This window comes from Coffea arabica, chromosome 5e, assembly GCF_036785885.1.
Source record: "Coffea arabica cultivar ET-39 chromosome 5e, Coffea Arabica ET-39 HiFi, whole genome shotgun sequence".
NCBI classification, from domain to species: domain Eukaryota; kingdom Viridiplantae; phylum Streptophyta; class Magnoliopsida; order Gentianales; family Rubiaceae; genus Coffea; species Coffea arabica.
The window spans coordinates 11551027-11623115 of record NC_092318.1 but is presented as its reverse complement, the minus strand read 5'-3'; the positions used below and the strand labels follow the sequence as shown (position 1 = coordinate 11623115).

The 72089-nt window shown below is 38.6% G+C and overlaps 2 protein-coding genes and 2 long non-coding RNA genes across 4 annotated transcripts in view; 2 read left to right on the top strand and 2 right to left on the bottom strand.

Moving 5' to 3' along the window:
* Positions 1-367, top strand: part of LOC113743570 (uncharacterized) — a 3982-nt gene extending 3615 nt beyond the window's left edge. The window contains exon 5 of the long non-coding RNA XR_003461133.2: positions 1-367. This exon is cut by the window's left edge and continues 51 nt beyond it. This is a non-coding gene — a long non-coding RNA (uncharacterized lncRNA).
* Positions 368-24215: 23848 nt separating this feature from the next.
* LOC140006894 (uncharacterized) lies at positions 24216-28557 on the bottom strand. Its single transcript, XM_072049563.1, has 3 exons — positions 28387-28557; positions 26925-28244; positions 24216-26765 (listed from the first exon to the last, which is right to left on the bottom strand). The coding sequence occupies exons 1-3, from the start codon at positions 28555-28557 to the stop codon at positions 24216-24218; spliced, it is 4041 nt and encodes a 1346-aa protein (XP_071905664.1).
* A 5384-nt stretch (positions 28558-33941) lies between these two features.
* On the bottom strand, positions 33942-35689 carry LOC113687917 (anthocyanidin 3-O-glucosyltransferase 2-like). Its single transcript, XM_027205448.2, has one exon. It carries the CDS (start codon positions 35548-35550, stop codon positions 34108-34110), a length of 1443 nt encoding a protein of 480 aa, XP_027061249.1. The 5' UTR covers positions 35551-35689; the 3' UTR covers positions 33942-34107.
* A 4211-nt stretch (positions 35690-39900) lies between these two features.
* LOC140006210 (uncharacterized) lies at positions 39901-48542 on the top strand. The gene is made up of 3 exons (XR_011813842.1): positions 39901-41348; positions 47656-47718; positions 48356-48542. It is a non-coding gene; the product is annotated as an uncharacterized lncRNA (long non-coding RNA).
* The last annotated feature ends 23547 nt before the right edge of the window (positions 48543-72089 follow it).

Below are 72089 nucleotides of genomic sequence, written 5' to 3'. Positions count from 1 at the left end.
ACAGGAGGAGCAGTAAAAGATGAGGAGAAACGATGAAGTGTTGAAGATTACTATCGGTACATTGTAGATGGCCAGACTGCCCGAACCATATCTGCTTGCCGAACCTATTAGCTATATGTCCTGCAGATACTAGTGTCCAATTTTATCAAATCACAAACTAGGTTCGATTCATCTGTTCTTTTCTACCTCTCTCTTCTCTCGGGTACTTAGTTATCGACTAGTTTATCTTTTGGGAAGGATATGTATTGGCCATTACTAGAACTGATTATGTGGGATTTGGGACCCAACATTTGTGATTCACTTTTGTTTTGATTAATTTATAGATGTGTTATGCCCAAATATATGAATTTGCGGCATATATTTTACATTGATTTTGCCTTTTGTCAAATTGAATGTTCTACTATAATTGTTGAAAATGCCAGGACAATACTATATTTGTAATGGTTAATTTTAACTCTTTAAGACAAAACTCAGTCACAACCTTCAAAGTTGTCACTCTTAGCCAAATCTAATTTTTTGCTATAATTGTCGAAAATGCTGTGACAATGCTATATTTGTAATGAACAATTGTAGCTGACAAAATTGTAAGTTCGCTAAGTGACGACTATTCTTGTCACTGAATACAAGGAATGATAGTGACAAGTTCAAGTCGTCACTGTAGAGTTCAAATTTGTGACGACTTTTGCTATGTTTTATGACAAAAAAATAAGTAAAACAGTGACAAGAAAATTCGTCACAAAATGATAACCGTTAGTGACGACTTAGTCCTTGTCATTAAATAACAAGATTTAATGACAACTTTAAAAGGGTTGTCACACGTGTCCATTTGTGACATAGAATTAGTGATAAGCCATGTGACAATGGAAAAAGTCGTCATTATACTCATATAATGACGACTTTTTGATTTTTAGTGATGACTTTTTATTGTCACAAAAGGCCAAATTTCTTGTAGTGGATAACGCATAAAAGTAAGGAAGTATATTTCTAATCTAAAATAGTAAGTTAATATAGTAAATTAGTAACTTTTATGCCTCAAAAGGTAAATTAGAATAATTATGAAACTTACTTTTTAAAGAATTAAATTACTACTTTATATCACAAGCTTACGCTTCAGAGAGTAAGTCAATGTAGTAAATTAGTAACTTTTATGCATCAAAAAATAAATTAGAATAATTATGAAATTTACTTTTTAAAGAATTAAATTACGACTTTATATCACAAGCTTACTTGTTAGAGAGTAGTCTAGTTCAAGTAATAGTAAGTTTGTATACATAAATAGTAATTCTTATTGATAACTTAGTAAATTTGAATAATGGTCAAAACTTACTAATTTATGGCACAAATTCACTATTTTAATAAAAAAAAACTTATCTCAAACTAGTATTAGGAAGTTTATTTGAAATAGTGATAAGAATTTTTATTAATGATTGAAACTTAGTATCCGAGTTAATTAGTACTCATAATAAACCTATATAATACATGATTGTATGTATAATTTTAAAATATTTTGTATTTATATATTTTAAAATATTATGAAAAAAATTTTGACATTCCACGTAACCTTGTAAAATATGTAATAAAATTTTGTCACATTATAAGTTTTCATTATTTTTCAATTTTTGAAAAGTTTGAAAGTTTGGAAAACAATAACAACAAATTTTCCTAGTTATATATAGAATATCACTTGTCTACATGTCACAGTTTATATAATTTAATACCTGTGAATATAATAAGATGATAAAGTTTTAATAGATTTATTGTTTGGACACAAGAATTTATAAGAGTTAAACTTGTATTAATGCAGCCCAAACAAAATGAGAGACATAGTATAACAATTAATATAACAATCAAAGTCACAGAAATAATATAAAACATGATTTGGACTTTTTTTCCTTGGAGATTGTTCATGAAAATGAGATCCAACCACTAAATGAAAATCACATGCATATATAAGCTATTATATAATTTAAATAAAATTCAGTTCATGTATAAAACTATCCTAAAATAATAAGCACACTATAATACAATGTTATTTTAACAACAAAAAAGCGTTTGCCAAAAGTTTCAAATATCCATGACATATGTATAAGAGATATTTTACCTTATTTTTATCTCACATCTAATCATTAAGGTTAATTTAAGGAAGAATAATTTTGATAATAGAATAATTTTGTTTTTAATTAACAAGTTGAAATCTTTTTAGAAAATAAAAGTGAAATATTTTGGGAACTTAGTTTTTTATTTTCTCAAATTTAAAAAAATTGTTATATTTTAGCAATTGTTGCAATCAACTTTTCATTTTCTAGACTTTTTTTATCAATTTAAAATTAGTCTCATTAACAATAATTGATGTTCCGTTAATCCGAGGATTGACATTCTATTGCTTTTATTTTATATGTAAACATTTAACCTGGGTAACAAAATAAATAATAGCTACCTAAAAAATGGAAATAGGTACTCAATTGATTGCATTCAAACTACGAATTCCGTTAATGCATAACCACTAAAGTATATTTTCATTTGTAGGAAATCAATATGCATCATATATTGACCAGGATTAAATTACTGATTAATTAAACAAATCATACCTAAACTCATGATGTGATATGTACTGCATTTTGTCACCTTTATATTCATGTCATTGTCCTTTCTTTCTATTTATATTTTAAAGGTGTAAAGTTTTCTTGATTATGTTAGTGAAAAAGCAAAAAATATTTTGTAAAATTATTCCAATTTATTTACAAAATTTTAGCACTTTTAGAAGAAACTATTTATTTTAAGAATGGTTTACTAATTTTCTAGTAAACATATATATTACATCAAAAGGTAGAAAAAACTTGATTTTATTGTATTTTAATTAGGAGTACTTTTACCAGTAATAATAGGAAGAGCGAAATTGGTACAAATTTCTAAACAACAAGCAATGTACACCTAAATATGGGAATTTTTTACATTGATCAGAGTAATATATTAAATGTATGCCATAAACTAGTTTTAATAAACGTATACAATAAACTAGCTTTAATAAATGTATACGATAAACTAATTTGTGGCATACATTTATTAAAACTAGTTTATGGTATACATTTGTTATATTAGTCTTAACAACCAAAATATTGTGTATGTTGCTTGTATTTTGAAATTTACACCAATTTTACTATTCCTATTATTACTGGTAAAAGTACTCTTAAATAAAGCACAATCAAATCGAGTTTTTTTAACCTTTTAGACGTAGTAGTTGTGTTTACTAAAAAAAATTAGTAAACCATTTCTACAATATATAGTTTCTCCTAAGAGTACTAACATTTTGTAAATAAAGTGGAATTATTTTGTAAAAGATTTTATGCATTTTTCACTAATATAATCAAGAGAATTTTGGACCTTTAAAATATAAATAGAAAGAAAGGACAATGGCATGAGTATAAAGGTTACCAAATGCAATACATATCACATCATGAGTTTAGGTATGATTTGTTTAAATAACCAATAATTTAGTTCTGATCAATATATGAAGCATATTGATTTCCTACAAATGAAAATATAATTTAGCAGTTATGCATTAATGGAATTCATAGTTTGAACGATTCAATGAGCACTTATTTCCTTTTTTAAGTATCTATTACTTATTTTTTCACTTAGGTTAAATATTTATATGTAAAATAATAGCAATAGCATGCCATTCTTCGACCAACGAAACTTCAATTATTATTAATCACACTAATTTTACATTGATACATTAGTCTAGAAAATGAAATGTCAATGGCAACAATTGCTAAAAACTAACAAATTTTTTTAATTTTGGGAATATAAAATGTAACGACCCCACCTCCCCCTAGGGCGAACCCAAGAGTTTGGCGGACCGCTTGCCCAACTCTCGTCAGGACTCATACACTCACTCGAACCAAATCACGATTTTCAAGCCAAACAATTTTTTAAAACCAAGAAAGTATTTGAATAATAACAGCCACAATCCTTAGGCAACAACGTTAACTATTACAAACATAATATTTCAAATACAAATGAAATCTACACTTCCAAATGTCCAAAAATCGCTCAGGGAATCATACTAACTCTAGACAAAAGTTGGCTAGTCTAGCACCTCCAATTCTTCACTTCAAATTCCTGTTAAGGAATAACAACTTAAAGGGATGAGCGGACGCTCAGTGAGGCTAAGAAATCAAGCAAGCAAGTAGATCAAGTACCATAATTCAACTCAACTAGCACATGTACAAAATAACAACAATGGTTTCACATAAAGCCACAAAAGGACTAAAACACGTTCATTAAGAAGATACAAGAGCTCTCAGGAGCCAATTTCCCCATTGCAGTAGCTTGATCCAAACCCGTTGACACTCCTTCAACGTTTAAAGAAGTAAAAACAATGACCGTAGATCTCCACTTTACACCAATTTTTCGTCCACCACACATACCCCTTACCGGGTCCGAACACCAAATACATACAGTGGTGGTAATACTCGAGTATACCCAAGTAAGAACAAGTATGGTTGATGAGATAACACTACAATCGATTTAATCAAAATAGAGATACTGAGACAGAATGACAGGCACCTCCCACTCAGAGGTGATATCAGAGCTGCTTTGCGTGGTCTCTGTGCAGGGTGAGATTGGGTCAAATGGTCTTATGATCCCAATTATGTGAATAAGTATAAAGGACTAAGTGCTTTTCATGAGCGTATGTTGTGAATCATGAAAGTTATAGGCGTAAAACCTTTATCATGATACTTGAAAAAGATAGATATGTACGTTAGGTAGGAATCTTAAACTTGGTTGATTTGCACTTGGGAGTGTGCGGCCTGCCAGCCTGGGATGTGAATTCTCCTAGTTTCAGATTCTTGTACCCGAGTACCAAAAGTGAAGTGCACTAGAATAAGGGTCGATATCTCGATTGCACTTGAGATAAATTTGGATGGCAAAAGTCAAGGCGTGAAAGATTCTAGTATTGGACTTGAGATTGAACTGATTAAGGATAATGGATCAATAAGTGTCGTCAGGGACTAGTTTCGTACATGTCTGGTTAGGGTTTCTATGGATGATAGCTAGTTTTATGGTCGTCGTGAACGTTAAGGTGCTAGTATTGCAGTTTGTTTCATTACACCCAAACCAATGTGTCCTTGTTTCGTATTTCCATGATTTTGTTGTGATTTGATTACGGTTACACATGTATTTCTTTTGAACTCATTTTAACTCTTGCTTGACTATCTTTTTTTATTTTCTACCCTTTTCCGATATTACATAGGAACTTGACTTTGATTCCTATTTAAGTTTTGGATTATGTATGGAGATTTTAAGACAAGGATATGGGTTCTAATCTTATATACAAATTTTGGTAGAATTAGAATGAACGTCTTGATGGAGGATGGTACCAGACACTAGTGAGAGTAAGAGGTTATAGTTTTTTCTTGGGCAAGTTTATAAGTGAGTGTATAATGGAGAATGAGTTAGCGTCCGGAACCTCTACTTTAAGGAGTATGATTCCATATCTTGTTATATGTATAAGCGATGGTAGTAATCTTTATGGGAAGACCCAAGAATAGGAGTAAGTACTTGTATTTAGATTTCTTGTTTACCTCAATCGGAAATAGTTAGGATTTATGTTTCTTGGGTGACCTGTAAGTAAAAGGATGGAAGAGTTATATGGCTACAGTTTCCAAGTGTGATTAGTTACTCATTTCGATCCTTTGATTTTCCTGACAGACTACTATTTGACCTTAAAGGAATCAGTGATATGACAAATTTGGGAGATATGCATACAGAAATAGACATTCTTCGAATGGAGGTAGAATTTTAAAAGAAATTGACTGACTACTGGGAAAGATGATGGAAACACGAATATGCGGAGAAAATTGAGCTGCTACACAAGAACATGAAATTGGAAAAGAAATACAAAGGGATCTCAGAAGAGGTGCGGAATAAGTTTGAATTTGTGCGTTCACCTAGTCAAGTAGCATCTCAAGACCTTTCTAGTAATCAAGTTAAAAGGGATGACGGAAGTTCCCACGATACTAAAGGGAAACGTAAAGCGATTAGTGAAGATGAACTCGCTATGAAGGATAAAGGGAAGGGAAAAAGAAAGAATGGATACTTCAAGAAGAGATGCGTATCTGCTAAGTGTGAAACCTGTAATAAAATTAATACGGGATTTTGTTATTTAAAAACTGGTGCATATTTCAAATGCGGCCAACTTGGACATCAAGTGAGGGACTGCCCAAGATAAATGAATTTCGTGAGGGTGAAGCTGCTACAATAGTTAAAGTTAGCAATTAGTGATGTTTTACTTGAAATAGCTGTATTTATTAGACTATGTGTAGTAAAAGATTTATATATAAGTTGTATCTCCATTAGAAATAGTAAACTTGGTGTCTGATGTTTTGATTAGTGATATTAAACATCTATGTTTGATTTCAAGATCCAGCAGAAGTAGTAACCAAGTTTCGTAATTATCATTTTCACTTTTCATCAAGTTTTTAAGCTTATATTACCCTGCACATTTTGCCATCTTTGTTAAACTTCATTAGCATATTAGCTTAACCTTTACGTAGTAAGATTTTCACTCTATGTAAGTTTGTGGTAGTACTATGAGTAGGAGAAGGCCATTTGGGAATTGGAGGAAAATTATGTAGCATCAAGTTTATGCGAGCAAAGGTGAGAATTTCGAGGACGAAATTCTTTTAAGAGGGAGAGGGTGTGAGGACCCAAAAATTTCTCTATTTTCTTTTATTTCTTTGAATACATTTTCTTTACTTTACTTTACTTTATTACCTTAATTTCCTAGATATTTTTATAAGTGAGTCAAGATTTTTAAACATTTTCTCCTATAAGTTAATGTATGTTAAGTTCGTAATGCATTATAGAAGTGGGACCTACTAGTGAGTTGCGTAATAAATTTAGTGGACAAAAATAGATATTTTTCTAAGAGGGTCTATGTGATTAGAAGTGTTAAGAGTGGATTAGAGGAAAATAATTAGATTAGCCATTAGAGACAAAGAAAAGACAGGAAGATAAGCTTTGCACTTAAGCGTGACATTTGTCGGTCACCTAAGCAAACTTTGACCAAGATTGGTCTTGGTCTTTATCTTGAAAAATTGACTAACTTTCCCCTCACTTCTTCTTCCCTTGGTCGAATTTCTTGAGAGAAAAGAGAGGGAGAAAACTCCATTTTTATACTTTGAATCCTTGCCTTTTAGTGAACCAACAAGATAGAAACTAAAATCACTCCATAAAACCTTGAATCCAACTTGGAGGGAAGCTCTTGGTGAAGTCTTGGGAGAAAGAAAGCTTTCCAACCCTCTTGATTGGCTTGTTATCCTAGGGGTTGAAGGTATCAAACTAAGTAACCTTCTTTTCACTCTTATCTTGCCTTTTTTTGGATTTAAGACTTGATTATGTTAAAATCTATGAAAAATATCATGGTTTATGTAGTAAATAGAAATTTCCAGCTTTGTGATTATGAATTTCAGCCTAGGGTTTAATTTTTTTGGCTTGAGTAGGTGATAGTTGTGACGGCCCCACCTCACCCTAAGGCGAACCAAAGGGTTTGGTGGACCGCCTGTCCAACTTTCGCCAGGACTACGGAGTCGAATCACACAAACCCGATATGGCGCACAAACGAATCCCCAAGAGAACAATCAATCGAAGACTACTAAGTTGAGAAACATGAGTTCTACACCGTAAGGTAACATGAGTTCAACGGAAACAAGAATGAAGACGCAAATGCAAATGGAAAGTGGACACATCACAATCTGACCAAGATACGGTCGGATTTGGTGAACAGTTCCTGCCAGAATTTTCTTTCCTTGTTCAAATGCCGTGCTCGTCCGATCGTCCAATGGTTACAAGTAGCATCTCAACAACCGCAAAGGTACCATCTCAAATGAATACACTTACTGTACATGATAAAACACTTATATACATACATTGAAAACTTTACAATTAAAAGCATGATACTTAAGTGAAAGACAATTAGGGTTTTGATTACACAAGAGCTAACAAAAGAACGTTTACACTAGCTCAACCCTTTTCTTAAAATCACGATTCAAAGTGTGGTTTCCTGTAAGGAAAATAAAGATAACGGGGAGGGGGTGAGCTTACGCTCAATGAGGTACCAAAATAATAGCAATTAAGAATCATGGAACTTCATATTCAATTAGTCACATATGCAAATCAAATAAAGAAATGAACAAACACCATATATAGAAAGGATACGGGTGGCTCTCAGGAGCCCAAAATTTTCGGTTGCAGTACTTGATCCAAACCCGTTAACTCTCTGTCAACGTATGAAGAACAACCATGTCCGTAGACCCCCACTTTACACCAAATTCCGTCCACCAAACTTACCCCTTACCGGGCCCGAACACCTGAACAGAAATAGAAGTGGTAATACTCGAGTATACCAGAATCAAGAGTCTCAATATCCAAAGATTCCTAGAAACAAACTACCGTGGTTCGTTATTTAATCGACCTGGCCCTTGCCGGCTCGACTCGAGTAATTTAGCCACAGGTTTTGAGCTCAGAGGTCACAGAAAAGTCGTTGGATACAAGCCTCCAAACGACGTCAGAACAGATATAGATACAGATAACAGATTCAAATTCACACAGTAAATAGGCATACAGACAGACAAGAGAACGAGTGTGATAAGGTACACCCTCATCTCAAACAGAATAAACAGATAGTATAGTCATTCAAATCACAGATTGCAAGTACAGAAACCAAGTTAAGCAACAATGAAGGGAGTGGTACACTCACCAGTTCAAGTAAAACAAATTCAAACGTTTCCCCCCGAAATACTTCCTGGATCACCAGCACGTCCTAAAATGATCAAAATAAACAATTATGGTTCACTTGGGAACGACATTCATAAATGAAACACAACTATGAGTTGTAAGCCTAACCAAACGAACTACGAATGCAAGGGTGCACAAGCGTGATTTTGGAATGAAAAGGTAACGAGAGGACTTAGGGCTTGAACGACCCAAAAGCCCTTCATTTCTACCAAAAGGCAATTCAAACTTAAAGGGACCAAACGGCCTAGAAAATTGGACAGCATCTCCCCTAAATTTGCTCACTTTTCCATCCTACAACCAATACCAACTCATCTCAAATCAACCACAATTCTACATACAAATCATAAATACACCTTTTGGCATAATAACCACAACTGAAGCTACACTTATTGGATTGAAACTAATCTTATGGAATTTCGAAGCCAAGACATATACCTACATTTCTTATGAAGACTTCCAAAGCCAAATCATGCATTTTTATAGTCAAAAAGGGAAATTTCCACGAAAATAGAAATCTGTCCGCGAAACAGGGTTCATGGGCAGTCAAGGGTATTTCGGTCATTTCATGAGCTACAGAACTCCGATTGAGTTGAAATTTTGTAGGCAGCTAGTTAACATCATTTGCTACAACTTTCATGTTTTAATCGAAGCCTGATTCGGCCTCTAACATGAACGACTAAAGCCGGTCAGAACAGAGCAGATTGGAACCCTAAAACTGAAATTTCCGCACAAAGCTGAAATTTTCCGCAAATAACTACAATTAACACACCAAAGCTTCACTTTAGACCATATCAAGCCATCATCCATGGCCAACCAACACCTATCATATAAAAACAGAAAAATCCCCAAAAAATCAGAAATTTAGCTAACTTCACTTTAATCCATGAAATCTTCCATAAAACAACCTATTTAGCCACCATAAATCATTAATTTACCATGATTAGGAACAAAGAGTGAGTTTCCAAGCAAAATACCTTAACTCCTCAAGAAAGGTAGTAGTTTAGGGATTTCTCCTCCAAAACAACACCACCAAGACCTTCAAACTCTCTTAGCAAGTCACTTTTGTGGACAAATTCAAGATTTAATTGCTTGGATTTCAAGATATAAGCAAGAATTGGAAGCCAAAAGTTGAAGCTCACTCTCTTTTCTCTCCTCTTAAGGTTCGGCCAAGAAGGGTACAAAATGAAGATGATTTGGGTCAAAATTGATCTTTTAGTAAAGGTAAGAAAGTTAGGCAAGTCAACTCGAATAGGAAAGTGACACTTGGCACTTTGTTTTGCTTAAAGTTATCTTCGTGTCTCCCCATGGTTAATCCATCTAGGTAACCTCTCATTATCTCCTAATACCTAGTAATTAAATCCCTTTGTGCAAAACTTAACCTAATTGGCCGAATTTCCCTCACTTAACGCACTAGCGGGGTCCCACGTCGAATATACACTCCAAACTTAACATGAACTAACTTATATTAGGAAAATGATTTAAAAACTCTATTCACTTATAAAATATCTAGAAAAATCAATATCATAGGGTATAGTGAAGAAAATGCGTGAGAGAAAATAAAATAAAAGAATATAAAATAAGGGAAATTTACGGGTCCTCACACTCTCTCTACCTTAAAGAAATTTCGTCCTCGAAATTTCCTTCTCAACGGAATCTATCAAAATCTGCATTAGACGGCGGATCATACCTTCTACGTCCTCAGACGAATCAGAGACCTGAAGTTGCTCTAGGGAATTCACCCGAGCCGGTACTTTCGATCCAATCCCTTTCCCCTTCGTCTGTCCAGGGTTAGTCTTGATTGGTTGCTGGGTTCTTTTCCCTTCGCGTAGTACAACTGAGCAGTTAGCAAACCGATGATTGGCGCCCCCACAACGCAGGCATTTTCCCCTTCTTTTCCAACAATTCACCTCAGTATGATTGATTTTTCCACAATAGCCACAAGATAGGTGTGGAATTGAGATTTGATCTTCTGGTGAGGCCCCTCTCAGAGTATCTTCTTTAGGTGACCCCAAAATTTTCACACCACTAGTTCCTCTACCTACCTTAGCGAGTGGCCTACCTAGATCACCTTGTTCTTGCCTTTGAATTTCATTAAATGCACCCATTTTCTTTGCATGGAAGGCCTTCACTGGTGCACCTGAAATTTCTATCCTTTGGTTTTTCTTTGGAACTTCCGTAAAAGGATTAATTTGTGCCCTTGCTAAAATCCCTTCGCATTGCCTTTTCAATTCTATGTTCTCGTGCAATAGCTCAATTTTCTCCGAGTATTCATGTTTCCATCACTCTTCCCAGTACTCGGCTAATCTCTTTTGAACCTCTACTTCATTTCGAAGAATCTCGATTTCCTTATATATACCAACCAAGTGTGTCATCTTACGGCTTCGGTGGTACTCAAGTGATAGTCTGCCAGGCAAGTTAATAAATAGTATAAGTGGCAATCTAACCATATAATTGTTAAGTTTCTTTGCTCCCAATTCAACTACGGAAGATTAAACTTAGATATGCTCAAATGAAATAGGCGGGAAAGTGTAGACACCAAATTTTTGATTTTTTTAACTTTTTGACTTTATTGGTTTAATTAGTTTAATTTTGCTTTATTGGTTTCAATTCTAGAGTTTTTATTTTATTTTATTTTATTTTTATTTTATTTTGTTCTAGTTCATTTTATTTTATTATCTATTTATTTTTGTCTTCATACTAAATTTCAAAAAAAAGGGAAAAATGAAAAATACAAAAATACAAAATAATGTGTGAAATAGGTAGAAGTTTGCATGCTAGACAAATGGAGAATATGCAATAGGGACAAGTGTCCCTTTGGATATTAGACAACACAACACCTAAGGGATTAGGTGTCTAGACACTTGGTGGCTTAAGGAATTTTGGGGGAACAAAAAATAAAAGAATCAACAAAAAAGGAAAGGATTTGGGGGGAGTCGTCTGGGGAAAAAGAAAAGGCCGAGAAGAAAAGGAACGAAAAACGGAGGAGGAGGGGACGATCTAAATTTTTTTGAGGGGAGCAATAGAGGGAGCTTCGATGAGGGAAAAAGAGGGTTCCTGGGGAGCCGGCTGGAAAAAAAAAGAAGCCGAGAGGGGGCAAGAAAGGTCGAGGGCAGAAAAAGGCAACGGAAAAATCAAAGAAAATCGGAGGAGAAAAAGCGGAACAAAAAACAGAGCAAGGAGGGCAAATGCTTTGGCGGAACAGAGAAAGAACAAGGGAAATCTGAAAAAAGGGAAACTGAGGGAGGAAGGAAGAAACATCTGGGGAAATTGGAAAGGGGATTTCAGGTGAATCAAAAACGAGAGAGAGAGAGCCAGAGAGTAGACGGAAACAGAGGAATCAACAAGCGGCTGTTGTTGCCACTGCCACCACTGGAATCCACCACCACCACCTCGTCTGAATCCAGCACTGCCACTTGTCACCGTAAGTCATCCCTTTTTATTTGCATTTCAGTTTTTCCCTCAAGCATAGGCTTTGGAAATTTTCAGAACATGTCTGCCGTACCTTTGTTCAGTGCTATTTTCTTGTTGATTGTTCATGAATTTCAGAGCATACATGCTTTGTGTATTGATTGGGTTGAATTGCTCGGTATTTCTGATAATTTTGGGTGCTGATTTACGTTAAATTGAGCAAAAATCTAGTGCAATTTCAATGCGTCTCACCTGTTCGTTAAAATGTCCGAACGAGAAGTTTGAACCAAAAAGAATAAGTCTTAGCTGTCTTTTGTGTTGGATGATGGTGGTGTGTTTTTTTGCCGTGTGAATTTGCTGGATTTTTGAAGCATCAGAAGTTGAAGAAACCTTTCCCTCTCATTTGCATCGAAGAAGAGAGCTTCTGCGATTCATGAATGAATGAATTGCTGAAAATTGCAATTTAACCCCTTAATTTTTGCCCAAATTCACTGTGGCCCAAAATCTGGAAAAATCGACCTAATTTTGCCCTTTTAAGCTTATTCCTCTGTTTGCATATTTTATGTGATTTGTTGGATAGATTAATTCTGGGATTTGGATTATAATTATGGCTTAATAATTTTAGTTGATTTGCTAATCTTGTTAGGTTTGGTATTATGATTTGGGTTGTGGGTAATAATAATTTGTTTGGATTTGTAAAAGTGGATTTAATTTATTTTATTTGGGTTTCTGGTTTGGGCTTAGGAGGTAAAGCCCACTCTTTTGGTTGGTTTTGTTTTGTTAAGAAGTGAAGGCTAGCCCGTCTGTTTCTTTGGATTTTGATCTGGCTAAGGAAGGTTTTGGCCCAAACAAATAAATAAACTGGCCCAATGGCCTGATCCACTAAGAAACCAGAGAACGAATTTGCAGATCAGTCCCTGTACTTTTCTTTAATTTTACTATGGCCCTACAAACTTTCAATGCTTTCAATTGGGTCCCTAATTTAATTGCAAATAGGACCCTAAACTTTATCTTTCTTTAATTTTGACCCCAAAACTTTGTTAATGTTTGCAATCAAGTCTTTTATTCTTCTGACTTCTTGAATGTGGGTTGTTTATATGATTTAATGGATTCAATTTCACGATTCATTTTTATCTTTCATGGTTATTTGTCAATTAAAGCGATGCCTTGACCCTTTCTTTTATTTTGGAGGGTAAATATGGGATTTCATTTTATTAAAGCCTCAGTTCCAGGGAGGTACACCCTATCTCTTATTTCTTGCTTTATTTGACTTTACGTGCCCTATGTGACTTTACATGTTTGATTGTATGCCTCTTGGATGTTTTTTATTCATTTCATTTATTTATTTATTTGCTTTATTGGCTTTCTACATTTATTTTAGTTCAATTTGGTTATTTGGAAGGCACTTGAATGCCAAATTTGTAATAGTTAGGTATTTATTTTAATTATTTAATTCATTCCCCTTTTAGATTGTAGTAGGCTTCCCCCTCCTAATGTAATAGTTAGGGTTTCTTTATTTTTTCTTTGTGTGATTTGCATGCGTATGTGCTATGTGTTTAATTGCTTTCTTAGGATTTGGCATCTAGATATGCATGTTTATGTGTTATGTGTTATGTGAATTACGTGCTCATATGCCTACTCGCTTTAATTATGCGCATTTACTTGTGTATGTATGATGGATGCAAATGCACGAAACCGTGGCTAGTCCAACGCTAGTCATGGTCTTCCCCTCGAGCTCTTACAAGTCCAATGCTTGTGAGGGAGCGCTAGTGAAGGACTAGTCCAATGCTAGATCCAATAGGACCGTCCCTCGCTAGTACATTCGCATGCCTTCATCTCATGCATATCTTTACTTTCTAGGGCTTTTTTCACCATGTCGCATGACACTTTCCTTATGTATACCCCTTCCCCTATATTTTCCCTTATATGTATATTACTTGCCCCTTTTGTATGAAACATGACATTAGACTTGCATTTCATATAAGCATTAGAATTAGGTTAAACCATCTGCTTGATTAGATTAGGGAATAAACCCGTTGCATATGGGATATGGACGAGTTTGGCTTTTCTAACCTTATCACGCTCGTATTCCCTCTATTAAAGGGAAAATTGAGTCACGAACATTAGTTCCCCGTACCCGACATGATGCATTCCTTTGAGACATATATATTTCTATAATTATTTTATCCTTTTCCTCTTCTTAGAGTCTCATATTTTTGCATTATGTGTGACCTCTCCAAAGAGTCGTTATTGGGCATCACAATTAATGTGATTGGCACCATTCAAGTTTTGAAGAGAAATTTTGCCCCCCGATACCCCCCTAGGTCTAGAGTTTGCATTCATATAGTACATTCAAATGTGATAAATTCTTTGGTTAAAACAAGAAAATCCTTGACTAAATCACGCAACTAGCCTTGGTTAGGTCGAAAGGGTGCCTCGGACTTTTTTATCCTTGCCTTCCCTTTCTTCAAATGTGACTCCCGAACCTTTTTCTTTGATTTACGTAGATTTGGAGTCGTTTAAAAAGGGTTTTTTTTCATTTTTTCTTTAAAATTTCATTTTAGGTGACTTGGTACACCTTAACTCTATACCAAGTGGCGATTCCATTTTTCATTCAATAAACCCTTTTTAAACTATATTTTGGGTCAAATCGTCGCATTTTCATGTCCCATTTAGACCCATATTTTTCTTCATTTTCTTTGTAAATAAAAAAATTCATTTTGTCAAATAAAAATTCACTTTTTAAACCATTTATTTATTTTTTCTTTTCAAAAAAATGGGGCGCGACAGAAAGTAGAACATAGTTAGGGCAATATCTTCTAATACTACACCACGTATCACGTATATACATATTGAAACCTTCAAGGAAACTTCGTATATCAAGAGTTTCACATCTTATGCCACATCTTTGTTTTCAAAATCTCCCTACCTACTTCCAAAATTCTCAATCTCGGTACACTAATAATCAACCCAAGTTCATACGGGAACATTAGTGGATAGGTATCAAGGAAATATAGGCAAGGGTAGTTCGTCGAGGACCAAACTATGGTTATCAGATATCTAAAGTGAGGTAGAGACCTAGATCATTGTAGTCAGGCTATCTCAAATCGAATAAACACTTATCAAGTTCTCACAGTCATACCAAAAGAAAACAGGTTTTAGGTATGAATTCCTCAATGTACCCTACAATCTAGTCACCCTCTAGAAAATCCTAGCCAGACTAGTATGAGATTAGTCCATGATAACACTTCCAGATCCAACCCCCTCGATCAGGCTAATTACTAGGTCCAATGTAAAGATCTTCCGTGCCTTATTCTTGGCCACCAAGATTTACCTCAATTTCAATCAAGATACAGACCCCTATTCTAGCGCTCTCTACCCTTTGGTACTCAGGTCCAAAAATCCAAAATAAGATAATTCACAACTCGAGCCGGCCGTTCCCAAGAGTAAATCATTCATATTAAAGATTCTTACTCAACATACATATCTAATGTCTGCAAGTACCATAAGAAAGGTTTGAAACCTATAACATGTCATGATTCATAACTTATGCTCGAAAGAGCACTTAAACCTTTAGGCCCATGCACGAAATCAAGACCATAACACCACTTGGCCCATACTCACTCCATGCAAAAATCACGCGAAACAGCTCTGATACCACCTGTGACAGTCCCACCTCACCCTAAGGCGAACCAAAGGGTTCGGCCGACCGCCTGCCCAATTCTCGCCAGGACTACGGAGTCGAATCACACAAACCCGATATAGCGCACAAACAAATCCCCAAGAGAACAATCAATCGAAGACTACTAAGTTGAGAAACATGAGTTCTACACCGTAAGGTACCATGGTACTTCGATTAAACGCCTCAACGGAAACAAGAATGAAGACGCAAATGCAAATGGAAAGTGGACATATCACAATCCGACCAAGATACGGCCGGATTTGGTGAACAGTTCTTGCCAGAATTTTCTTTCCTTGTTCAAATGTCGTGCTTGTCCAATCGTCCAATGGTTACAAGTAGCATCTGAACAACCGCAAAGGTACCATCTCAAATGAATACACTTACTATACATGATAAAACACTTACATACATACATTGAAAACTTTATAATTAAAAGCGTGATACTTAAGTGAAAGACAATTAGGGTTTTGATTACACAAGAGCTAACAAAAGAACGTTTACACTAGCTCAACCCTTTTCTTAAAATCACGGTTCAAAGTGTGGTTTCCTGTAAGGAAAACAAAGATAACGGGAAGGGGGTAAGCTTACACTCAATGAGGTACCAAAATAATAGCAATTAAGAATCATGGAACTTCATATTCAATTAGTCACATATGCAAATCAAATAAAGAAATGAACACACACCATAGATAGAAAGGATACGGGTGGCTCAAGAGCCCAAAATTTCTGGTTGCAGTACTTGATCCAAACCCGTTAACTCTCCGTCAACGTATGAAGAACAACCATGTCCGTAGATCCCCACTTTACACCAAATTCCGTCCACCAAACTTACCCCTTACCGGGCCCGAACACCTGAACAGAAATAGAAGTGGTAATACTCGAGTATACCGGAATCAAGAGTCTCAATACCCAAAGATTCTAGAAATAGACTACCGTGGTTCGTTATCTAATCGACCTGGCCCTTGCCGGCTCGACTCGAGTAACTTGGTCACAGGATTTGAGCTCAGAGGTCACAGAAAGGTCGTTGGATACAAGCCTCTAAACGACGTCAGAACAGATACAGATAACAGATTCAAATTCATACAGTAAATAGGCATACAGACAGACAAGAGAACGAGTGTGATAAGGTACACCCTCGTCTCAAACAGAATAAACAAATAGTACAGTCATTCAAATCACAGATTGCAAGTACAAAAACCAAGTTAAGCAACAATGAAGGGAGTGGTACACTCACCAGTTCAAGTAAAACAAATTCAAATGTTTCCCCCCGAAGTACTTCCTGGATCACCAGCACGTCCTAAAATGATCAAAGTAAACAATTATGGTTCCTATGGGAACAACATTCACAAATGAAACTCAACTATGAGTCGTAAGCCTAACCAAACGAACCATGAATGCAAGGGTGCACAAGCGTGATTTTGGAATGAAAAGGTAACGAGAGGACTTAGGGTTTGAACGACCCAAAAACCCTTCATTTCTACCAAAAGGCAATTCAAACTTAAAGGGACCAAACGGCCTAGAAAATTGGACAGCATCTTCCCTAAATTTGCTCACTTTTCCATCCTACAACCAATACCAACTCATCTCAAATCAACCACAATTCTACATACAAATCATAAATACATCTTTTGGCATAATAACCACAACTGAAGCTACACTTATCAGATTGAAACGAATCTTATGGCGTTTCGAATCCAAGACATATACCTACATTTCTTATGAAGACTTCCAAAGCCAAATCATGCATTTTCATAGTCAAAAAGGGAAATCTCCACGAAAACAAAAATCTGTCCGCGAAACAGGGTTCATGGGCAGTCAAGGGAATTTCGGTCATTTCATGGGCTACAGTGCTCCGATTAAGCTGAAATGTTGCAGACAGCTAGTTAACACCATTTAATACAACTTTCATGTTTTAACCTAAGCCTGATTCGGCCTTTAACATGCACGAATAAAGCCGGTCATAACAGGGCCGATTGGAACCCTAAAACTGAAATTTCCGCACAAAGCTGAAATTTTTCGCAAATAACTACAATTAACACACCAAAGCTTCACTTTAGACCATATCAAGCAATCATCCATGGCCAACCAACACTTATTATATAAAAACAGAAAAATTCCCAAAAAAAATCAGAAATTTAGCTAATTTCACTTTAATTCATGAAATCTTCCATAAAACAACCTATTTAGCCACGATAAATCATTAATTTACCATGATTAGGAACAAAGAGTGAGTTTCCAAGCAAAATACCTTAACTCCTCAAGAAAGGTAGTAGTTTATGGGTTTCTTCTCCAAAACAACTCCACCAAGACCTTCAAACTCCCTTAGCAAGTCACTTTTGTGGGCAAATTCAAGATTTAATCGGTTGGATTTCAAGATATAAGCAAGAATTGGAAGCCAAAAGTTGAAGCTCACTCTCTTTTCTCTCCTCTTAAGGTTCGGCAAAGAAGGGTACAAAATGAAGATGATTTGGGTCAAAATTGATCTTTTAGTAAAGGTAAGAAAGTTAGGCAAGTCAACTCGAATAGGAAAGTGACACTTGGCACTTTGTTTTACTTAAAGTTATCTTCTTGTCTCCCCATGGTTAATCCATCTAGATAACCTCTAATTATCTTCTAACACCTAATAATTAAATCCCTTTGTGCAAAACTTAATCTAATTGGCCGAATTTCCCTCACTTAACGCACTAGCGGGTCCCATGTCGAATATACACTCGAAACTTAACATGAACTAACTTATATTAGAAACATGATTTAAAAACTCTATTCACTTATAAAATCTCTAGAAAAATCAATATCATAGGGTATAGTGAAGAAAATGCATGAGAGAAAATAAAATAAAAGAATATGAAATAAGGGAAATTTACGGGTCCTCACAATAGTTATATGCTATGTACATGCTTGATTTAGTGAGTTGTTGGTTGGTATGCATTGCTTCATTTGAGGCTGTTTTGTGGTTAGAATGAAGCCTTGAAAATGGCAAGAAATTAGGAAAGATAAGGGGAAGTGCTGTTGAAAATTTTTTTCCCAGGAGACTTTGAGCAGTCTTGGAAAATCTGTTATATCTTAGTGTAGAAAAATCCGAATTTAGTTCCATTTGTTGCATTTGAAACTAGACTCATAGCTTTTTTAACCATGAAAAATTCATGGTTGGTTTATGAAGAGGTGATTTTTGGTTGGTAGCTGAACCGACCAGAATCAGGCTCCTCTGAGATGAAGTGAGGTGTATCCTCGTGTCCGAAGTGAATGGCGGGGCTTCTCCCCTGGGATCACTCCGACGATCAAGTTAGTATGAGAACGAGAGAAAAGCAGTCGTATTGTCAAATGAACAGTATGCTTACTTGTTGGTAGTGTGTGTGAGGTATTTATAGAAGGAGAGTAGAGGACAGGGCGGAAGGCCCATACTAGTGGGACTCACTCTCTGGCATTACGGCTCTGTCCCTTGTCAGGAAACCTGACCCTGACACTGTAGCCTTCTGGGCATGATGACGGAGAGTATTGTGCAGGTGCCATTAAGTGCCTCCAGTGCTTTTCAGATAAAGCACTGGTCCCGGATGATGTCAGGTGGCTTGACATCATCAGCGTGCAGCTGAGGTGGAGGTACCGAGGTCACCTACACGGTAGACTAGGGATCCGGCCGAGTTCAGGGGTTATGCCCAAGACACGGACGAGCTCTGATGGGGGACGAGGTGGGTTCACCTCGGACATTCGGGTGGCCGAGGTGAGCATCCTCAATAAGCCCCCCAAGCCCCGGGAGCTCCGGGCTAGGGAGGTACGGAGGCTTCTCTATGTCGAAGTCGTGAATTAGTCGGGGTCCCGAAACTGCTCCGGAAGACGCTGGGACGTGACACGTGGGCAGGTCAGCTGATAGGACGTGGTCACTGGTAACCGTCGCGTCATGAAGTAGTGGGACGTTTCGTGCAGAGGGTGTCAGCTGAAAGGACGGGGCATTAATGACGAGAGAGAGAGACAGAGACAGAAAGACAGGTACACGGTATCTTGAATTCGAACGATGCCGCCTTTCCGTATTCTTGCCGCCTCTTTGGGTTCCCAAGATCCCCTTTAAATGGGGGGGTCCCCCTCACCGCACTTCTCACACCTTTCACTTTCATCCAAGACTTGTAAGGTTCGCGAGCGTAGCCGAGGTCAGTTCTATCAGCCGAGATCACAGCCGAGGTCATCAAGTTCGTCCAGTTCCGTAGACAATAGTAAGTACCCCCCTTTTCTTTCTTATCTCGTCTTTCACTCATGGCCAAAACAGCCAAAACCCACAAAGAAATCGTGACACCGAGCTACCAGACCGAGGTGAGGCCGGAGCCTGAAGAGGTGACGACGTCTAGCTCTGAGGGGTCGACGCCGAGTTCTGAGGAAGGATCAACCGAGGTGAGAGCCGACGAGACGGGCTCGGAGTTGGAGTCATCCGAGATGAGCGAGGGTGGCTCCGAGGTGGTCTATAACGAGGAGCTCGGCGTTGCGGTACCACGCGACGAGGGCGTGGAGGAGCAAGTAGCTCCAATGGATGCAGCCAACATCGACTTCGGCAAGATGCCGAAGTTCAGAAGTCGAATAGGACGAGACAGGGCCGAAAAGGTGTTAAGCAAGTACCCTTTTCGGCCGCATTGTGCGATTAGACCGCCCGGGCCGGATGACTCAGCCGAGAAGCCCCCTATGGGCATGGTGGCCATCTACGTCCAACAGTTGGAGGCCGGGCTGAGGATGCCGACGTCGAGATTCTTGAGAGACGTACTTCGTCACTTCCACGTGAGGATTACTCAGCTCACTCCGAACGCCGTCCGCATCCTTGTAGGCTTCGAGATGTTGTGTCGACATCAGGAGGTGACTCCCTCTGTGGATCTCTTCCGCCGATGCTACACTCTCAAGGCGCATGGGACGGACAAGGGATGGTTTTATATCTGCAACCGGAACAATGCCATCCCGAAGTTCGTGATTGGTGCTCCCAGCTCGATCAAGAATTGGAAGCGCGACTTCTTCTATGTATCCGGAGTGGACTTCCCCAGGGGTCTTTGGTGGAGGCCAATTAAAGCGAAAGCCGACCCCTCCGCAGGGGATGCCGAGGAGGAGGCCTTCCAGAAGCTGATGGGGTCAGGACTTCGGATATACAGTCTGGACTACCCTGAAGCCGTGCTGGTTGACGGGGGAATCAGCCGAGCTTTGCTCAGTCCTAACAAAACTCCCTTCACTTCCACCAAACTTAAGATTTCTTGTAATTTTCTTTCATAGCTTTGCTTTCACTTTGGCTAAGGCATATGATAATATTTGTTTCTTGTGCAGTGACTAAACTGTCCGACATCGTCGTATCGGGCTCGTCCGAAGTGGCCAAGAGACCGAAGAGGAAGAGCTCGGACGAGACATCGGCACCTCCGCCGAAGAAGAAGTCACAAGGACAGGCTGCCAAGACTTCGGCGGCCAAAAGCACCCCCACTCCGGGAGGCCAAAGCAGCTCGGCCGCCGCGGCTACTGGGTCCACCTCGTCTGTGCCAGAGGGAGTGCCCCTTGAAGTCGTCACGGCACTCCCGCCTCCTCGTGGCCGAGGCAAGCAGTTGAAGCCTCCGGTAAATGCAGTCTCGGGGACCTCGCTATGGAATCGTTTCCATAGCCCCCCAGTATTTCCCGGGGAGGAGAAGACACACCTTGGCGAGCACTGGTGTCCGAACTGGAAGGTTACGGTCAACGACAGGTGCAGCCAACCTCGGGTTGCCCAAGAGTTAGTGATGCACTCCACCTTGCCAAGGGACTTGGAGTTCATGAAGAAGCTGAGCCCGGCTGAGATGGTTCAAAGCCTCATGGTGACCACAGTTTCCAACTCAGCCTTTGTGGCCGAGATGCCACACCGATACTGTGCGCTGGTCGAGGAGCAGGACGCCGGAAAGCTGCAGAATCAGATCTCCAAGTTGGAGAAAAAACTGGCGGTGTCCGAATCCGAGAAATCGGAGCTTCAGAGGCGACTTCAGGAGGCCGAAGCTAAGGGCGAGGAGGCCGAGGTCACAATGAATAGTCTCAGATCAGCCCTCGAAGAAGAGCAGAAGAGGAGGGATGAGGTGAAGAAATCCCATGAGCAAGCTCTCGAGGGTGCTGGAGCCTCGGCCGTGGACGCTTTTCGGAAGTCTGAGGCTTTTACCAGGGATCTCGGCCAACTACTCACGCCGAGCTTCATGTTTGGCTTCACGTCAGCCATAGACGAGGCTGCAGCTCACCTCTCCTCCGAAGCCTTGGAGTCTTTGAAAAACCATGCCAACTACAATGAGGACTCCAAGGAGCTATGCGATCGGATGGCCGAAGGCATCCAGGCAGGAAGGAACTTGGTCGAAGTCCAGAGCGAGTTCAACAAGTGGCTGTCCGAACTCGACGAAGTGTTCGAGGAGGGTGAAGGAGAAGAAGCTATGGGAGGAGACACTGGGGGAGACGAAGCCGGAGGGGACATCGGCGAAGAGCATGGAGGAGAACTTCACCCCGGCGGAGAAGAGGCCGGAGAGAAGGCTGCCCAGGAGGGAGTCGAGAAGGGGGTCTAGGCTCGTGGGCCTTAAAGGGGTGGCCGAGGTGGAGAGTGCTTAGTAGCATTCCGACCTTGGCCTTGTATTTTTTGTAACGTTCTTTTCTGTTGAATGAAAGTCTATTTTTTCTCATCTCAGCACTTTAATTTCTTGCTTTGACTTCGTCCCTTGCTTGTCCCCCTTATTTTTTAATAGCGTAATATCGATGTTGAAAAATAACATAACATCCGAAGTCATAACTTGACTAAGAATTCAAGCATAGTACAATTTGAGGTTCTCGGCGTGCCAAGACCTCGGCACTAATGAGCCATCTCGGTAACTCAGTTTACAATATCCCTTAAGGTCAGACTCCACAACTCGGTAAGGGCCTTCCCATTTCGGGCATAATTTCCCTTGTGGTTCAGCTCGGCTGACTGAGTTTTTTCTAAGAACCAAGTCTCCAGGCTGGAATCTACGGTGTCTGACGCGGGCATTGTAATAGTGTGCCAGTGTGTTCTTGTAGGAAGCTGTCCGGGCCGAGGCGAGGTCCCTTCGTTCATCGACGAGGTCGAGATCCAGCTGTCTCTTTTCGTTGTTCACCTCGGCGGCATAGGCTGCCAGCCGAGGGTTGGGGGTAAGGATCTCGGCAGGGATGACAGCTTCGGCTCCGTAGGTCAAAGAGAAGGGGGTCTCTTGCGTGGCTGACCTCGGCGTGGTCCGATAAGACCACAGGACACTGGGGAGTTCTTCGACCCAAGATGTTCCAGCTCGGTGTAGTCGGGTCTTGAGGCCATGCAAGAGAGTTCGGTTGAAGTTTTCTGCTTGACCGTTGGCCTGGTGGTGGCCTACCGAAGTGAAATGTTGTTTGATGCCAAGGTTTGTGCACCAAGTTTTAAAGGGGTTCTCGGCAAATTGCCTTCCATTATCCGAGATGATGACCTGAGGTATGCCGAAGCGGCAGACGATGCATTTCCAAAAGAATTTTTGAATTGCCAGCCCGGTGATGGTCCTCAGAGACTCGGCCTCAACTCACTTGGTGAAATAATCCACAGCGGTTACCAGGAAAGTATAACCCCCGACGGATCTGGGGAAATGACCTATGATGTCTGTCCCCCATTGCTAAAACGGCCAAGGTGAAGTGATGGGAACCATGAAGTTTGCGGGCTGGTGATGCTCGGGTGCGTGGACTTGGCAGGAAAGGCAGCCGAGAACGAGGTCCTGGGCGTCTTGCCGAACTGAGGGCCAGAAATATCCAAGAAGCAAAGCCTTCTTGGCTAGCATTCTGTGGCCGACGTGAGCTCCACACAAGCCTTCGTGGATCTCGTGGAGGACGTGGCGTCCTGTCGCGGGAGTGACATACCTCAGCCATGGGCCAAGGTAGGAGCGTTTGTACAACTCTCCATCGCGGAAAGCATACCGAGCCGCCTTGCGTTGTATTTTTCTCGCCTCGGCTCGGTCTTTGGGGAGGGCTCCTTGACCCAAGAAAAGGATGAACGGGGTCATCCAGATTTCTTCAGAGTGCACGGGGCAGGACACCTCTTCCACGTATCCCGGTTCACTCAGGACTTCCACTAAAACTGTTTTGTTGAGGTCAGAGAATGATGTGGAAGCCAGCCGGGATAAGGCGTCGGCTCGCTTATTCTGGGACCGGGGTATTCTTTGGATTTCGAAAGACTCGAAATACGCGGTGAGTTGGTGAACTTTGGAGAGGTACGGTTGCATGGTCTCATCCTTGGCATCGTATTCACCAAGAATTTGGCGTACAACGAGTTGGGAGTCACTACGGACGTGGATTTGCTGGGCGCCGAGCCTGCGGGCCAGCTGGAGTCCAGCAATTAAGGCCTCGTACTCGACTTCATTATTGGTGGCTGGGAAGCCAAAGCGGAGGGCGTAAGAGCACACTTCTCCCTAAGGTCCTTCCAGGAGCAGTCCAGCTCCGCTGCCATCCCATTAGAGGACCCGTCTACGTACAGCGTCCACGGGGAAGAGGTGGACACCTCGGCACTGGCGGAGGTGGACTCTAGACCTTCCGTGAAGGTCAGCTCGGCCAGGAAATCAGCTAGGGTTTGAGCTTTTATGGCGGTGCGGGGCTCATATGACAGGTCATATTCTCCCAACTCGACAGCCCACTTGGTAAGGCGACCGGAAGCCTCGGGTCGCACCAATATTTGCCGAATGGGCTGGTCGGACCTGACGGAGATGGGATGAGCAAGGAAGTAGGGCTTCAATCGCCGAGCTGCGTGGACTAGCCCCAGCACCAGTTTTTCCACCTGAGTGTATCGAGTCTCCGGCCCGCGGAGAGCTCGGCTGACGTAGTAGACTGGCACTTGGGTGCCCTCATCCCGGATAAGAACAGCGCTGACAGCCTCGTCGGCTGCGGAGAGGTAGAGGTAGAGCTTCTCCTTGGGCCGAGGTGAAGCGAGAGTGGGTAGGTGATGGAGGTATTGTTTCAGCTTGTCGAAAGCAGCCTGGCACTCTTCTGTCCAGGCAAACTGATCAGCCTTCTTGAGCACCTTAAAGAAGGGCAGAGCTTTCTCAGCTAATTGGGACAGGAAGCGATTCAGCGCGGCCAGGCGTCCATTCAGCCGTTGGACTTCTCGGACGTTCCGAGGTGGGGACATGTCCTGAATGGCCTTGACCTTGTCGGGGTTGGCCTCGATTCCCCGGTGGGAAACCAGATATCCCAAGAATTTTCCCGAGGTGACGCCGAAGACGCACTTCTTGGGATTCAACTTCATCCTCGAGTCTCGCAGGACACCAAAGACTTCCCTCACGTCTGATAGAAAGGATGAAGTGGCGAGACTTTTGACGAGGATGTCATCCACATAGGCCTCCACATTGCGGCCGATCTGATTCTTGAAGAGTCGGTTGATCAGCCTTTGGTAGGTCGCCCCGGCGTTCTTTAGCCCGAAGGGCATGGTAGTGTAACAATAAGTACCTCGGTCGGTGTAGAACGCCGTTTTCTCTTGGTCCTCCTCACTCATTCCTATTTGATGATACCCTTTGAAGGCATCTAGGAAGCAGAGGACTACATACCCCATCGCCGAGTCGACGAGGGCGTCTATCCTCGGCAGATGATAGCAATCTTTGGGGCAGGCCTTGTTGAGATCGGTGAAATCTACACACATTCTCCATCCACCGGTGTCCTTTTTGACCATGACTGGGTTGGACAGCCAGGTGGGATATTGGACCTCGTGGATCATCTTGGCCGGCAAGAGCTTGTCGACCTCATCCGATATGGCCTTGCTACGTTCGGGGCCGAAGTCCCTCCGTTTCTGCAGCACAGGTCGGGCCTGTGGGTTAACGTTGAGTTGGTGAGTCATGAGCTCGGGTGGCACTCCGACCACTTCATCTGCGGACCACGCGAATACGTCTCGGTGGTCCTTGATCAGGGAGATCATTTCTTCTTTCAGGGGTGAGGGGAGTCCGGCCCCTACTTGGACCACTTGGTCAGGTTTCGCTTCATCCAAGACCACTAGTTCCACCTCGTCCCCGGACTCAAGCCTATTGGGCTCTCCTGCCTTCTGAGGGTCGATGCAGTCTATGGAGAGGACCGCTGGCCTCTTTTCTTCTGACCTCGGTGAGGGTCGGGGTGTGACTGCTGCTTGAATGGTGGCGAGGTAGCATTCCCGGGCGGCGCCCACGTCGCTGCTTACCTCGGCCACCCCCGCAGGTGTTGGGAATTTAAAACTCAGGTCGTAGGTGGAGTATAAGGCTCTCAAGGCATTGAGCGTGGGCCGGCCTATCAGCATGTTGTAGGGGGAGTCTGCTTTGACCACCGCAAAACTGACAGGCACAGTTCGGCAGCGTGGATGACGCCCGATAGTTACTATCAGGGTCACCATTCCCTCCGGGTGGACGACGTGTCCCCCGAAACCGACAAGGGGAGTTCTGACCGGAGTGAGTTGCTCCCGGGTCAGCTTCAAGCTCTCGAAAGTTCGGTAGTACAGGACGTCTACCGAGCTTCCGGGGTCAACATAGACCGTTTTGACTATGTAATTATTGGTAAGGACTTCAATCACGAGGGCCTCGCGATTGCTGGAGGCGGCAGGGACAGGGTCATGGGGACCATAGGTAATCACCTCGGATAACCTGGAGCTCGATTCGGCCACCTCCATATCGGCTTGGCGGTAAGTCCTTTTTCGGGAGTTCTGACTGTCTCCTCCGGTGGGGCCACCCAAGATGGTGTTGATCACCCCGGCAATGTTCGGGCCATAGCCTGGCGATCTGTCGCGTGGAGGCCTCTGATCCCCCTTTCGGTCCTCGGGACCTCGGCACTGAAGCTTAGTGTCCCGCCTGTCTTCTCGGCGAGGACCTCGGCTCTCCCGGTGGGAGGCACTTCGGTTGAAGGTTCCATCCTTGCGGACAAACTGCTTCAAGTATCCCTGGCGGATCAGGTTTTCAATTTATCACTTCAAGTCATTGCAGTCTTCGGTCTCGTGCCCCACATCTCGGTGGTAGGCACAGTAGAGGTTGGAATTCCTCTTATCCCTTCTTCCTGGGATCTCAGGGGGAGTTCGGTCGAGGTGATTCTACCTCATCACAGCCAAAACATGGGATCGGCTGGAATTGAGGGGTGTCAGCTCGGCGTCCGAGGTGGACGATCTGCCTTTCACGATCCGGTCGAAGACACTCCGGCGGTCTCGGAGTTGGTTTGAAGTGTCGCTTGGGCCTGGTTCACCTCGGCTTGTGTCTTTCCTCATCCGGGGATCTTGCCCCGTACGAGATGCTTGGGCTTCTCGCTTCATGCGATTTACATCTTCACTTCGGATTCCCTGGTCCACTCTTTCCCAGAGCTCCCGAAGTGTATGGGGGTACTGCCGATGGATTTCGGTGTTGAAGATCCCTGCCACTAACCCGTTGGTGAAGGCAGCGATAGTTACCTGCTCATTCTGATCAGGTATCTGTACATTCTCCTCGTTGAACCTTTGAACATACGAGCAAAGTGACTCGCCCTGACCCTGTTGCAGGTTCAAGAGGTAAGCAGAAGTCTTTGTGATTGGTCGAGACGACACAAAGCGGTGGATGAACCGGTCTATTAGCTCATCCAAGGAGGAAATGCTCCTTGGTTCCAAACTCCAGAACCACTTCCGGGCAATCCCGTGTAGGAAGATGGGGAAAGCCCGACAGATCACGGCGTCGGGGACGCAGTAGAGTCGGAATGCGGAGATGAAGGCGCGGAGGTGATCCTCGGGGTCACCTCGGCCGTCATAGGTGTGCAAGTTTGGAAGCTTAAAGTTTGGGGGCACCATCTCCCCGTTGATGTCATCTGTGAAGGGCGGGGCCCGCATGTAGTCAGAAGCTAAGCCTCCGGGGTGCCGAGGCGGGTCCTCAGCTTTTTTCCCTAGCAGTCCCCGGGAAAACGCCCTGGAGATGGAGGCAATTTTAGAGGTCGCCTTGGAGGAGGCGCGCCTAGAGGTACTCCGAGAGAGACGCCCCTCATCGGAGTCCTCACCTGAGGGCACTTCAGGAGATTTCGTCGGTTTCCTCTTGGAAGATTCGACTTTTTCTTTCCCCTGTCTTTTGAGGTATCTTCCTAACTCCTTAAAAATGTTGGGGTTGTCTGATACGAACTCGGCCATCTTGGCGATGGCGTCCTCGTTGTTGGGCTGGGTCCTTTGGGACCCTTGTTCTTCAGAGATGCGGTCTTGCTGGGCTCCCGAGGTCTGCCCAGCCCCTGTTGAGGGAACTCTTCCGCTTCTAGAGCGCGTGGATCTCATTTTAGTAATAGTAGTCTCGTTCCCACAGACGGCGCCAATTGAAGAGGTGATTTTTGGTGGGTAGCTGAACCGACCAGAATCAGACTCCTCTGAGATGAAGTGAGGTGTATCCTCGTGTCCGAAGTGAATGGCGGGGCTTCTCCCCTGGGATCACTCCGACGATCAAGTTAGTATGAGAACGAGAGAAAAGCAGTCGTATTGTCAAATGAACAGTATGCTTACTTGTTGGTAGTGTGTGTGAGGTATTTATAGAAGGAGAGTAGAGGACAGGGCGGAAGGCCCATACTAGTGGGACCCACTCTCTGGCATTACGGCTCTGTCCCTTGTCAGGAAACCTGACCCTGACACTGTAGCCTTCTGGGCATGATGACGGAGAGTATTGTGCAGGTGCCATTAAGTGCCTCCAGTGCTTTTCAGATAAAGCACTGGTCCCGGGTGATGTCAGGTGGCTTGACATCATCAGCGTGCAGCTGAGGTGGAGGTGCCGAGGTCACCTACACGGTAGACTAGGGATCCGGCCGAGCTCAGGGGTTATGCCTAAGACACGGACGAGCTCTGATGGGGGACGAGGTGGGTTCACCTCGGACATTCGGGTGGCCGAGGTGAGCATCCTCAGTTTACTTTCTATAAATACCAGTAAAATTTCAAAGTGTACTGAAAATCCAAGACTGTCCTGTTTTTGCATTTAGTTGAGCAGTGAATTGAGTCTGAGATTTGACTAATTTATAGGCTGAATTTTATGAAGGTATCTTCTAGATAGTTGCAGTCTTTTGAATCTATTTTCTAACGGTATAAGATTTATGATTTTTGGACTTACGAAACTCAAGTTATGATTTTCTAAACGAATGGTGCATGCTAGGAATTATAGTGCATAGTGGTAGTGTGATTAATTGGTGAGGTTTGTGCACTAAATTTGGTGGATAAGAGGGGTTTTTAGTAAGAAGAATTATGTGATTAAAAGTGCTAAGAGTACATTAGTGAAACATAAGTTAAAAACACTAGAAACAAGGAAACAAGCTTGAACCAAACCATATCACTTGACACCGGTCAAAACCCTCACTTGACCAAGACTTTTCTTCCTTTAATTCCTTCATTTTTTGTTTTAAAACATTCCTTTCTTATTTTGAGAGGTGCTGGCTGAATTTTAGAAGGAAGAAGAGAGGAAGAAGAAAAAAAACACAACAAAGAGAGAAGAAATGAGTAAGTGACAAGTGTTGATCATCCAAACCACCTTTGACCAAGATGCCTTCTAGTATTTATCTTCCTAATAGCAGCCATTAGCCTTCATTTCTTTTCCCTTTTTGGCCAAACTAGAGAGAGGGGAAATGAGAGGAGAAACTTCAAATTTCATCTTGGTTTTGCTTGATTTGGATAGAAATCCACAAGAACTCTTGATTTACTTCGGAGAAACTTGCAACAAGGGAGAAAGGAAGCTTGAGGTGAAGAGAGTTGGAATAGACAGCCTTGTTTTGCTTCTTATTCTTGAAGTTTGAGGTATTTTGCTAAAAGATTTCCTTTTCTCCAATTGTTTTGGGCTGTTTATCCTATATATGTGGATAAGAAACATGTCTATGGCAATTTTAGGGATTTGCTAGGGTTTGGTGAGGTTGTACTAGGATATGTTCAAATTTCCAGCTTTGTTATGTATATGGCAGCCTTGGGATGTTACTTTCAGCCTTGATTGCTCTTTTAGTTTAACATGGGAATTTCTAGCTAGAGTATGCATTTTTTTTCCTCAAAATGAATTTTTCCAGCTTTGCTTTGTATTTTCAACCATGATATGATGATATCTAGTTTTAATATGGACTTGAATGAGTTCGTATGAGGATTTCTAGCTTTAATATGACTTTTTAGCTTCTAAATAAGAATTTTCCAACTTTAGTACCAAATTTTCAGACTTAGTTGCAAAATTCCAGCTTGGTATGGTTGTTTGTGTAACATATATATATATATATGTGAACTTGGATAGCCTTGTAACCTAGAATATGTGTCAAGTGCCTCCTATCATTTGTGGCTTTGGTTGGGACTGTTTTACCATGATGTTTAGCCTTGGAATTGGAAGGGAAAGTTAAGGCTAAACAAGGGGAGGTGTTGTCCATTTTCTTTCATGCAGTATAGATGAGTAAAGACGAGGGTTGTGGTGTGGATTTAGACTGGTTTGCCCAAAGCTTGTTTGAGCTTGTTTGAATTCAACTTATTTGAACCATAAGCTTAATTTTGTGTACCAAAATTGTGCATTTTCACAAGGAGGGAAAAACGATGGGTTCTAGTAACTTGTATCCAATGGTTAACTTGAACACTCTAATTGGTTTTCTACCAAAATAGTGAGTATGCTTCACTTATGTTTTGCTAAGCTATATAGGTTATTCTTTTTCATAAATCTTTCCTTCGATATTGACAAGACAAGTTGGGCATTTTGAAACATTGTTTGATTGTAACTTGCTATAGGATATTAACTCGCAGATTTTGAGAGTGACCAAGGTGTAAGGTCTAACCTTGACGTTGCTAAGCAGTAACTCGTTGGTATGTGTCAAGTGCATGTTTCTTGATATTTTGATTTCAATGATACCACATGTTATGTGTTGAATTCTGAATTGGATAAGGCGAGGGTGTACTTTATCGCACTCATCCTTTCTTTCTTGAATGATCTTGTACTCGCTTGAACTTGATTGACCTGTACTTGTGTTTGTACTTGTGCTTGACTTGTAAGTACTGAGCGGCAGTATGTACCACACGCAATCCAAGTAGGAGGTGCCTCTCATCCCGTTTCAGTACCTCTATCTTGATTAAGTCGATTGGAGAGTTATCTCGTCGACCCTAGTGCTGAGTGGCAGCATGTACCACACTCAATCCGAGTGGGAGGTGTTTCTCATCCCGTCTCAGTACCTCTATCTTGATTAAGTTAATTGGAGTGTTATTTTATCGACCATACTTATTCTTGCTTCGGTATACTCGAGTATTACTACCACTATGTCTATTTGGTGTTCGGACCCAGTAAGGAGTATGTTTGGTGGACGAAAAATTGGTGTAAAGTGGAGATCTACGGTCATTGTTTTTACTTCTTTAAACGTTGACGGAGTGTCAATAGGTTTGGATCAAGCTACTACAACGGGGAAATTGGCTCCTGAGAACTCCTGTGTCCTCTTAATGAATGTGTTTTAGTTCTTTTGTGGCTTTACGTGAAACCATTGTTGTTTTTCTGTACATGTACTATTTGAATTGAATTATGGTACTTGCTCTACTTGCTTGCTTGATTTCTTGGCCTCACTGAGCGTCCACTCATCCCTTTAAATTGTTATTCCTTAACAGGAATTTGAAGTGAAGAATTGAAGGCGCTAGACTAGTCAACTTTTGTTTAGAGTTAGTGTGATTCCTTGAGTGACTTTTGGACATTTGGAAGTGTAGATTTCATTTGTATTTGAAATATTATATTTGTAATAGTTAACGATATTGCCTAAGGATTGTGGCTGTTGTTATTCAAGTACTTTCTTGGTTTTAAGAAATTATTTGGCTTGAAAATCGTGATTTGGTTCGAATGAGTGCATGAGTCCTAGCGAGAGTTGGGCAGAAGGTCCGCAAAACCCTTGAGTTCGTCCTAGGGGGAGGTGGGGTCGTTACATATAAAACTATGCTCCCAAAATATTTCATTTTTATTTTTTTAAAATATCTAAACTTGTTAATTAAATTCAAAATAATTCTGTTATAAAAAATATTCTTTCTCAAATTAATATCAATGATTAGACTTTTGGCACACTATAGTACCATATGTCATGAATATTTGAGACTTTTGGAAAAAAAAATATTTATTGTTTAATATGGTACTATAGTGTGCTAATTATTTTAGGATCATATTATACATGAATTTAATTTAATTTAAATTATACAATAGATTATATGTGCATGTAATTTTCATTTAGTAGTTGGATCTCATTTTTATGAACAATCTTCCCTAAAAAAAGTCCAGATTATACTAATTTTTTCATTTTTATCATTATATTAATTGTTATACTATTTCTCTCATTTTGTTAGGTATATATTAATACAAGTTTAACTCTTGTTAATTCTTCTGTCCCAAACAATAAATTTATTAAAACTTTATCATCTTATTATATTCATAGATATTAAATTATAGGAATTATATAGATAGCTGATATTCTATATATAAATAGGAAGATTTGTTGTTATTGTTATCTAAACTTTCAAACAATTTCAAAAATTGAAAAATAATTAAAAAATTATAATACAACAAATTTTATTACATATTTTATAAGGTTATTTGAGAAGTCAAAATATTTTTATAGTGTTTGAAAATGCATAAATACAAAATATTTTTAAATTATACATATAATCATATATTATAAGTGTATTACGAGTACTTACTAATTAGAATACTAAGTTTCAATCAATAATCAAAAATCTTATTATTATTGAAAAAAAACTTCCTAATACTAATTTGATATAATTTTTTAAAGTAAAATAGTACATTTGTTCCATAAATTAGTCGTTTTGATCATTAATCCAATTTACTATGTTATCAATAAGAATTACCATTTATGTATAAAAATTTACTAGTACTTGAACTAAATTTACTCTCTAAAAGTAGGTTTGGGATATAAAGTAGTAATTTATTCCTTTAAAAAGTAAATTTCATATTTATTCCAATTTACCTTTTGAGACATAAAAGTTGCTAATTTATTACGTTAACTTACAATTTTAGATGAAAAATTTACTTCGTGATTTTTAGGCATTATTTTGTTTAGGTGAATAGCTCCAATGGATAATCAAATTGTCATTAAAAGTGTGATAACTTGTTATATCAAATAAAAATTATTTCATCACCATAACGATGGATACCAGAGCGTTTTCCTTAATTGAATCAAAATTTGATTTCATCATTTATTCAAAACTAGCTACGGCTTGTTTTGTCCTTTTCACTAATCTTTTTTTTGATCAATTGTCATCATCAACACCTGTTCATACTCCTATTTTAAGCTATTCTAGGGAGGTGATCCAACAGGATCACAGGGGACCGACGGGGACTGAACTATCATCGGACTAGACGAATATATTACGCACCCATATAAATCTAAGAGAAGTCACATTAAATAGCAATGTTAATGGGGAGGTAAGATTTCAACCTTAACCTTTCACCCACAAGACATAGAGCGCCCTTTCGGCTGTTCGGTCAGTGACCTGTTCAATAATACAGCCTGTCACATCTTGTGAGTTCCAGTTATAAGATCTATAAGGATATTGTCTAGTTTGAAGATCTATGAGCATATTGTCTAGTCGAAGACATATAAATTGCACAAACTGGATACGTATTCAGGAAGTAGGGGAGGTAGGTTCAAGTTGTGTCCGGTTCCATCAGGTTATTATTATATACTATCTGGTTATTCCATATGTTATAGCTTGTGGTGTATAACTACATTATATTATTTTATCAAACATATATAAAATATTTTATTTTTTTTATACATCAAATTTTATACGAATATAACAATATAATATGATTATACAACAAATATTGCAGAAAACAAAACAACCGCATTGAACCAGATGAAAGTACAATTGCACTGACCCCCTTTCCTGTGTCCAGTCTCATATCATCCTATCATTTCCCTTTCTTGTTGCCAATCAAAGTACATCTTACTCTTGGATGTGGCGAATTGAGATATAAACCATGGCTGAGAAACTTGTACAAATTTTTTTTCCTGTCGCTACCTTCACCTCTCCCCAATAAAAACTCCTTATGGACTTTTTAGTAGTTCTTTTTCCTTTTGCCTCTCTCTTGTTTTTTTTTTCCTGAAATTTGACTGACTGATAATATTTTAATTGAGCTTTGTGACAAATCTGTTTTATTTCAGGAAATCAAAAGGTACTGCACATGAACAAAAATACAGAAAAAAAAATACGAAAGAAAAATGACTTGCTAAACATTGCTATGCAGAGTTCATAGGCTCAGTCATAGTTGATCTTCTGCTCTGAGTGCAAAAAAAAAAAAAAATTAATGTAATTTTGGAACGTTATCCATTATGTCGTCCAGAAAACGTCTCAAGGAATCAGAGGATGATCCTCCTCCATGGAGAGCCATCCTGCTCTTCTCTTTCATTTCCTTCACCTTATTTCTGAATTCACTCTCAGACTCCATGAGCTGTTTAATCCCATTTTCAATCACAACTGCCCTGACAATCTCGTTAGCCTCCATTAGAAAATCTTTTCTGAAATCCATCTTAATCTCCACAGCCATCCCCAAGTCCTTCACCATTAGGAAGGCATTCGTCTGCTGCTCGGCATAGAGTGGCCAAGTTGCCATTGGAACGCCGCACCAAGCGCTCTCCAACGTTGAGTTCCAGCCACAGTGAGAGACGAATCCTCCCACAGCAGGATGGGATAGTATTGCCACCTGTGGTGCCCATCCAATGACTTTTCCCACCTCTGCAGTTCCCCGCAAGAACCCCTCTGGCAGGACTTCTTCCGGGTCCTCATAATCACCTGGAAACTGAAACTTTCCTTTAGGTGGAGGCCTTCTCAAAGACCACAAGAATCGAACTCCACTACGCTGGAGTGCATGAGCAATTTCCTTCACTTGTTCACCATCGAAAGATCCTGCACTACCAAAGCAAAGGAGCACGACAGAAGAATCAGGCTGATTATCAAGCCATTTTATAATCATCTCAGTGTCTTGGTTTGGACCATTGCTTCCCTTAAGTTTCAACACAGGCCCGACTGCATAGACCGGTGGGATAGTTTTATCGTTGGATAAAGCCTTTACTGCGTGGGATTCTAACTCGAGGAAAGTGTTAATGATGATTCCCTTGGTCTCCTTGTATCTTTTGGCTTGGTTGAGAAACATGTCGCAACCTGCATCCTTGTCAAAGATTACGGAAGGTAGAACTTTAGCTGGAACAGGATTGATATAAGTTGGAATAGCTAACTCAATATCTGAATTCTTGTAATTAGTCACATCTTCATTAAAATCAGCTCTCAGACTCTGCATATGCAATACAAGGCCAAGCATTGCAGCACCAGAAGTATAGAATATATACGAGGGAACCCCAAATTCATTGGCTACATCAATCATGGAGGTGCAAAACATGTCAATGACAACTCCAGCGAGATCAGATGAGGCAGAATTAGACATTTCTGCAAGAATATCCCTTACACTACTTTTGTGGTTGTCGATAAAATGATACAGAAACGCACTAGAAAATGTCGATTGCGAAGAAGACTCTTCTGGTTTGAGATCAAGAAACCTTATACGTGAATCTGAAGACTCTGACAGCATACTTGTGTAGCTACTCACCTTTTTATCGAAAGGCAGCTTCATAATCAGAACTGTGATCGATAATTGTTCACCACGATCAATAAGAAGCTTTGCTAGTCCAACAGTTGATACCAGGTGACCCATCCCTGGTGAAGGAATGAAAACCAGCTCTGCTTTCTTCATTTCGTTGATCTTCTGGTTATGTATTTGCTTCAATCACTCGATTGAAGATGAAATTGGAAAGTTAGGCTTTCTAGTGTCTACCTAGCTTTTAATAGAAGTGCGTGGTTCGGTGTATTTTGTCCTATTTACTGCAAGTCTTCATCGTATTCAAATGAAAGTGCGTGGATTCTAGATTTATTAGTCTTTTGAATAAGGGATGAACATTCTTGACCCGTCAAGTGCAGGTGAAGTCACTGCTCACATATTCAAGTCTTATCTACTTCTATGGTCAATTTGTCATACTACAAATTTCAAAATTTCTCCTTTTTCTTAAAAAATAAATTAAAAAAAAAAGTTTGAAGGACGTTTGGTCATGGCCTGATTTGGGCTATCATTTAACTTCAACCGGTAATCCTGCAATTGCACAAGCCCATATCCACATTGATACATGAAAGTAGTTATTCCACTATGATTTAGAGTTTTTTCACGTACCCGGTTTCAATAGCTATACGTAATCTCCTAATAATTTGAATTAAAATATCAAATTGTTAGAATTTGTATTCCATAATGGAGTCAATTAAAATGTGGAAAGTGCTCGTATGTTAAGATGAAAATTATCTGTTAACTGTAGGAGGATTATGTATAGATCTTCAAAACTATAAGGGAGTTATGTATAATTATGTAATAAAGCATTAAATCATAAGGGACTAAAATGTTATGCATATTATGTTTATATATCTTGGCTACTTTAATTATTTTAATTTCTAAGTAAAGGTAATCTCAACATTTCAATTAGTTTCATTGCAAAAGACCATTTCTGTCACGTTGACGCTTCAATCCAAATAGTGAATGGGTTTTGTGATAAAACACTAAACCACAAGAGGTAAAATGTAATTAAGACAAGTTTTCAGAAACAATAAGAAAAACCCCTCCTTCAAACTAAATTGCACCACCCAACCAGCATCAGGTTCTCTTTACACTAACTATGATTTTTTAAATTCCTAGCTAAAAGAAAATTACGAAAAATAAAAAGTTTTGGTTATGGACAAAGAATATACTCTGCTTCTTCAAAATTGCTTAATAGATTCCCTTGGTGAAAAATTAATTGAATAGCTAATATCTTTACAAGACGTGCAACTAAAATTATTACAAATCAAGGAATCCAGCTTCGATCTCATGACTAATCCTACATTTGCTATGAAAACAAAATTAATACAAGTTTAAAAAGAAAGAAACAAACTAAAAAAGGCATTCAAGACACTGGCTGCCAGTATATAGAATCAAACTAATCAAAATCCTTAAAAGAACCAAAACTTGAGTGAATAGATCAGCAATAAAACTGGAAATAACTGAATAATATCGCTTATTTAATTAATTAATTATATATTTGTTTTTATTCAACGAATATTCAAAACCTTACAAGAGAGAAAGAGAGATGAAGTATTGAGAACTGAAAACTAGTAGCTAACACGCTTAAGAGTCGAGCAAGTTTCCTAATCATGGGTGTTCAGGAATCGCACAAAAAAAAAAAAAAAAAAGAACAATGCATATAATGTCAAATTCATGGACCCCCACGGATAGTCCAACTAGTTCCATAGTCTGGTAATTAACAGAAGGTCCGTGATCGACCTTGCTACCTCGTTGTGTATCCTTGGAGCAAGATTCTACATAGTTTTAGGGGATTAGTTTGGTCGAAAGGTTGGGATACTCTTAAGTGAAAAAAAAAGAAAAAAATATAATGTCAAAATTCATGTGAGCAATGAAATTTGACATTTTTAAAAAAATGCTTATGACTTGAAATAATAAAATATTTTATCTACTTGTAATTTCTAAACTTTAATTTTGTGAAACATCTCAACTAAAGTTAGATTGTAAAAGATTAAACACATTCAAATCATTAATCTGTTGTATATTTTCTCCCAATAAGTAAGATGCAACAATTGTGCTACTTCTTTCAAAGAAATTCTTCTTCTGATCAAACAACCATGCACTATTTCCTTGTGTTAAAATCTTTGCAGTTAAAAGCAATGTAGATTGCTAATCAAATCATAATCATAATCCGTGTGTTTGGATAGGAGATTCTTTGAAAAAATTATTTGGAATGACATCATATAAGTTTTTTTGATGTAATATATATGAAATAAAAATATAGTTGAAAGCTTGAAAATACAAAATGATAGTCAGAATATGTTTTTATGATGCAAAACTTGAAAAATATTCTTATTTGAACATAACTTAGTGAAGTCAAATGTTAAATTAATGAGATAGCAAAATATGTTTTTCATTGCAAAGAATAATTATGAATAAATATTAAAAATTGGAAAAATTGTTCAAAACGTTGCTCACATTTTGCTAAATGAATTTTTTCGCCTTTCAGTTTTAAGATGTTAACTTTTCATCCCTTCCAAATTCAAGTCAGCAGTATTTAGTCCCAACCTAAGTTTTTGATCACTTTTTTCTAAAATCATCATGTGACCTACATGCAACCATTTTTATATACAAAAAATGTTAGATCCCACTTTTTTAGTGATGAAAATGAATATAGATTTGGTCATATCTCATTTTTTTTTAAGAAAAAAATAATGAATATTGTTTTGGGTCAAATCTTACTTTTGTAGGGATAAAATGAACATGGACCGGATTATTTGTTTAACTACAAATGGAATCTAAATTTTTTGCCCTTAGAAAAATGATTATATGTGAATCACATGATGTATTCAGGTAGAAAGTGATTGAAAATCTAAGTTAAAATCAAATTTTATTGATTTGATTTTTAGGAATGTAAAGTTACCACTTAAAAGATGAAAGACGAAAAAAAATTCATTGGACTAGATATGAGTTCGTTTTGAGAATTTTTGTGCACTAATACGTGGATAACCCGACCTGTAATTTAGGATAGGTATCCGCAAAATTCAAACAAGTGTCAAGGACAATGCTATAATGCCTACAATTATGGTAACGATATTAGGATAACCTACTATTGTAGGTTTCTATTAACTTTGTTGACAAATCAAATTTTTTAGCGTCTTTTTAAATATTGTATTAAAATAATTAATATTATCATTAATAAGTTTTTAATTAAAAAAGTAAGTATATGTCTGAAATAGTAAATTTTAGTTATAACTAGAAATTTACACTTTGAATAATGTAATTCACTTATTATTTGACAGAGGTTATTTTTTTAAATTAAACTTACTAATACTAAAAGTAAAATATTTGCATTTTTAAGTAAAAAAATCACCTATTTTTGGGTTGTCACCTGTCTCGCTAAAGTCACCTGCCTTCATCTCATTCTCTTCTCACGTTACCATTTCTTTTATCTGGCAAAATTTTCCTCTTTGGTCCACACTTTCTTTTGTCACAAATGAACTAATTTTTTCCCTGGCAATATTTTCCTCTTTAGTCCACACTTTCCCTCTCTCCTCATCGATCGATTTTGGGTGCTGCGGCATGCAGACCAAATAAAAGTGTTGAGATTTTTATTAGGATTTAGCAGTGGTGGTAGTCGACCAAAGAGTAGATGAAAATCAGCCAAGAGATTATACCATCATGTTTTATTGAAAAACGTTTGATTTTATTGCTCTAATTTATTTATCTTTTATTTGATTCATTTGTCAAGATTATCTTCCAAAATTAGGGCTGAGAATTTGATGATTTTATTGCAATATTGGTGCTGGAAATGTCGGTTGTGCTTGTGGTTTTGATTGTCTGCCGGTAAAATAATAGGTTGAGTGAAAAAGTATGAATCTACATAGTGTATTTTGATTGTCTGCTTGTTTTTAGTTTTTGGTGCTTATCAATCAACTCATTTGGGCTGTAAGCTTCGTAGCCATATGAAACATCTAGGAAATAACTTAGACCCTTTATGTGAAACTTTGTAGTGTGTAGGCGTTTATATTAAATGTCGTTAATTTGGGAATGCATATAAGATGTTTGGTTAAATGTCAAAGAGAAATTTGTATGCTATGATTGATGTCTGTAGGCGTGAGAAAAATTTAAAGTTCTAATTGCCAAATGGACTGTTATTATTGTTACTCATTTATTTTTGAATCTAGATGGTATCTTTCTCCTTCCCCTCTTAAATTATAGTCGTTCCAAAGTAATTATAATTAGTGGTATGTTTCCTTTACTTGTCTAATATAATTCTTCCTAAGTTCTCATGGTTTTCGTTTGTTTGCTTAATTCTTTCCTCCAGTGAATTTGGCCAATATAAAAGTAGAAATACTAATTATAGTCTTTTTATGCTACTCATAAAAAGAAGCAAATGAGGCTAATCAAAAGGTGTTTGTGAGAAGAATAATCTTATTAATTTAGCTCATAGGCTAACCAGAAGGTAAGTTGTGGACATTCAATTTTTGGTTCCCTTTTTTTTGGGGGGGGGGGGGGGTTAGATCAAAATGTGTTATCTTCCATTGAAATCCTAGTTTCTACCTTCAACATGAATAATGGCTCCGTTTAACAAATGAATGTTTTGGGTGTTTTTTTAAAAATTTTTTGTAACTTACTATAAAAAAGTTGTAGGAAAAATTTGGTAGATGGAAAACTTTTTTTTCTTTCTTTAATTCCTCTCTTCTTCTTCTCCCTTCCCCCTCCCCCTCTTCCTCCCCTTCCCCTAGCCGGAAGTTGCAGCAGCCAACAGCAGAAACAATTTTTTTTTTTTTTTGCATTTTTCTCTCTGCCCCTCGTCACCCTCTCCCTCCTCCCCTCTCCTCCCGCTCCCCTTCCCCTGCCACCTCGTCAAAGTATCTCAGAACTTATGCAAGATTTAAACGGGGTCGCTGAAATCTCATTGATAATGCGGCAAGGCTTAAGTACTCAGTTGCGCAACAAACATTCATCTAATTTTGAGTGATAGTTTATGGAGTACTGCCTGAGAAGTGCATAAACAGACGTTAATAACAATTGCTGGCTCGATTTAGTAACATGTGCGAGTAAGGCAAAATCTGACGTTAGTGAGAATGCGTCCTTTTCCCGGAATAATGATGATAAACGATTGAGACATTCGAAAACCTGCAAAAGAGGTAAGTTATCAATATGATAATTACCAAAAACTTATTATATATATATATCTTACATATATAAAGTGTCAATAGGCTTGTGAATAGTGCCTGGTGGATCGGTTATGCCGTGATTTGTGTGAGCTTGAGGGGCGTTTTGGTCTTTTGCTGATGGGTGGCATTGGTTTTTCTGGAATTTTATGATTCTTGGTTGCATGATATTGGGGCAGCTTGGCGACACGGTGATTCACTGTTTAGTTGGCTTTGCTGGAACCTTTCTTCTCTTTTAGCTTTCTTTTTCTTTTTAGTTTTCGTTGGAAGCTTCAGAAATGACTTGAAAAGTTTTCTTTTGCTTTTCAAGTAATTCGCTGTTTAATTAGCTTTCTTGGAAATTCGCTTCTGTCAGTGTGGTCCTCTTGTATAATTCACTTCAGACGTGTGTTTGGTTTCCCAATCTCTTGTATAATTGTAGTTGCTTTGGCTGCATTGGTGAGTAGGCGGTGGATAGTGTCCGCAGCAGTCTCTGGTTTTGCAGGGTGATGTCTTTACTTTCTCACCTAATTGATCTTCTGAGCAAGCTGTGTTTGGTGGGCCGGTTATACTGTGATTTTTGTGAACTTGAGCTGTGTTTTGGCCTTTTGGCATTGGACGGCAATGGTTTGATGGAAATTCACTTCTGTCCGCGTAGGCTTCTTGGATGGGAACATTTTGGCGGTCAGCAATTTCCTCTCATTCTGTTCTTGGTTCTGTGCTGAATCCAGTGCGCACCGCTTCAGAGTTTTAGGAGCTATTACTTTTTCTTTTCTTCGCCTTCTTTACCAGGTGTGTTTTTCCTGTTCCTCATTCTTCTTCTTAGCTTTTCTCTGGCCAGTGTTTTTTCCTTTCCTTGTTTTCCTATTACCAGGTCCTACCTACCTGAAGCATAGCGTCAGGGCAGAATACCTAGTATATATATATATTTATATATATATAGAACTTCAATTTTTTAATTAGTACTTAAATACCAATTTTTTTTTTATTTTTTCAGTAGGAAAGCCATGAGACTTAAAAAACAAGAGAGAACAAGGAAGTTTAAACCTAGAACTTAAGAAACATCCCAACTTTTGTTGTTGGCAAATCAAAATAAATTATGTTTTCTTAATTTGTGGAGTCCTTGTATAATGATGAACATTTTACTAATAAAGGATTAATCTACTCCCCTGCTAAGATTTAAGACCAAAAGAATAGTCTTTTTAGAAGTTAGTGTGTCTTTTGATAAATCTCACAAAGCCCAAAGTTTGAGATTTTTTATTCCATTTTATGTGTAAGTAGATGACTATCCAGTGCTTACCCCGTTACCGCCCCCCTCCCCCAAAAAATGAAAAAAAAATCACTATACCACTTTTTATTCCAGCACATGTAATTTCACTTATAAGATTAGAGAATATAATAAAGATTGGTACACAAAGTGGAATGGAGGATCCAAAGCCAAAACCCAACCACTTACTTGAAACTGGTTTAGATGCCCACATTTGTATACACCAGATAAATCAGTTCAGATGTTTTGTTCCTAAATCTAACTATACTTATTTTGCACCTAATAAATAGTTAGCGGATCAACAAAATAATAAACCTACTGTGCATATGCCAGGTTGATTATCAGCTTTTTAAGAACCCAGTGGAAATGTACCACCTATATTTGCAATTTGATGTCAACGATCTGCATCAGTCTCAATGATAAAGAAAGTGCAATTAGCTTTTTTACCTTAACAAAAGGAAAATAGAAATGCGGCAGACGTCGTAACTTTGAAAAATCTAGATCGATAACTATTAGTCTTGGGAAATTTCCGTATCTATTGTTATCTTATTTTTTATTCCTACAAATTAGATATTCCCTTCTAAATTTTAAACACTTTGATGGGTATTTAATATCGTAAATAACAAAGTAACGATTAAGGAGGTTTATATATGTATGAAACTTTCAAATTTTCAGCGTCTGTAATGCTATTAGAATCCTATAATAAACATCTCAATCATAATTTATCCATTTTAGTATATTGCATCTTTCTAGAGTTATTTGCAGCTGCTAGGATTCGTAGGTTAGGAAAATTCCGATTATCTTATCATGTCCTTTTACCACCAACAATCCCGCATGGATGGAAAAATAATAGTGACAATAAAGTTCACTGATTGAAAAATATTTAGGGGGTGCTTGGTTTGAGGGTATGGGATTCAGGATTTGGAATGATATCCATTTTAAGTGCTTGGATAATAGGTGTGGGATTCAAGATTTTGGAATGAATTCTAAAAAGTTAGCAACTCTCCATTCCTGAGTGAATTGGTGGGTTTTGTTAATTCCTATATTTGATTCCAAGATAATTTTTATAAAACATTTTTTTTATTCACTGATCCCTTCATCCTCGTTCAGTCATCTTCCCTCCGGTCTTCTCCCATCATCTCCCACCACTCTGTCTCCTCTTCCATGGCATCCAAAAATTTTCCTTGTTGCCATCACTCGACATCTCAAAAACTTCCACCTTCCTCCTCACTAGTATCACTCCTTCCTCACCCTCAAAATCCTAACCCTAGACCCCCCAAATTTCATCCATCACAACAAGCTCCTGCACAACCTCACCTCTGAGTTTAAATCAGTACCAGAATTTACAGCCGCAATCTCAAGGGGTTCAACTTCAACTTGAGAAAGAAACCGGTCGGCTTGAGTTTGGTGCCACCCCACTCAATGTTCCTTAAATCTGTTTGCAAGCCATTGACAGGTTCTCAATTTGGATTGTATCAATTGACAAGAAAAAAGAAAAGGAAAGAACAAAAAATGGAAAAAAAAACATAAGGCCTTGATTGGGGATGGTCTGATAATGGCTGGTATTGTATGAAGGAACTCCGAGTTTGGCTATAATGGAGTCAAGTAGCTAACGGGAAATGGGTTCTTCAGTAACTTCTTTGCTTACTTTTGTTTTGTGTTGCATGCGTTGACTTGTAAAATTTGGGTGCGAAGAGTATTCCAGGCAAGTCTGTATATTTGCTTTGCCTCGTTCTCCGCCAAATGAATGCTGTACAGCCTAAGAAATTCTCTGTAGTTGGATGATGGCTGGTGATTGTTGCTAAAGGCTCCGCATGATTGAACCCAACAAAGAAAAAGATAGGGCAAAAATGCAATTATAATTTTGATACCCATTCCACTAAAAATTGTACCAAGTTGTAGTGATTTCAATGATACCCGGAGCTTATACCCATACTGATTTTTTATAATTCATTCCGTATCCAATACCAATTCCGGAGCATGAACCAAGCTTATATCTTCACGTCACCAACGCATGAATTAAGCATACAAATGAGTGCCACGATCCACGATCCACGATCCTTCTTAAATAATTTAGAAATTAGTTTATTATATATGAAGTGTGTCATAGAGAAACGCTCGAAAGAGTCCACCAAAAAGATCCAATATATAAGTCAAGAACTCAACTTTGATCTTAAGTATACAAATGAGTGAATGATTTAGAAATTTGTTTATTATATATAAAGTGTCTTAAAGAAAAACATTCAGGAGAGCCTATCAAAGATACATAATATATAAGTCAAGAACTCAAATTTGATCCAAACATTTAAATTATTAAGTTTCACACCCTTACTTACATATTAAGCACTCTTTTGCCATCTTTTGAAACAATGTGAAATTTAGCCTGTCAACAAGAAGCCAGGGAAGTGGGGCTTGTCTCCTGATTCATCTCTGATACTTAAGTTAGTAAGACAATTCAGAAAAAAAAATAGTAGAGAAAGAGAGAGGGAATTGGCTATTGCTCAAATGGGAGAGACTTGGGGGTATTTATAGTTGCAAGAACCCACTTTCAATCATATCTAAAAAAATGGATTCGTCATGATTGCATTGCGGTACCTGCAACCTTATATGCTTCCCTAACAGATTAGGTGTCAAGATGCTGACACAAGTCAAATCAGTCATGCAATTGGCCCTCTTCCCTGTGCAAAGGACCTAGGGATTCTCGAGAAGGACGTCTTGAGAAGTAATCCGATTAATCAGTTTGGTACTCCTCGGGACCCAACACAGAATCGAGGTCCCAATTTGGACCCCTACAGTAGGCACAAAGCTTGAATCCTTGCCGTTATTTCATATTTCATACTAAAAGGGCATTGAGTGAACAAGTGATCAAACTGGTTCGGTAGCACTACCCTATAGAACACAATTACCACTCTCAACTAGACCCCAAGTTTTAAGCATAGTGTGAGTAGATACCGGGCATATCGCTATAATTAACCAAATAACGTAGTGCCCATAAGTTTAGAGAGACCAAAAATAGGCTACTACTTTTTGTCAATAGATGGTTGATTTATTCTCTCTTTCTCCAACTATATCGTGCCATTTTGATCACTTTGCTCATTTGAGGTGAAACTTTAGCAGTTGGGATAGTATGATACGATCTACACCCTATTTCAGACGCAATCCATAACATGACAAGCCACCAGATTTAGAATTGTTGGTATCGAAGTTTGACAGTGAAAAATCTAGTTTGATCTTGGACAGCATAGGAACGAATTAAAGTTGGGTAGAACGATGCCACAATCAAGTGTGATTCTTGATTGATAAATTAGATGAACACCTTAGGAAAACTCTACGATACTGTGACACCCCGAATATTAGGAAGTTGTTTGTAAAGAAGATACTAAAGTGTATTTCTTTGGGTTTGATTTAAAACCTTATTTTGTTTTAAAAGATTAGAAACCCTAATATTTTAATCAAAAACCCTAGTTTACTTGTGACTAACCGGATTTCTTAAATCTCTCATATTTTAATTGAAACCCTAATTTTAATCACTGGAATTGTAAAATTCCTCACGTTTTTCTTAAAAATGCTCTTTATTTGGAAATTATTTATTTATTATAGCCCTACTACCCAGTCATTCCACAATAAGTGTAAATGAACCTAGAAAGTAGGGTTTCACTTTTCGGTTTCAAGATTGGAGCAAATTAGGGTTTTCGTGATTTTTCGTAGGATGATTTTCGGTACGGAGCAAGGATCAAATTAGGTGATTAAAAGTGAATTTTAGGTGAGAAATAATATGTGATTAGGAGTAATGATAAAAAGTTAGTGAATAGGAAGTAAAAACCCTAGTACGTGTGATTTAAGAAAAAACGGTGCGAACCGACGGGTGTCGATCACTACTGATTGAACCCACCACTTGACCACCACTTTCTTACTACCACATACCCTTGACATTTTTACAAAATATCCCCCCTCATCCTCAGCCATGTGACCAAAATATGTGGCCCAAAATGGAAGGAAAAGAAAGAGAAATTTGGAAGGTTTTGGTGGTGACAAGTGTCACACACCTATGGCTCTTTGACCAAACCAATTGTCTTGCCTTTTTATCTTCCATTTAGCTTCATTCTTCCTCATTTTCTTCTGGTTTGGCTGAGACAAGAGAGAGAGAAAGAGAGAGCAAGAGTTTCACCATTTCATCTTGATTTGCACCATCCAAGTGAGGAACCAAAATTCTAAACCGATTAAAGTGTGAGTTGTGACCTTGGGAAGCTAGGGGAACTAAAATATTTCCAAAGGAGGTGAAGTATCACTCTTTCAAGCTTTGTTTTGAGGTATAAGATATGATCATGGTTCTTGTTCTTTTAAATTTTGGTTTAAGATGTTATCGAGCTCATGTTTTGATTAGACTACAAGTTATACAAGTTGTTGTGATGATTTTGGATGATATATGCAAGTTAGAGTTTGATGATTTTCTGCCTAAAGTTGTTGTATGGTTAGTATATGTTTTATATAAGATTATACAAGGGGCTTTGGTAGTGATTGGAACAAGGAAAGGAAGAAAGTTCAATTGAAAACCAAAAATTCCAGATTTCTGGAAAATTTCAGCTCTATTCTGTCCGGTTTTATTTCACCATGTTAGAGGCCGAATTAGGCTTGAAATAAAACATGAAAGTTGTATATAATGATATTTTATAGGTTCCTACAAAATTTCAGCTCAATCGGAGCAACGTATCCTGTGAAAAGACTGAAATACCCCTGCTGCCCTGTTTCTACCTGAACTTGATAATTGCTTCTGTAATTGGTTAATTTCGTTGAGAATACTTCTGATTTGGTTATTGACACCTTATTAAGAAATGTATCCTTGTATCTTATCTTTCAAATGGCTTTGGAATCACTTGATTTGGACTTAGGGAGCCTGACTTATGATATTTGAGCCAGAATGCGGTTTGTAAACCTGTTTTGACGGTGCTGGTTTGGTATACTGATATTTTGACCTAGTTTCACTACAAAATGGACTGAGTGACCTTCTTCAATCTTGTAGCCCCCTGTCTTAGCTTCGAAATGGCATAAGTTTCACCTCAATCTGATAAGCGTAGCCTCGGATGTGCCCATTCCGCAAAACCCTATCAAATCTGTGTTTTTGTAAACTTCATTTCCGCATTTGTTATGAGTTGATTTATGTCCTTGTATTGTCTTGAGCCTATGGAACGGCTATTGAAATGAATTTGTGTTGTGTATAAACTTGGGCTTGAATGAGAAAATAATGAAGCCAAAATGGCTGGAAAATTAGGTAAATACAAAGGGCGTGCTGCCCAAATTTTCGCTCAAGGACTAAGTTTCTATTTGAATTTGTATATTTTCAGACCATTCCAAAACATGATACCTCTTCGATTTGAAATGCCAAATGTTTACTTACTCCGTACCCAAAATATAGAAGTATGAGTTAGGGTTTTATCGGCCACAAGTGAACTACTTTCAAGTACGGTTTTAAGAGTCTCCCTTTTCCATATGATTTTCATCAAAACCCTTGTTATATAACCTCTACTTGAATATATAGTGACTTTTAGTCATACAAACGATTCTTTACGATTCCGAAAGAATATTTTCTTAGCCTATCTATTTGTCTTTTGATTTTGTCGTGGTCAAATGTTTTCCGTTCGAATTCTATAAGCCCTTTTGAGCTTGGTTTTGTGATTGATTTTGAAACCCTAGTTATTTTTGTCCACGGGTCCAAATGTCCTTGTTTCACTTTAAAGTCTTTTTGTACGTTCTACTCAATAATTGTTGAGTTTCTTCGATTGCACCTAATTGTTGTGCTAGATGATCTGTAATATTCTTTCTCGTTCAATTTAGGTTTTCTCGGTGACTGAGGATAATATCCGGAAGGATATTTTACCCGTTGTTTTGCGTACATAGGTGAGTGTTCCTTGTTTGTTACATTTCCTTGACTTATTGGCTTGTTATTATGGATTGATAATGTGTTAAGTGCTTTCAATGATTGTTAAAACGAGTTTTCTAGGCGAGTGTGTACTTTATCGCACTCGACCTAAATAAATATGAAACTTTCAATGATTAAATGATTAAATGCTAGTTGTGCATGAAAGTAAGACTTTTGGCTGAATTGGGCCCTGCCCTTCGTTACCGATCGACTCGAGCCAGAAGCGGACTCGGTCGGGCGATATGGTGACCCTGGGTGAATTTGGTATACTCGAGTATTACCTTGTAGTCCGGCCACGTCCGGATGGATGGAGTCCGGTCAATGTCCGGAAGGGGATGAATGAACGAACGAAGGCACGAGGGTTTTACTTCTCAAAAAGGAAATTTTCAAATAATTGGAGGAATAAGGGGAAATGTCAGGGGAACGAACGAACGAACGAATAGCTCCTTGGGAGCCCGTATCCTTTTAATGAATGTGTTACTATCGCTTTCCATTGTAAATGTTTCTGGAATTATTGATACTCCATGGTTAATGTCTTGAATTGATTGTTTGATTATGTGTTCAGAACCTCACTGAGCTTTTAGCTCATCCCTTTAGTTTTATTTTCCTTAATAGGGGACGGCGAGCAGGATGAGAGCATAGACTAGCCTAGTCTAGTTCTTTTGTTTCTTTTGTAGTGGTTCTCGCCTAGTGCTTGGCACGGGCTGGACGTATGAAGGATTGAGAACCTTTGTATATTCGATCTTTATACTCCCTTTTGGGATAGCAATGTATATAAGTTCCGCTTTAAGTTGGGATCGCTGCCCTATTTATTCTTGTGATTTATTCCGATTTTAATTGAGAACTGTAGTGAACGACTGAGTCCCGACGAGAGTTGGGCAGGCGACCCGTCGAACCCTGGGGTACACCCTAGGGGGAGGTGGGGCCGTCACAGATACTCAAGGAAAACTTGCAAAATGCCAAGAGAATTTTACTCTCAATGTTTATTGCCGGAAATCTCAAGTTAACCTCTTACAAAGCAAAAGTAAGGCTATTTATAGTCTAAAACCTAAACTAGTCCAAATTTGAATTGGACATGAATTACATCACTTATTGCATTTAAACTACTAATCTAGTGGCCCAAATAGCTAACATAGTTGACCATTTATTTCTAATAACCAACAATTAAGTAACTAAACAAAATCTTAATATGTTGAGCAAAAATTTTAAAAAAACCCTAAAAATTATCCAAACCAAATATGCGCATGATTATTGTCCGGATTGTTATGCATATTGAAGGCAAAGACTGAAACACGAAGAAATTGAAATGAGTCGCTCCTGAGGATGCGACCTGTGAGGGATCTGCAAGTGAACACACTGCACCCTGAACGGATTTCCCAATTCCTACTGTAATTTGGATTAGTGTGGAAATGATGACTTACTCAGGATCCACCCCCACAATCACTTTGAGAGTTCCAATGATGGTTTTACGAATTCCCACATGAGCCAGAGTAAATTGAACAAGAGCTTGAATTAGCACTTCGACTAATATTGGAAGTAGCCACATGGGTTCCTTAGCATGAGTACTTGCGACTAGACCAATTAGAATTAGACCTTATTCATGAATGCATCCTCAGCTAGTTCGGATAGCGACAGGATGCATATCATTCCCCTTCTTTTGAAAGAAATTTTTCCTCAAATCAAGCACTTGTTTACAATGAAGCAAGCCGAGGTATGTCTTGATGAACGCAAGCCATGTAACATGTCTTCTACTTAGTTTGCCATGAACATGATCCAACACACACATCGCAACTCACATCCCATTTGCCACAAACATATAACATCAAGGCTACTTGAGTCTCCATCATTCCCTTCTTCATAGAAAATATTCGACCTTGAATTGATTTCTAGCTCAAACAAATGAATGATAATGAAATACTTGTAATCACCAAACTCATCAAGTTGATTACAAGAGGGAGATGTTTGATTTCCATGCATCATTCAAATTAGTTGCACATGACATGAGTAACACTTGAACCACTAAATAAAATAGAATATGCATCCATGTTAGCCTTTAGCTGCCAAATGAGAAAATTTCCCAAAGCAACTAAATCAAGGTGATGCATCGTATTACATGCATGGACAACAAATATGTCGGGACAAAGAACATCATGCAAGTAAGCAAATTTAAGTACAATACTGATAAAGTCAAGGACTTTAAATGTTCCACAAATATAAACATAATAATCACATGACTTAGAGAAAACAAATGTCACGTAAGGATTCAACAATAGACTTTCACATCTAAGACAAATGCAATTCACAAAATGACTCAAACTAACTCTGGAAGATGATCATAAATCAAATAAATAGCTTTATCAAACTGTAGTAGCTCAAGATGACAACCAGCATCTCATACATAAACAACCTCAAAAATAATGCCAATTAATTGAAGTATTTTACCATGTGTCAATGAATCAAGAAACACAATCTTAACATGCACAAAGGTTGCTCACACAATTTACTAAGATAATGATTAAATACATACAAAGACACGTTAGGAAGAAATCATACCTCCATAGGTAAACCATGATAACTAAGTACTCTAAATGAGAAACTTACCTTATCAGTGGCTGATTTGGCCAACAATATATTCATCATATGTTTTCGATTCAAAGAGCCATTGATTAGTACATTTATCAATTGTTCCTATTACTAGAAGAACAACTCCAAGACCTAAATCCAAAACAAAGCAATCAGCTGTTAATGTTCCATCAAAATTAGATGAAAACAATAAAGGTACACTAGCAAGATTATAGTTGTGTATCGGAGATGATTTGGCTTTAATCTCTCCCAATTCTACCCTTTCATCCACTTTGGTAGGTAAGACAGCTATGCAATTGAAATCCTTCAAAAATCGACGATAATGATGTATGACTCCATGAAGACAAATTCAATGGAAGCTTCTAATTTCTTCGAAGGACTTCGGAATAGAACATTTCATGATCATCTCGATTTTACTCCGTTTAACTTACAAACAACAATTAACACTGAACAAAGTAAGATCGCTAGAAAACAATAAACCCTCTCCATTTGTTGTTCACTAATTCTCTTAAGTTCTGGTTTCATGGCGTTGAACATCATTGAATAATCGGCTGCAGGATTAGTTTGCTCCATTTTTTTTTCTTTCTTTTACCCCTGCCAATACAAGTATAGCCTTACTTCACTCCCTAAGTGTTTCGCTCACACTCGTGTTTCACTCAAGATCACTCTAATACTCTTACCAATACTCTCACTATGCTAGATTGAGTAACTTGAGCAAGTCTGTACAAATCCTAAAATTATTCATCAACCTCTCTCATGAGAGTAACCAAAGAATTAAGACACCTAGAACAAGGATTGGATCACAGGTTCAGATTGGTTTAGAAGTTTCCTAATTTGGATGGACTCAATAATCAAGAATAAGAAAGTGATACAAGCTGTCCACTAGTTTCCCAATTCGAATGGACTTAATCAAGCAAGAATGGGGAAGTTATCCAAGCTGTCCACTAGTTTCCTAATTGAATTTGGAAACAAGTAGGTTTTGGAAACCTTGGAAAAACCCTTTTTTCTTCTTGTAAACAACTTTAGAAAGTTCCAAAGCTAAGTAAGAATATGAAATTCAATTGGTTTCCCCCAAAGAATGAGTACTATGAACCGACTTCTTCCAAGAATAAAACACAATTCGGTTGCTTTCTTCCTTCTTTTCGCTCTTTTTTTTAAGTTTTTTTTCACTATCACGGACAAGAACAACACAACACTTGGCTGAATGGAGAAAACTCCAGATTTGATCTTCGGCCAAATCACATGGTTCAAGAGTCAAGGATTCGATAAGTTCTACTCCTTGATAAAGAACAACGCAGGCACCTTTCAAGAACTTCAAGATTCTTCAAGAAAAGTATCAAGATTTGAAGCCTCGAAGCATTTGGAACCCCAAATATTTCCAAGAAAGTTGTCAAAAATTTCAAGAACTCCAAGATTGTGGTCAAGAAATTCAAGAGCTCAAGATTTCTTATAGGATCTTTCAAGATTCACTCAACACCAACAAGTTTCGCAAAATTCAGATTTGAAAACAAGTTAACAAGTTGGATAACACAAGGACAATGAGATTAAAAATTTTGGACAGCAATAGACACAAGGACTTCGAACAGAATTTTAAGACAAACGAAGGAATACTAGACGACTCAACTTCGGACAACAAGCAACAAGTCAGCGGAAAGCGATAAACCCTAGAAACGAACTAAACGAAAACAAGAAAGTGGATATAACTATTTGATACCTCAACCAGCTCTGAAACCAACTGATACGTCCCTCAGTCAACTTGTTCCGAGACCCATAGTACGACAAGCCCAAGGATCTAGAAGAATTATCAAAAGTTTGGTTGATGGAACCTAGAATCAAGAAGGACTACTCGACTTGATTAAGGCATTAGAACAACAACTCTAATCGAGGCGGATACTCAAGTTAGATAGGCTGGGTTGAACAATCAAGGACAAACGCTAGATTGGTCAAGAAACCCTTGCCACGCGAGTAAGAGGATTTGCTCTCGGTATGAGGAGACAAACGAAATAAGTTTTATTCCAAAAAAGTATGTAACCCCCATAACGGTACATGAGATGCCTTTTTATAGGCTAAAACCCTAAGAGTCAAATCCGTTTGGATCATGGATTGGTTGACTACTAATCCTACCTAATCTAGGAAAGGAATTCGGACCACACTTAATCATAAGTGGACCGACTTCTTAACACCAATGACTAATAAAACTAACTAATTAAAGAATGACTTAATAATAACTTGATAACGACCAAACCCAACTAAGCTTCATCGGCTTGAATCAAAGTATAGACAACTTGCTTAACATCTTCCAAGCCTTCAATGTTTCTATAGACACCTTGTTGATCCTGAGCACTTCGAACAAGTGTTTGAAGTGAATCCTTGAATCGCTTTGCCCTTGCACGTGTAACAGGACCAAGCGGAACTCTCACTAGATCAACGTTCGGGCTTGAGTCAAGGCCGCCATCCAGCTCACTATCTGTGCACACATCACGTTTGGAGCCCAATATCCGATGACCTTACTATGAATTTGAACTCAAACCTCATTGGTAGTTAATCGAATCGAGCCAGCAAGGACTGGTCAAGATAGATTGATGAGCCATGAGGAAAACTGTCACTGATTTACTGAATACTAGATTCTTCTGATATTTGGTATACTCGAGTATTACCACTGCTATTTCTATTTGGTGTTCAGGCCCGATAAGGGGGGTGTTTGGTGGACAAAATTTGGTATAAAGTGGGGATCTACGGTCAGTGTTTTTGCTTCTCTAAACGTTAACGGAGTATCAACGAGTTTGGATCAAGCTAATGCGACTGGAAATTTGGCTCTTGAGAGCCATCTATATCCTTTTACTTGAAGCGCTTTGTGTTAGTTGTGGTATTTACTTTTCTCCCTAATTGATACTTATATGTGATAGATTAAAATTCAAACTATGTGATTTTTTGACTGCGTGACCCTGTGGTACCTCATTGGGCGAAAGTTCACTTTGTCACCTTTGTTTTCCTTACAGGGACCGAAGTCTTGGGAACGTGATTTTTGGAAAAGAGTTGAGTTAGTTATAACTTTTAAGCATTTTGTTTAAACTCCTCTGTATTAGTAAACCTTACATGTATTTGTATAAGATTGAATACTTTGATTTGTACTTTAAGTTTGAATCATTAGTAACTCTATTGTATATAGTACTGGGTTGACGATTTGAAGTTAATTGTGCATTTTAGTGCCCTCTGTAAATTTTTGGATTAGTTAGTCGTGGCGAGAGTTGGGCAGACAGTCTGCCAACCTTTGGGGTACGTCATAAGGGAAGGTGGGGTTGTCACAGTTGGTATCAGACCCCAGGTTAGAAATGGTCTGGGCAAAATAGAAATTTGATTCGAAGAAACTTTAGTGTGATATGTTAGGGTGTCATTAAGTATTATTAAATTTGCTTAAGCTGTAAACTATATTTATTCTTGTAGGTCATGGAAGGAACCAGTGAAAATGATGGAAGTGAGCCGCCTCAAAGACGCCTTCGGGTAATTGATTATCAGGAGAGATTAGGGGGATCAATCCGATGTTGGAGTCCCACATGTTGGACTAGGAGGTGTAATCGTTGTAAGACTTATTCTTATCCCAATCATGTGGTCCTGACAGTACTAGATGAGAGGAGGAGATTTAGGCATGCTAGTTCTAGGGACCAAACTGAGACGGAAAGAATGAGAGAAATTATGGAGATGCAGAGGGATAGGATCCAGGAGTTGCAGGAAACCGTTGGTCAGGAGCAAGAATAGACCGATGCTATGTGCCAGCAGGTGCAAGTGGTTAATGAACGCCTCAATAGGGTACTAAGAGAAATAGGAGACCGAACTGAGGGTATTTTGCAGGAATGTAGGGCTCTACTTGGAGAGGTGATGGATGCAAATTTGGCTGACGTAGGCCACAATAATGAAGTTCTTAGAAATGAAACATTTAGTAGCTCTATTGGGAATTAAATTAGAGTTTCTATGAGCCATATTTTGACTTTATGTGAGGGGTAGTTAGGAAAACCCCCAGTTGGATGTTTTTGTACTTTTGGTATAATTTTTGTTCACTATACTTTTGTTATGTTCCCGCTACTTTTCAAATGGGATTGTTTTTGCTTGTACCTGACGTTTATTGGGTGATATATATGAAAGGATTGTGTTAAATGTACTTGACTCTTTGGCTTGTTATATTTTTACGTTTTACCCATGTATCTATGAATTTTTAATTTTTGCATCTACATTCCAACCCTAAATTTGTTAAAAATCGATGGAGAGTAGACATAGTAGACGAGACCGGGGTATAGATCCAGGCAACCCTTGAATCAAGGGGATAATCGCAAACCTGCGGCTGAACAGAATCGTGAAAAAGGGGGCCGATCCCAACGCACAAGTAGCAACAACCATACAACGTATGATAGATCTGGTAGCACAAATAGTGGACCGTCAGGGCCAAAACCCTGTTATCCAATCCGAAAACACTGGGAATCATGTGGAAAGGAAAGATAGAGTTCTTGAATGATTTCAAAAATTCTCCCTACCAAAATTCCTTGGAGGACCTAACCCCGATGTAGCCAAGAGATCACTAGAGAAAATGATTGATATTTTTGCAGCATTACATTATACTGAAGATAGGCAAGGTGACTTTCGCTGTTTTTCGATTAGGGGGAGCAGCCCGTTCTTGGTGGAATGTGATACGAATGAAATGGAAAAGAGAACAAATCCCGAGGACTTGGGTAAATTTCATGAGGGAGTTTAATGCGAAATATTTTTTGCCTTTCATTCAGGAAAAAAATGGAGGATGAGTTTATTAGATTTCGTAAGGGAACCCAAACCATTGCTGAGCATGAAACTCAATTCACCAGACTATCTAAATTTACCCTTAAGCTAATAGTAACAGAGCAAAGATGAATAAGGCACTTTGTACAAGGGCTAAATGTCGAGACTCAGAAGGATTTAGCAGTAGCCCTAATCAATATGTTAATGATGCTGTGGAGAAAGCCTAACAGGTTGAAAGTGCGAGACTTCAAGTTAGAACTTTTCAAACAAAGAAACGGGATGCGTCTAGTAGCGATTTTGGGCAAACCGATAAGAATATACCACCTATGTTTGGAAGGAGGACATGTAAAATAAGACTTTCGGGGACGCCAAGAGAAGCCTCGTCAAGAGGAGGCCGAAGCGGGAGAGGACAACAAAGAGGTGTCTCACAAGGAGACTCGGTATCAGCTTCCCGTGTCTCCTGTGGATACTGTGAGAATCCGAACTATATGGAGGAAGGAAAGAAAATGTTTGCGCTGTGAAAGTGTAGAGCATCAGATCGCCAACTGTCCAGTCCCACCTCGAGAAGGGAGTGGGATCCAACAGTCAAATAAGACAAACCCTGAGCAGACAAAGGTGGAAAAAAAATAGACCGAAAGTGCCGGTTCGGGTGTATGCAATAGAGCAACACCAGGCCCCTGATTCATCTGAGATTATAGAATGTACGATCCCTGTGTTCCATCATCTTGTTAAGATTTTAATAGATCATGGTGCTATCCATTCCTTTGTCAACTCTAGTTTTATGTATGGAATTGATTTGAACATACTAGACTACCATATGATTTGGAAATTAGGACGCCTATGGGTGACTAATATTTGATTACTAGTATGGTTTATAAGAACTACGAAATTTGGGTTGGAGAGCGAAAACTATTAGGGGATCTAATAAGTTTAGTCATTAAGGGATATGATGTCATCTTAGGTATGGATTAATTAGCTTTGTGAGGACCCGAAATTTTCTTATTTTATTTTATTTTACTGGCTTAATTAATTATTTACTCACCCGTTCTCTCTAAATATTTTATTCCAACCTTTTTAGACCCAATTACATGGAATTATGGCTTACATGTATTTTTAAAATGACTTGTTTCAAAAATTAATTTTTGGAAAGCTAGATTAGTGAGAATAGCGAATACGCATTTGGAGATAATGACCGATTTGAGAGTACAATACGCTTGAAAAATTGGAGACTTGTACATTAGTTTTGAAATAGTTATTTTTATGTTTAAGTACTCAAGTATTAGTTAGTAGTACTATCGTTATAAAAATTTCTTAGAGGTTTCGCCGTAGCGCGTATAAATAAAAAATTCGCGTATATCGAGTCGGAGCGATTAATTGGAGAATTGAGAAATTTATTCTAGACTATTAAGAGTAAATAATAATAGTATGAATACAAGTGCATTGGAGGTTTAGTGCACTAGTGAAATAAATCCGAGAGGAATCGAACACGAAACGCGCGCGGGAAAAAGAGTTGACCTTTGAATCAATGAGAGCCACACATTTTAGTTTCTCATGAGAGCATCACACTAGATTAAAACCCTCCACATGCTTACCTCAATTGGTGCCTCTTTTGCTCCCATTTCAGTTTGCAACAACAAGGGAAAAGAACCAAACTTGCTCATCAAATTTCTTCTCCAAATCTTCATCAATCCTTCACCATTTCACCTCAAATTTTAACCACACTTAGCTAACCACTTGGAGACCACATCAAGCTAAGAAAGGAGGCTGCTCTAACGGTTTTACTTTGGCTAAGGAGGACCGAAAATTTCTGCTTAGTTCATCAAGAGAGGTAATAGACGATCAACCTTGAAATTCTTGGTTTATGGAAGTAGTATTGCACTTATAAGTTTGTATTTCCATGTGGGTAGCTTTATTTATGTTGAATTTTGGTGTGTGGGCTCTATGAACTCCCACAATGACTTGAGGACTGATTTCATGAGTTTTGATGTTATTAATGTCGGTTTAGTGCTTAAATTAGAGGAAATAAGCTGTATTGGTGAAAGGAAACTCAAAGGAGGTGATGAGCAAAAATATTCTGAAACTACCCTTGTCATTTTCGTGTGCTTTTGAGCACTTTTCAGTGGTTCAATTGACTTGTTTATGATGTATATATGTTGTATAGGATTTGTAGAAAGTTTCCACCAAAAATTACTTGATTTGGTTGGCCAAAAGTTGAATTTTTGAAAAGGCTTCAAAACTGGAAATTGTTCCTGGATTACCCAGGCAGTGTTTTTGTTTCGGCCATAACTTTTTACTCTGATGTCGAAATCGAGTGCCGTTTGTGGCACTGGAAACTAGATATTCCCAGCTTTCCAACAGTATGAAATGTATATCCTGATTCCACCCGAGTGAACCATACCAACCATTTGAACTTGGCTGCCCTGTTTCGCTAGTTCACTGGAAGCTCTGTTTTGAGCAGCAAATTGATTCTCAAATATGAGCTAGTTGTGGACAGATTTTGAAAATGATTTTTTCAGAGAAATTGTAAATTTATGAATCTAGTTTTCAACGCCACAAACCGTGCTCAATTCCAAATTGAATTGAGTGAGTTGTGGTCATATTTCAAAATGGATGCAGTGAGTAAAAACCCTCTTTTTGGCTAGTAAAGGCCTAAACCTTGGTTGGGACTTGTTGTTTTGAAATTTTTTATTTTAATCACCTACCAAATGTATTTTGGATTCTTACTAGACCTGGTTATCACAAATGAGACATATTTTAGGCATTTTTATTGGCCAAAGGTTTGAGGAAAGAAAAATTGAAGTACAAGGCAGATTTGCCTTGGAAATTCTTGGAACTTTGATGGTTTTGTTAACCAACTTTCCGAGTGAATTTTCTATGAAATTCGACAGAGGAATATCCCTTATATGGTAGTGTAATATTGCCAAATTTGGTGCCATTCTGAGTCCATTTCAATGCTTAACCAAAGTCCCAAAGTTTGTGATTTGAACTTGGAAATTGCCGAAAAGTTTCGATTTTCAGCAACTTTGAGCTACTATATCTTGGTGCTCAAACCTCTGATTCTTGTTCTGCTTTTGTTTTTTAAATTTTTTTTACGACTCTAATTGAGTTCCAAATTTCCGAGGCTGGTTCACATTGTGTGAATTTTGCCGAATTTCCAAACTTTGCCGAAAACCAACCCCGAAACTGTCTCGCAAGCCAAAACAGCAACTTTGAGACAAATTTTGAATACCTTCTGTTTGGAATCATGGAAAAATGTCTTCTAGAAACTTTTAGTATTTTGGAAGTAGTTTCCAATGGTATCAAGTTTTCCAATTTTGGACTTATAGAGAGTGAGATCTGATTTTTCAAACTTTGCTTGCCGAATCTGAAATTTTCAAACTTAAAGGAAATTGAGAATTTCGAACTCTCCATTTTCCTCCGATATTGCTAGACCATTTTACACTTGATTTCAAAGGTGAAAATCAGATTTCTCTTATATTTTTTAAACCCACTTTCGAGCCTCGATTATAAATAATTAAGACTCAATTCATGAATTCTCCTTAGAGTGAACACTAGTACAACCTTCTCGATAAGTAGAGAATTTTAAGCGATAGTGTGTAATAGACAACTATTGTTTGCTCAGGTGCTCAAGGAGACTTTCAAGAGGATCTCGAGGGGAACACCTAAAAGCTTGTTTATGCACTTATTCTCTTGTTTCAATAGGTGAGTGTTCCATATAGGAGTACGTGAATTGAATAAGTCTATAACATGCTTATTCCATGGTCATTAAGTGTTAAGTGCTACTTGTTAAATATTTACCACACTTATGCATATTTAAGTAAGATATACTTGAATTACTCGACATGAAGTACTTGAAGTGAATATACTTGAATCACTCGACATGAAATATTTGAATTTGCGTATTTATGTGATGTGTTTAAATGATTAATGATGCTATGGCTGCATAAGTCGGTTGGAGGGAATCTCCTCGACTCTTAAATGGTAAAAGTGGGACATGGCCAATGGCGGCCTAGTAAAATGACAGATGTCTACCAATTAACCGTAATTACTTAACCGTTAACCGTTAACCGTAAATCATTACCGTTTACCAACCTACTTGATTACCTGCTTACTCGACTACCAATTTACTTGATTACCTGCTTATTTGACTACTTGGCTACTTGAATTACTTGATTATCGTAAATTACATGTACTTATGAAATTGTCCACCATTTTAAGGAGTGTGTACTTTATCTCACTCGACCTACTCAAATGATAAAATTTTACCGTTCGTCGATTTACTTGATTACTTGTGCATGTTGTAAGCTCTAAGCTGAACTTGGGTCCTACCCTTGGTTACTGACCTACTCGAGCCAGGACTAGGCTCGGTCGAGTAGGTTGGAACCCTGGGCCACTGTTTCGATATACTCGAGTACTACCACTGGAGGGATAAGGTGATAGCCAGACAAACCGCGGGGATCTGGAAGTTATAAGGTTTAAATGACTGACATGGTTCCACCGGAACACCGTATCCTTCAATGTGTGTTTATTTTGCATAGAGATAACTATTTCATGCAAATATGCCAACGTGCAAATCTTGATTCATACCTGTGACATACTCAAATTACTCGTGCCATGATAATTGTCTCATGTTATTGTGTCATACCTGTGATATGGTCAAAGTACTCGTATAATGATAATTGTCTCATGTTCATGAGCCAACGTGCAACCCCGAACCATACATGTGGTATGCTCAATTACTTGATTTATTAGAACTGCTAGAGTGTCTTGGAACCTCACTGGGCTGTGTAGCTCATCCCACGTTTTTGTTCTCTTTAATAGGGTTCGAGACCAAGAGTGCCCGTGAATAGTACTAGATAGCTTTCTTTTGAAATTTTAAGTTATTATAGTGGATGGTTGTAGTACATATTCCGTTGGGTTGTACTTAAGCTTGAAAGCTAAATAATTGTAAGTGTGAAATATTTTGGAGTACTTTAATTATGTATTGAAGTTATTTGAAGTATTCTGAGTTTTGAATTGTAGATTGTACCGAGTCCTGGCAAGAGTTGGACAAGCGTCCCACGGATACCCTTTGGTTCGCGTTAGAATTTCACGTATCTGGAAAGGCAACCTTAAGGCTAGATGTGAGAGGTACGTTAGTATCATCTACACTCATTTCTACGATTCAAGTTAGAAAATTGTTGAGTAAGGGAGCGTAGGGTTACCTAACTTTTCTAATAAATGCTACAACAGATAAGTTGAAGGTAGAAGATGTACCAGTAATAAAGGAGTATCCGGATATGTTTCCTGATGAATTAGTGACCTTACCTCCGGAGAGAAAGATAAAATTTAAGATCAATTTATTACCCGGATTTAATACCGGAGACAACACCTATCTCTAAAACTCCATATCGGATGGCACCCACTGAGGTTAAAGAATTGAAGTTGCAGTTGCAAGATTTATTGGAACGAGAGTTTATTCGAGAAAGCGGATCTCCATGGAGAGTTCCGGTACTCTTTGTTAAAAAGAAAGACGGAAGGACTGTTGTTGCTAAATGAAAACGGTCAGAAAATCCTACTGAGATTTGTAGTTTTCTAGGTCTGACAGGGTATTATCGTCGGTTTATTAAGAATTTCTCAAAACTCTCTAGTCCTTTAACTGATTTGATAAAGAAGCGTGTCAACTTTATTTAAGATACTAGATGTGAAACTAGTTTTCGAGAATTAAAGTAAAGGTTGACCATGGCACTTGTTTTGGGTCTACCAAATAGAAAGGATAGTTTTACTGTATATACTGATGCCTCGAGGGAAGGATTGGGGTGTGTATTAATGCAAAATCAAAATGTGATTGCCTTTGCCTCTAGGAAATTGAAATCTCACAAGTAAAATTATCCAATCCATGATTTGAAATTAGAAGCTATTGTTTTTGTTTTTGCTCTAAAAAAGTGAAGACATTATTTGTATAGGAAAACTTTCGAAATCTATACGGATCATAAGAGTATTAAGTATTTATTTTCTCAGAAGGAACCAAACATGAGGCAATGTCGATGGATGGAATTTTTGAAAGATTATGATTGTACTATTAACTACCATCTTGAGAGGGTCAATATAGTGGCAGATGCCCTAAGTCGAAAACTCAAGTGGATGGGTTAATGATTAAGGAATGGAATATGTTAGAAAAGGTTAGTGAGTGGAATTTTCGCCTTGAACACAGAAGGTGATTTTTGAAAATATTATGGTGAAATTCACCCTACTAGATCAAATCAAAGAAACTCAGAAGAAAGATTCTGCAGTACAGAAGTGGATGAAAAAGGTAAAAAAAAAAGAAGGAATCATCTAACTACAATTTGAGTTCCGAGAGGATTTTGAGATATCGGAATCGAATGGTTGTGCGGAAAGATTAAATATTGAAAAAAGAAATTTTGGAGAAAGCTTACTGGTCTAAATATACAGTCCATAAGAGTAGTAGTAAGATGTATCAAGATTTAAAAGAGTTATATTGGTGGGATAACATGAAAAGGAAGATTGCTCAGTACGTTTAAACCTGTTTCACATGTCAACAAGTTAAAACCGAACATAAAAAATAGTCAAACTTCTTACAACGCTCGAGATATCTGAATGGAAGTAGGAGCACATTATGATGGATTTGGTCTCAAGTTTGTCACAGACACAAAGAGGCCATGATGCTATTTGGGTAATCGTTGATCGTTAACCAAATCGACCCATTTCTTTCCAGTGAACATAAAGTATTCCATAGAAAAGTTGGTTCAATTGTACATGGATGAGATTGTGAGGTTGCATGGAGTACCCGTAAGTATAGTCTTAAACAGGGATCTCCGATTCGTGTCTCGATTTTGACAAAAGTTGCAAGAATTCTTAGGGACCAAATTGAACCTCAGTACAACATATCATTCGCAGATAGATGGACAATTAGAAAGAACCATTCAAACTCTCGAGGATGTGTTAAGGACATGTATTGTAAATTTTGGAGGTAGTTGGGGCTAGCACATGACGTTAGTGGAATTCTCTTATAATAATAGTTATCATTCGTCTATTCAACTGGCACTATACGAAACTCTCTACGGAAGAAAGTGTCGATCACCAGTTTATTGGAATGAAGTAGGGGAAAGGAAAATTTTAGATCCAACGATGGTACCATAGATGGAGGATGCACATGAAAAGGTCAAGTTAATACGTCAGAGACTCCAAACAACCCAAAGTCGGCAAAAGAGTTATGCAAATAATCGCAGGAAGGACTTGGAATTCGAAATTGGAGATCTCGTATTGCTTAAGGTCACTCTGTTACGAAGTGTTACGGCAGGTAAAGGAAAAAAACTTCAACTAAGATTTATGGGACCCTTCAAAATTCTTCAACGAGCCGGAAAAGTGGCATACCGACTCGAACTACCATCGAGTTTATCCAAGATTCATAATGTCTTTCATATTTCGATACTACAGAAGTACCATCCTGATCCGACTCACATCTTATAGTCAGAAAAAATTGAAATATGTCAGGATCAAGCGCTTACCATTGCACCAAAAGCTATAGCTGTTAGCGAAGGCGCAACTTTATTTCCTTAACCACAATGGCAGCGCAAAGCACCGTACCACGCTCGGCCAGCATGAGGGGCTGCACCCCTGGGTGCCACGGGCTGGGCGGTTAGTCCCTTCGAGCCGGGATCTGAGGGATGTTGCTGATTAGGCCAACAATCTCTCCCCCAGCAACAGCCAGGGAGACTCGAACCCGCGACCTCGCTCTGATACCACTTTTGCACACTTTGTTTACAAGATCTCAAGAGATATTTTAGCTAGAAAATAGTCTCCAAAGCTAGATTTGTTTTAAAGTGGTGTGAATTTCTGGTGAGCATTTCTTTTGTGATTGAAAGGATCTTTAGTGTAGCTTTGTTGAGGGTTTTCTGAGTGATTGTAAAACTTCTTAGCTTGACTAAGTGAGGCTTGGGGCAAGGAGGAAGTGCTCCCTCCATTGTACATCTAGTTGATCGTCTTCCATCAAAGAGAAGTTGCTCTTCCTAGTGTGTGGTCTTCAAGTTTGAGGATAGCTTGGTAGACACTTGGTTTGATTCCCCAAATTTACTTTTCTGTTTAATAAAATTCTCATTGCTTGTTTATACTTGTGTTTCTGATCAATATAGCTCTTGTCTTCTAATCTACTTGGTTGATCATTACTAGAAAAGAAGGAAATTTTCATTTAGCAAAAATTGTCTAAATCTGATTAAGATTTTGAATAACCCAATTCACCCCCCCTCTTGGTTGTCTTTGGGACTTACAATTTATCTCTCCCCCAGCAACAGCCAGGGAGACTCGAACCCGCGACCTCGCTCTGATACCACTTGTCAGTTTTTAGTTGTTTATTTTGTTGAAGGAGACATGCATTTTCATGAATGAGAAAAGCAATTTTCTGTTTTAGCTGCTTGTTCTTATCATAAGATTCCTTCAGAGCATTATGCAGTTTTTCAACAAATGATTCAAGATCATCATCTTCTTCATCATCACTTTCAGATTGAGAGTGTATGGAAGTTACCTCATTATCTCCAATAGCCATGAAGGCCATTTGAGCTGATTCTTCCTCTTCTTCAACTTCCCCTTCAGAGTTGCATTCATTCCAAGTAATCTGGAAGTTGTTGAATCTTGGCTTTCGATCAGCTTTTCCATCTTTCATTTTCTTCATGGGGCATTCGTTTGCATAGTGTCCAGGCTGTCCACATTCATAGCATTTGTCCACTTGCTTCTTGTTGAATTCTTGTTTTCCTTTGTTCCTTGCATTTGATGAATAATTTTGGAATTGATTGCTAGGTCCTCCCTTTCTGAACTTCCTTTTATTCAAGATTCTTTTGAAGCCTCTTGTGATGAGAGCAAGATCATTATCATCACCATCCGAATCTTCATCATCCAAGTGAGCTGGATCATCTTCACTTTGAGTAGTCTTTAGAGCAATATTTCTTTTTGCTCTAGCATCCTCTTCCTCCTGCACTTTAGATTTCAGTTTTAACTCATAAGAGGTTAGTGAGTTAATGATAGATTCAATAGGCACAGAACTTAAATCCTTAGCCTCCTCTATTGCAGTCACTTTATTTTCCCATTCTTTGCCCAATGCATTGAGAATTTTTCTGTTCTTTTCTCCCAAAGTGTACTCTTTGCCCAACACTTCGAGATCTTTGATCAAGTCAGTGAACCTGCAAAACATTTTGTCAATATCCTCAAGAGGTTCAATCTTAAAAGATTCATACTTTGTGACCAAGATGGCCTTTCTCTGTTCTCTCACATTGTCACCACCCTCATGGATTTCTCTTAACTTATCCCACATTTCTTTGGCTGATTTACAGCCTTTCACTCTAATTGATTCATTTGAATCTAAGGCACTATAAAGAACATTCATGGCCTTGGCATTCAATGTGAGGTTAGTCCTGTCTTGAGCATTCATTTCAACTCTCATTTTTGGCCGAAGCAGCCCTGTATCTGCATCAAGAAAGTTAGCTTCATGCGGTCCTTCACTCACAATAAACCACAGTTCAATATCAATAGATTGCAAAAAAATAATCATCCGTTCTTTCCAGCTAACATAGTTGGAGCCACTGAACATGGGAGGCCTAGTAACAGATTGCCCCTCAACAAACATAGCATGACTGGTTGTCATCTTTACTCCAAGCCGTTAGAGCTTAATCTCAAGGAGACCAAGCTCTGATACCAATCTCTCCCCCAGCAACAGCCAGGGAGACTCGAACCCGCGACCTCGCTCTGATACCACTTGTCAGGATCAAGCGCTTACCATTGCACCAAAAGCTATAGCTGTTAGCGAAGGCGCAACTTTATTTCCTTAACCACAATGGCAGCGCAAAGCACCGTACCACGCTCGGCCAGCATGAGGGGCTGCACCCCTGGGTGCCACGGGCTGGGCGGTTAGTCCCTTCGAGCCGGGATCTGAGGGATGGCACACTTGTCAGGATCAAGCGCTTACCATTGCACCAAAAGCTATAGCTGTTAGCGAAGGCGCAACTTTATTTCCTTAACCACAATGGCAGCGCAAAGCACCGTACCACGCTCGGCCAGCATGAGGGGCTGCACCCCTGGGTGCCACGGGCTGGGCGGTTAGTCCCTTCGAGCCGGGATCTGAGGGATGTTGCTGATTAGGCCAACAAAATAGATGAGCCTCTAATCTATGAAGAGAAACCTATACAACTGCCTGACCGAAAAATTAAGGAATTAAGAAATAAACAAATTCTCTTGGTGAAAATCCTGTGGAGAAACCACAGTATGGAAGAGGCAACCTGGGAAGTGGAGGAGAAAATGCAAAAGGAATACCCTGAACTATTTATTAATCAAGGTGAAAATTTCGAGAATGAAATTCTTTTAAGGGGGGAGAGGGTGTGAGGACCCGAAATTTATTTTATATTTTATTTTATTTCTCTAAATACATTTTCTCTACTTTATTTTATTGCCTTAATTTTCTAGATATTTTTATAAGAGAGTCAAGATTTTTAATCATTTTTCTTCTATAAGTTAGTGCATGTTAAGTTCGTAGAGTATTATGGAAATATGACTCACTAGTGAGGTGTGTGCGATAAATTTTTGAAAATTAGGAGGAATTTTGAGCAAAGCGAATTATTTTATAAGGTATTAAGGAATAATTAGAGATTGGCTAGATATTTTAGTATTTGGAAGACCATTAGATGAGGATTAACCTTTGAAAGCCATATGTCAACAAAGCTATGGAGCTTTGACTTGGACCAAGACCATTCTTAGCCTTAAATAAAAAAAAATTAACCAAAAAACCCTTCATCTTTCTTCTTCTTTGGCCGACCTTCGTGAGTGAGAAAAGAGAGAAAGAAACTTCATCTTCAACTAAATCTTGCTTCAATTCTTGAATTTTCATCTTAAACTTGCAATCCAAACCATAAAAAGTAACATTTAGGGAGAAAGAAGGAATTTGGTAGAAAGATTTGGGAGAAAGTGTGACAGCCCCACCTTCACCTAAGACAAACCAAAGGGTTCGGCGGACTTTCTGCCCAACTCCCGCCGGGACTCACTACAATCTTCAAGTAAATTACAAATTAAACTCCAATATCACATGAAATACTCCACTAAAACAATCATGTACTCTAAAATATAAAAGAACTATTCATGCTTATATATTACATCCAAGATTTTCAATGTGCTTTTACAATACCGAAAGCCCAAAATAATCATAAGTTTTACACTATGGAGTCCCAGGATTAAAGATAACGACTAGTTCTACCCAAAGGGGGTCACTAATTAAGCCTCAGAACTTCCACTTCCAAACCTCTTAAGGAAAACAAATTGGAGTGAGCTAACGCTCAATGAGACCAAGGGAAAAACATGCAAGCATGCGAGCAAAGACACAATATAAAGCAATAACTTGAGTAACAAGTAACTTCGAAACATTAAGTAAGTAGGGAATTTAATCACAGTAAAAGGATACGGGAGCTCTCAGAAGCTAATCCACGCGCGATCCAAGCTTAGGTAGTTGACCCTCCGTCAACTTTCACAGTTATTCATGTAGAACTCCACTTACTACCTCCAGCCACCACGACACCCTCTTGGATCCGTAACCATACAAGCATGTAGGTGGTATCACTTAACAAGTATACCTAGCAAGACCCCTTATTTGGATCAAGATATAACACTTCCCAAGGTTCACCAAGTTTCTCAACCAAACCCTTGCCGGCTCGAGTTACAAGGCTAGCCAATGGGTTGGGGCGTCCCCCCATTCACTTTTAGGTCGATGAGATGAAGTTCTAAACGACAAGATTTGGTCATAGCATTGAGACGGGATGAGCGGTACCTCCTACCCTAAAAGGGCATGATACATTCTACCGCTCAATGCTCACGAAAAACACTTTCATTTGCATTCACATGTAACACGTATCACTTATCAAGCAAGCAATTTCATGAAAGAGAGGACAAGGGCGATAAAGTACACCCTAACCTCATTAACTAGCAAGTACGAGAAACATTTCATTGCAACACTAAACATGCACTTGATACTCACCAAAAGTCGTGAGAGAGAGAAAAAATGAAGCGGCTAAACGAGTTCTTCGGAGTTCTCGTATTCACCTGAGACATGTATAATCACGATCATTCACGTGCATATTCAAGGCCAAGCAAAAATATCAAGTCATTTTCATGTTTATTGTAAAAATCAGGAAACTGGAGGTATATGGCAGAAATCGTTAGAAAATGGTAACTTAATATTTACAAGTCCAAAATTTGCATGGTTGATACCGTTGGAAACCTAATTGAAAGGGCTAAAACTTTGTAGAAGACACCTTGATGAGATTCCATATGAATTTTGCCCAGTTTTTCCGTCAATAGACTGCTACAGTAAAAATAAGTTAGCCCCTGAAATTTACATGGATTGTAGCCTTATGTGTCTTGTTTCAAACCAAACAAACAGGACTCGATTTGGAGTGGTATACACCAAAAGATAACCTTTTTCCCGAAACTGGTCTGATGTTCTAGGAAGCAAATTTTCAGTTTTCACTTTAACAAGTTCACTCCTTTCTTTTCCTTTGAAGAGCTAATCGGTTAAATCAACCCAAATACACTTAAAATCCATTATTTTGGCAAAACTTTAACTCAAATAAAAGCTCCAAAAATCTGAAATTTCGTCCCAAAAATTTCGGCCAACATGAAAGATTCAAAACAGAAATTTTTCCTCTTACTATACTTAAACACACACAAGTTCATCCATCCAAATTAAGGAATACCTTGCCATCATTAGCAAGCCAAACATGTAATAAAACAAGAGTTATCACATATATACATCTAATCACATATCACACATCCAATATCGAAATATTGAGATCTAGATCGAGTGTGACAAGGTACACCCCCGTCTAAGTCTCATTTAATCACATTTAATCACATAAGGCAGCTAATACAATAAAGCCCAATTGCTCAAATCAAACACATGTCCTTAGGTGAGTGCGATAAAGTACACACTCACCTTATAAAGAGAATACAGTTCACAAATCCATTTAGCAAACCCTTTTAGTAACGGCAAATACATTTAAATAAACATAGGGGCACATTTAACTAAAATACTTGAGGAAAGATTTTAACAACTAAGAAACACTCACCAATCACCGCTCATGATCCCCATTCACCACAATTGATTATTGTCCAAATCCAATTCCTAAAACACAAAGTCCAATATCACATATCACTGTCACCTTTTAGCAATTTAAGCACAACTCGAGCTACACTTATTGGATTGAAACAAACAATAGACCGTTTTGAAGCTAAGACATAGCTATACAATTCTCATGAAGATATCTCAACTCAGTTTCCACCCTAACCTAGCAAAATTTACCCAAACAGCCCCATGATTTTCCAGTTCGAAACTCACTGTGAAATTCAACTAGCAGTCCTGATTCATTCAATCATATCTCAGCACACACAACTCCGATTCAGGTAATTCCAAAATCATTTGAAATATAAGATACAAGGGTACAATTCTTAAGAAGGCATCAAAAACTAATTCATTCATCTTCCCAGCCAAATGAAGCAATTACGGAGGCAGATTATCATGTCTGGCAAGAACTGGGCAGCAGGGGTAAAATAGTTATTTCACAATGTACTCTATTCCGATTGAGCTGAAAATCTACAGGCATAATCTACACTCAATTCTCTACAACTTTCATGTTTTGTTCTAAGGCTAATTCAGCCTTCATCATACCCGAATATTCAAGACAATTTCAGACAAGAAATCTGGAACAGTAATCAAAACTGCCAAATTCATTCAATCAATTTCAACCCACGAATTTCCAGCTATGAAATCAGTTCCTAGCTTAGTAACTCCAACTTCTAGTTACTACTACAAGGTATACCATAAAAATTGAGAGCTAGGAAGTCAGGCTACCTTTCAATCTTCAAGAAACAAAGCTGGACAGAGATGATGAAGATAGCCAGCAGTCAATCGTTCCTTCTCCTTGCTTTCACACATAATTGGAGGGATAAATGGTTGATTGAATTCCCAGATTTTCTCTTGCTTTTCTTCCTTTTCCTCTCTATTTTCTCTTGCTCTCTCTCTCTCTCTCTCCCATTTTTCTTGTCCAGCTTGCCCGACTTCCCTTCCCTTCTCTTTCTTTTATGTTGTTTACTTTGCTTAACTAGGAAGGCTTGATCTATTTTAGAGCAGAGTCAAAGTCTTCTTTTCCTTTCTTTTTTTTTGGTCCCTTTTTTTTCTTGCTCTCACCCGGCTCTCCTCCTCTTTGTCTCTTGTTGTTTTTGGTCTTGTCTTGGTTAATATAACTGTAAGGATCGAAGACAACTTAAGAGGGAGGGGTGGTGAATTAGGTTTTCTAAAACCAGCTTAGATATGGGTCACCTTTTTTTCAAGCCTGCCCTCCTTTTCTCGAAGACCACTCAATGGATCAGATTACACGAAAGCACAGTTGTTTGTGAGATGAAGAGATGAACAATTTATATAGTAAATGTGACGCCCCGAAAAGTATAAGTGTGAGAACCCGGAAATTTTCTAATTTTCTAGGGTTTTATTTATTCAATGGCTTGTTTTCTGCGTTTTCTTTCGTAGGGAAATTTTCTAGATATTTTTAATGAGCAGATATAGTTTTTGGATGATTTTTCTAGTATCGGGTGAATTTTTCTGGCTTAGGGTTTATCCCCGTAAACTCCATGTTTTCTGCTGAATTAAATGATTTTTCTAGTATCGGATAGATTTTGAGAAATTAAGCACGTATATTGGACGTGGGACCCACTAGTGCGAAAAGTTCGGAAAAATTCGGCCAATTAGGTTAAATTCCGGATACTGTGTAAAATTTATCGGGTGTTAAGAGATAAGTAGAGTGTGTGAAATGATTGATGTGAGAGAGAAAAAGAAGTGATAATGTGACGCCCCGAAAAAAAATGAGTTTGAGAACCCGGAAATTTTCTAATTTTCTAGGGTTTATTTTTTTTTTAAATCGCCCGCCTTTTCTACATTTTCTTGATTAGAAAAATTCCCCAGATAAAGTTTATGAGCAAAGATAGTTTTAAAATAATTTTTCTAGTATCGGTTAGTTTTTGAGAAATTAAAAGCGTATTTTGAACGTGGGACCCACGCACTACCGGTGAAATGCACCACTTGATTCCACTTTCTTGCCATACAAGTTTATCATTAATGGAGCAAAATATCTTCCCCCTCTTGGCCATCCTATTGGCCGAAATTTAAGGCAAAGAAAAAACAAGGAAAGAGAAAAATTGTGTGGTTGAAATTTGACCAAGTGTTAGCCAAACTTGTGGTGGAAATTAATCCTTATTTTTCCTACCTTCTTACCTTATAAACTAGCTTAATCTTCTTCATTTTCTGGTTCTTCTTGGCCGAGCAACATAAGGAGAAAAGAAAGAAAATCCCTCAACTTTTGCCTTCCATTTTCTTGCTCAATCTCTTGATCCAACCGTTAAAACTTCAAATTTCTCCATAAAACCTCTTCACTTAGTGTTTGTGAGTTGTTTGGTGGAGTTGTTTGAGAAGCTAAGGTGACAAGTAGCTCTCCCTCTTGTTTTGCTAAGGTGAGTGGTGGATGAACACCTCTCCTTCCTCTAATGATGTTCAATTCATGATTAGTGGTGTTATAAGATGCAATTTCATGGATTATTTCTTGAGTTTGGTTGAATTGGTGAAGTTTTTATTTTTTTTGAGGAATTTTCTGATTTAATGTGATCATGGTGTTGTGGTCATGTATGATGATTGGAAATGATGTTTAATGACTCTAGGAGGTGGAAAAAGTGATTAAGTGCAATCAATTTCTGTTTTGGAAGAAATTTCAGAAAAATTAGGTTTTGTAGTTCTTCTTTCTGCCCGAATTTATTGCACCATGTTAGAGGCCGAATTGGACTTTTCTCAAAACATGAAAGTTGTAGGTATTGATGAGTTTGAAGTGCCTGTAAAATTTCAGATCATTTGGACTAGTGTAGAGTGAGATATGTCGTTTTTACTGTTGCTGTTCTGGGTTGATCAGAATGCGAAAACTTCGCTTGTAATCATTTGTTTTGACTGGAATTGGTTTGGATTTTGAAGTTGGTGTCTTCTGATGAAATGTATCTGGATGTCTTAGCTTACATATGCCTTTGGAATTTCGGCATTTGGACCTGTATAGACTGAGTTGTGTTCATTACAGCATAGTGCAATTTGGGAACCTGCAATTACGGTTCTGGGTTGGTATTCTGCATTTTTGACCTGTTTGCACTCAAAACTGGGTTGAGTGACCTTCTGTAATGTTGTAGCCCTATCTCCTAGCTTCGAAACGGTGTATCTTGCACCTTCATCCGACAATCGTAGCGCCTTTGGTGCCATTACCGCAAAAGGACGTCAAAACTGTTTTCTGGTATTGAGCAATTGTGGTTAATTGCTATGTGATTGGGTTTGATTGTAGGTTGGAAAATAAAGGAATTAAAGGGAAATGCTGTCCGATTTTTAATAGTGTTGGTTACCTTAAGTTTCAAGTGAAAGGCTTGGACTTGAATGATGGAATTGGCTATATTGGACGAGGATTGTGAGCCGTGGAGGTGAGTGACCTCAAACTATTTCTAAAGTTATTTATGAATCGTTTCTTACATTATTTACTCTTGAACTGTTTCCAAAGTTACTTTTGAAATGTTTTCTTGCATATCATGCGTGCTGGCATGTGAGTGTGCCTTGTTTGCTATATTTCTTGACTTCATGACTTGTATTTTGGTTGATAACGTGTTAAGCGCTTATAATGATTTCCAAAACGAGTTTTCGGGGCGAGTGTGTACTTTATCGCACTCGACCTCGATAAATGTGAAATTTTCGATTGAAATATGACTTGCGCATGAATGTAAGCCTTTTGGGCTGAACTGGCCATTGCCCCTTGTTACCGGTCGTCTTGAGCCAGAAGCGGACTCGGTCAGGCGATTAGGAACTTGGGTGAACGTTTGGTATACTCGAGTATTACCTATGTAGGTTGGTGGAGCCTGGCCAAAAGCCAGGGACGGGGTGAATGAAATGAAATAAATGATC

Bases quoted from the DNA above. Each gene is read 5' to 3' on its own strand.
- LOC113687917 (XM_027205448.2), bottom strand. From the start codon at position 35,550: ATGAAGAAAGCAGAGCTGGTTTTCATTCCTTCACCAGGGATGGGTCAC.
- LOC140006894 (XM_072049563.1), bottom strand. From the start codon at position 28,557: ATGTCAAGCCACCTGACATCACCCGGGACCAGTGCTTTATCTGAAAAG. The intron at 28,245-28,386 runs GTATGGGCCTTC...GAGTGATCCCAG, and splicing joins CCAGAGAGTGGGTCCCACTA to GGGAGAAGCCCCGCCATTCA. The intron at 26,766-26,924 runs GTGATGAGGTAG...CTGATCCGCCAG, and splicing joins GCCGATCCCATGTTTTGGCT to GGATACTTGAAGCAGTTTGT.